The 71,659-nt window shown below is 40.6% G+C and overlaps 2 protein-coding genes and 2 pseudogenes across 6 annotated transcripts in view; 2 read left to right on the forward strand and 2 right to left on the reverse strand.

The window, feature by feature from the left end:
• Positions 1-2,192: 2,192 nt before the first annotated feature.
• On the forward strand, positions 2,193-53,115 carry DRG1 (developmentally regulated GTP binding protein 1). The gene is made up of 9 exons (XM_004449767.5): positions 2,193-2,361; positions 3,375-3,498; positions 6,837-7,012; positions 34,956-35,025; positions 44,657-44,826; positions 49,610-49,740; positions 51,504-51,671; positions 51,938-52,060; positions 52,818-53,115. The coding sequence occupies exons 1-9, from the start codon at positions 2,320-2,322 to the stop codon at positions 52,915-52,917; spliced, it is 1,104 nt and encodes a 367-aa protein (XP_004449824.1). The 5' UTR covers positions 2,193-2,319; the 3' UTR covers positions 52,918-53,115.
• LOC111761168 (U6 spliceosomal RNA) lies at positions 11,099-11,196 on the reverse strand (annotated as a pseudogene).
• LOC111761165 (U6 spliceosomal RNA) lies at positions 11,944-12,041 on the forward strand (annotated as a pseudogene).
• Positions 53,116-60,341: 7,226 nt separating the features above from the next.
• EIF4ENIF1 (eukaryotic translation initiation factor 4E nuclear import factor 1) overlaps positions 60,342-71,659 on the reverse strand; it is a 44,525-nt gene continuing 33,207 nt past the window's right edge. For 3 of the 5 annotated variants that reach the window (XM_058281687.2, XM_058281685.2, XM_004449763.5), the window contains exons 11-19: positions 70,146-70,217; positions 69,502-69,685; positions 67,867-67,949; positions 67,397-67,539; positions 65,228-65,312; positions 63,600-63,732; positions 62,117-62,461; positions 61,699-61,863; positions 60,342-61,116 (exon numbers count right to left, since the gene is read on the reverse strand). In XM_058281687.2, the coding sequence (XP_058137670.1) occupies positions 60,875-61,116; positions 61,699-61,863; positions 62,117-62,461; positions 63,600-63,732; positions 65,228-65,312; positions 67,397-67,539; positions 67,867-67,949; positions 69,502-69,685; positions 70,146-70,217 (1,452 nt within the window). In that variant the 3' untranslated portion in view covers positions 60,342-60,874. The remainder of the gene's footprint in view (positions 61,117-61,698; positions 61,864-62,116; positions 62,462-63,599; positions 63,733-65,227; positions 65,313-67,396; positions 67,540-67,866; positions 67,950-69,501; positions 69,686-70,145; positions 70,218-71,659) is intronic. The other 2 variants (XM_058281688.2, XM_058281686.2) reach the window with 1 other exon arrangement.

The following is a 71,659-nucleotide window of genomic DNA, read 5'->3' on the forward strand; positions in this document are numbered from 1 at the left end:
TGTATTTGGAGAATCACAATTATTTTAGAATAGTTGGAGTGTCCTGGCAAGAGATGAAACATTTCTGTGTCTGTGTTTTCCTCTGTTTTCTTTTCAGAAACATAGTTCCAAGGAATTCGTGGTTTAGCCATATGGTTGGTGGTACCCAGCAGACCTGAGTTAGCAATGTCTCTTAGGAGCTGAACCCCAGGGCCTGGCTTTGATTTTCCAACCTGAATATTTCTTAAATCAGAGGGCTGGCCTCCTGTGTCCCTAGCCCTGGTACAGTGCCTGGTAACATTGTGAGCTCAGTTAATATTCCTTGAATGAAATGGATGGCTACCCAGGGCCCTGGAACAGATGAATAGTACCCTTCAGTCCATTATTGATAGCTTGGTGCCCTCAAGTTAGGCCCTGGAGTGTCTTTGAAGAATCAGTGGTAACTTAGCTGCAGGCCTCACATGACAGATTTGCTATCGGGAACCTACTCACAGAGCAGTGATACCCTTGACATTGCCAGCCAATTCCTTAAGTACTCCAAGTTAGGAATGGCCTGCTGATTTGATTTTATCTGTCTTTTGAGGCTGACCTTTGATCAGATCCTATTCCAGCTGGACTTTCTGTCCTCTTCTTCCCTCCTCCATTACTGATGTGCAGGATCTAATTACCTCGTTACCCCTTTAATTTATTTATGAAAAGGCTGAGGTTAAAGAAAAGAACAAAACTCCTGGGTCCTTTGGGAACCTTTCATAAAAGCTTCCATCTCTCCCTTTTGCCTGATAAAACCTCCCTTTTCTGTCTCTGGCAAGTTGGAATTGTTCTTACTTACAAATTTAAATGAACAAACTTCCTTTCCAGGGCTGTGTGGATGCCAGACGTGTGGGTTAAGCCTGGCCTGCAGACTCCTGACGGATCAATCCATCCATCAACAAGAATTCATTGATCCTGCAGGAAGTAGTTTTCAAAACCAGAACACAGCTCCTGGGCTTCCTGGCATCTTCTTGTCTGTTCTCTGGGTCCATTCGCTGTGTGTTCTTCTGTGTCTGCTTTTATTCTCATTAGGCGGCTCCAGGAACTGATCCTGGGAATTTCCGGAGTGGGAGAGAGGTGATTACTCTCTTGTGCCACATCAACTCCCTGTACTTTATGTTTTCTTATTTTCTCTCCACTGTGTCTCTTGTTGCATCATCTTGCTACACTAGCTCTATCGGCCAGCACTCCTGCGCGGGGTGACATTCCCGCGTGGGCTGACACACTGTGGGCCAGCTTGCCCTCATCAGGAGGCCCTGGGCATCAAACCCTGGACCTGCATGGTAGGCGGGAGCCCAATTGGTTGAGGCACATCTGTTTCTCCTGGCTTCTTCATAACACACTAGGGGAAGATGAACCTTTGAAATTTTTTATTTTATTACACAATGGATTTGTGGGGAAAAAAATTTCATTTTATATAAAAAAATTCAAATGACATAGAACTATGTAAAATAACTGAAAGACTTTCTTCACCTTGCACCTCATCCCACTGTTAGGAGCTTGGGCTCTATCTCTTTATTAAGGTCTTTAAAAAATTCACTTACCTACACATACTTCTATGTAAATGCACATCTAATTTTTAAAATAACGTAAATGGGATCACGCATCGGTGCACTTCTGCTACTTGTTTATTTCTCATTTGACAATATGTCCTGGGCATTTCCTCATTCTCTGGGAATTATTTAATCATGCGATTATTTGTTTAACACGTACTTATTGTGGGCTCACCATGTGCCACGCACTCTACTTAACAAAACAGACACCGAAAAATAGATTTTTAAATTTGATTGGGTAAAACGGCATTTTCTAAGACGGCATGCCAGGCTGATGATTGTTTTCTATACCCAGGAGACACCCGCGGTGACCCTCGAACAGTAAAAAGGGGACTCCAGCACCAGGCGGCCATCTGGGAAGGGCACGAGACGCCTTTCACGCAAAACCAGGGTCTGAGGGCTGCAGAACCCGGGCGCGGAACGCAGAGCGCAGGTCCTACGGGGTGGAGCCGAGCTGCGCGCGACCCTCGGCGCGCTCAGGGAGGCCAGGGCGGGGGCTGCCTCTCTGGGCCCGGCTCCCGCGGGCTCTATGACACCGCGCTGGCTCGCGGGACGGGGAGGAGTCGGCTGAAGGGGAGGAGACCACTCGGCGCTGTGCTTCTCGCGGGGAACTTAGCTCGTGAGCCTCTCGCGATAATTGGGCGGTGCCGCGCCTGCGTCCTGCTGTGGCGCCCCGTGAAGAGGGTGGTCAGTCTGTCGGCGTGTATGAGGGTAGAGTGGAGGCCAGTAAACCCCCACCCACTCGTGACTCGCCATCATGAGCAGTACCTTGGCCAAGATTGCGGAGATCGAAGCCGAGGTAATGGGCCCAGCTGGTTTCATACCGCGTCTCTTCTTTGGCGGCGTCGCTCCTGCTCTCCCTTCAGTCGCGTCAGGACCCGGCCCCTTCCTCAGGTCGGGCCTCGGTCCCCCGATTTACCTCTGCCCGCCCCCTGACTTCCCTCAGCCCGTCCCTCCGTCCCAGGGCACCCCTTATCCCTGCCTCCCCTTCCCCGACTCTCTTAGTTCTTGTCCGCATTCTGCACCCCTGCAACTTGGGTCCTTGATGGGTTCTCCTTCCTAGTTTTCGCTTCCTGTCCTAACCAGTATTGTTTCTCCCAGCTTTTTCTTCCTTCTGATTGACTCTGCCCTCTCCTCCAGTCCAGACTAAGTCACTTGCTTCAGGGTCTTTTTTCGGCATTCCTTAGCCTCCCATCACTACCCTGATGACTCCTTTCTCCAGAGTATCGCTCCCAGGACTGGGATCTGGAAATAATTAGACCAGCTGTGAGGTAGCAGTTGATTCCTCCTGGATTATTGTGGGGTTATATTGCATGAGGTACTCAGAGCTCTATTTTAATTCTGAAAGCACCTTTAGATTACACAAATGTTACTAACCAAGGTCTATAGTTTATGTTATAGTTTACACTTTTGCACCGCACAATTTTCTAGGTTTTGACAGAATGTGTAATGGCTGTATCTGTCACTGCTGTGTTATCAGAGCTCTTTAAAGTAAGGAAAGTGGTGACCCTGTAGAGTGCTTCTGAGGTTCAAGTAGTGGAGAAGGACTCAGTAGATGGGTTTTAGTATAATATGAGGACGCTAATTGGAATGACCTTTTTTGGGCCCTGGTTGTTCAGTCTGTAATGAGGGGATGGTATGGATGATGGAAAGAATGGATTTCTACTGTCTTTAAGTCTGAATAAAATGGGCTTACTGACATTAGTAGGGCCTAAAATGAAATACTCTCAAAGCTGGAGGAGCATTCATTCTGTTTTTTTTTGTCCTGTGGGAACTGCTTCTGATACACAGTTATGATTTCTCTCTTAATAGATGGCTCGGACTCAAAAGAACAAGGCCACAGCACACCACCTAGGGTTGCTTAAGGCTCGCCTTGCTAAGCTTCGCCGAGAACTCATTACTCCAAAAGGTGGTGGTGGTGGTGGGCCAGGAGAAGGTTTGTGCTTTTCTTTTCTTTTTGGTATGATTTCTATCAAAATAATACAGGCGTGTATTTTTTTAAAAATCAAAGTAGATTTTTATTTTCTAAGCTCATATTCAATTTTTTTTATAGACCCCTCCCCCAGATAACCAGATAAGTTCAGATTCTTAAATTGTGTCCCCCCGGCTTTATAGTTTCAAAGGAAAATCAGTATTGTCTAAGTGAACCATGATTCTATTATTTTACATTGGGTACTGATCCGAAATAGGTTTAACTTGCTTACATAAATATGTAAATATGCACCATGGAATAAGATTAAAAAAATAAGGAAATTGATGCAAAGGAAGAGCGAAAGTAAGAAGAATAAGTTGAAGTAAGAAAGGTAAGGTTAAGACCAAAAGGACTACCATAAAGTCTGTACACTTGCTAAGAAAGGGCCACAAATTTGGCTCTGAACTTGTTACAAGTACTTTTAAAAAAGAAAGTTCAATCAGTTCTACAGTTCTCAGGGTTTGTAAGACAAAAAAGAAAGATACCTACCTTTTAGGTCAACTATTATATAATATTTGGATCTTAAAAATTATGGGTACTAGAAAGGTATGTCACAGTTTTAAGTGGAAGATGAATAAAGTTTTTAAAAATATATTTTAAATTTTATTAAAAAAAATACTTAGATTACATAAAATGTTACATAAAAAAATATGAGGTATTACCATATGCCCCTTCTCCCCACACCTCCCACTTTCCCCCACATAACAATTTTCATTAGTGTGGTACATTCATTACAATTGATGAGTACATTTTGGAGCATTGCCACTCAGCATGGATTATAGTTTACGTTGTAGTTTACACTCTCCCACTCAATTCTTTAGTTTATGCAGGCAGTATATATAATGGCCTCTGTCGTTGCATTGTCATTCACGACAATTCCAAGTCCCAAAAATGTCCCAATATTACACCTTTTTCCCCCTCCCTGACTTCAGCACCTCCAGGGGCCACTATCTCCACATCAATGATATAATTCCTTCTCTTTCTAGAATCACAGTAAGTCTACAGTAGAATACCAGTAAGTCCACTCGAGTCTATATTTTATTCCGCATTCCTGAGGATTCTGGGATGGTGGTGCCCACTCCACCTCTAATTGAGAGGGGACTTCGATCCCATATGGCTGATGGATGGGACTCTCTTGCTCGTGGTTGTAGACTCTTGGTTCCTTGGTGTGTTGGTTGTCCAGCCTCACCTCCTTGTTAGTTGTCCTGGGTGAGTCCGGTGAACTGGAGAGTAGGTGTTGCAACTCTGCAGAGGCTCAGGGCCCAACTGGCACATGGGCAGCTCGGAGATTCAAGTCTCTTGGATGTATACCTACCAACTTCAGCACCAACTATAGGTTCAAATAAAAGGGACAACATTGGTCTTACCCAGGTCTGCTACCAGGGAATTGAAGATGGTCAACCGCCACACCGGGGAATCAAGAGCTCCTACAGCTGCAACCAGAGGAATTGCATCCATCATCCCATGTGGAATCTAAGCCCCATCTTGATCTGGAGGTGGAGAGGACATCACCATCCTAGGATCCACAGAATGGAAGAATAAAATATGGACTAGAGTAGACTGACTGATATTCTACTATAAAACTATTGTGATGAGTAATAGAAGAAATTTTAGCATCAAGGTGGAGAAAGTGGCCACAGTAGTTGCTGAGGGCAGGGAGAGGGAAGAAGAGATGTGATGTGGGGACATTTTTGGGATTTTGAGTTGTCCTAAATGATATGGCAGGGTCAGATGCTGGACTTCATATATCCTGCCGTAACCTACTGAATGTACTGGGGGAGAGTGCAAACTACAGGGTAAACTATTATCTATGTAGTGCAGCAGTGCCCTAAAATGTGTTCACCTAGTGCAGTGAGTATGCCACAATGATGGGGAAGGTTGTTGGTGTGGGAGGAGTGGGTGTGGGGGGTGAGGGGTATGGGGGAACCTTTTATATATACATACATATATATGTATATATACTTTTTTTTAAGATTTATTTCTAATTTGTTTTCTCTCCACTTCCCCCTTCCCCCCCCAGTTGTCTGCTCTCTGTGTCCATTTGTTGTGTGTTCTTCTGTGATCGCTTCTGTCCTTATTAGTGGCACTGGGAATCTGTGTTGCTTTTTGTTGTGTCATCTTGTTGTGTCAGCTCTCCCTGTGTGTGGTGCCATTCTAGGGCAGGCTGCACTCTTTTGCGCTGGGCAGCTCTCCTTATGGGGCGCACTCCTTGTGTGTGGGGCTCCCCTATGCAGGGGACACTCCTGTGTGGGGGACACCCCTGCGTTGCTTGGCACTCCTTGCGCGCATCAGCACTGCGTGTGGGCCAGCTCCACACAGGTCAAGGAGGCCCGGGGTTTGAACCACAGACCTCCCATGTGGCAGGCGGACACCCTATCCACTGGGCCAAGTCTGCTTCCCTTATATTTTTTAATGTAACTTTTTTTATATGATGTATGTATCTTCAAAAAAATACATAATTTACAAAAATGATGTGGGGGGTGGGGAGTGGGTTATATGGGAAAAAAATAAAGAAAAAAAAAAAGATTTGGAAACGGACTTGGCCCAGTGGTTAGGGCGTCTGTCTACCACATGGGAGGTATGCGGTTCAAACTCCGGGCCTCCTTGACTGGTGTGGAGCCACGCGCAGTGCTGATGTGCGCAAGAAGTGCCCTGCCACGCAGGGGTGTCCCCTGTGTAGGGGAGCCCCATGCCCCGTAAGGAGAGCCGCCCAGTGTGAAAGAAAATGCAGCCTGCCCAAGAATAGTGCCATGCACACAGAGAGCTGATACAACAAGATGACGCAACAAGAAGAAACACAGATTCCTGTGCCGCTGACAACAGAAGTGGACAAAGAAGAAGACGCAGCAAATAGCACAGAGAACAGACAACCCGGGGTGGGGGGAGGGGAGAGAAATAAATAAATAAATAAATCTTGAAAGAAAAAAAAAGATAAAACATGTAAGAAGGTCAATTCGTGGAGGCCCCTAGATCCTTAGGCTAAATAAATATGCTGTATTGTATGTTAAAAAAAAAACCAACAAGCAAAACAAAAGTGACAGAACAGCCATGTGTAGAGAAGTCACATCTGAGTCCAACTCTGTCACACTTGGTAGCATAAACTCCAAAAAAACCACATTGAATGTTGTAAATTGCTACTTCGGGCATTTTGTGTGCCTAAGTTTTATTTTAAAGGTACACTGTAAAAAGTTTGATAAATAAGGCCTAGAGAAATTGGCAGCCAAATTGTGAAAGAATTACAGTAGCATCAGTGCTTATAGGTATAACTTTGCCTCTCATTTTGCTTTTTATTGATGTTTTAGGTTTTGATGTGGCCAAGACAGGTGATGCTCGAATTGGGTTTGTGGGTTTTCCATCTGTGGGGAAGTCAACACTGCTCAGTAACTTGGCAGGAGTGTATTCTGAGGTGGCAGCCTATGAATTTACTACTCTAACCACTGTGCCAGGTGTGATCAGATACAAAGGTGCCAAGATCCAGGTAAGTCAGACATACAACCCAGGGAAGGAGAGAAAACAATAAGCCCCTCTTGGGATCTCAATGTATGCCAGGACTGATCTTTGATCTGCTAGACCTTTCCTGTCTGGCAGGGAAAATATAGCAGTATGTAAACATAATACAGTGGGAGTGGGCATGTGCCTATAAAAGCATAGAGAAAGAAGAGACTAATTTTTCCCAGGGGAGGGGAGAGGAAAGTCTTTTGAGACAGTCAAATAAGGAAGGCTTCATATAGAAAGTGACACTGGAGGTAGGCCTTGAAATTTGATTAGAATTTCACCAGGCAGAGAAGGAAGAGGAAAGGGCATTTCAGGTTGTAGTAGTTTCATGTGGGCTTAGGTGTGGGGCAGGAAGTGTGGTGGGAGCTGAATCTCAAAAGGTGGGTTGGGGATGAATTATGAAGGGCCTTGTATGCCTGTTAAGGAAGTTGGATTTAATCTTGTATATAGCTAGGAAACAAACATTTTAAGAGGTAATGAGATGATCAGACCCTTTTTAGAAAGTAATTCTTGTCTATAAGATCTCATGATGTTGGTCCCCAGAGAAGTTCTTAAATGGCAGAATTAGATTTTGAAGGAAGGTGAATATAAAATGTAATGGAACATCGTCTCATTAGCTGCATTCCTAAGAAGGCAGGGGTCTGAATTCCATGACATTTGAAACTAGACTCGAGATTGTCACACTTTTTTGGTTCACAGTACTCTAATTGTTTCAGTAATTATTTCATGACTTTCTTAGTATCTCAGTAATTTTTTATGGTAGCCCCTTGGCCAAAAGAAATACCTAATAGTTTCATTTATAAGATATTTAGGTCCAAAAAACTTAATAAGTATTTATGTCCTTACAGCCGCAATTTTTAACTAATGGGATATGTGTACCTGTTGGCTACTGCACAGCTTTTCGAAACTTGGAATCAGGTCTCACACTACCACATTCTTTTCCTTTTCCGTACTGATTTTCATATGATTCTTACTTTTACCGTATCAATCAGTGAAAAATCCAACTTTACAAATATTTGGATGTAATTTAAAGGAAAGTAATGTAGTATAGCAGTATCTAATGTTGAGATTGCACATTTCCTGAAACTAGTTGTTTACTTGGTGCCTGACAGATACCGCATATTGCTGTTTCTCTTTGAAACTTATAGGCACCCATGTAAGTTCACTGTGGTGCTCCAGTGTGCTTTGGCACACTGTTTAGGAACCATGGGTTTAGACATTTCTTTTTTCCCTTGCTGGAACTGCACAATGAATTGGAAAGTATATTCATGCTTTGTTTATTACAGAATTCAAAGTAGGAAGGGGTCACCCTCTTGGTATTTTCAGTGGTCTGTTTTCTTGTTGGTTAGGTGCTTATCCAGAGACTGTTTTGGGATATGTCCCTTTCTGGGATCCCATTTCCAAATATATTTAACTGGAATGAGGAAGCTTGGGCATATTTGGATCACAGCTTGGTTCTAGCAGCTTTCCAGAGTCTTGTTGGTGTTACAGTTTTGTCAGCTTAGAGAATAGCTGTTTTTTTGATGGGATCCTCTTGATACCCCTTCTCCAGGCTTAATAGTAAAAAGTTGCTTAATGCTTCCCTTTCTTTTTTACAGAAAACCTTCATTCACTTTGGTCTTTTCTGACCGTGTAGGTTTTTGTCTTTCTTTTTTTGCCTTATGGTCTGTCCCCTCTGCCTCTCTTTTTCTTCCTCTTCCGAATTTCTCCAGAAATCAAGTTAAGTAAGCATTTTGTCTTCTTTAGGAGGCACTGGGAACCTCTGCACCCTGCTTTGTTGTATCTCTTATTATGTTTTTTCCTCCTGTGTCTCTTGTTGTTTGTGTCAGCTTGCTGTGCCTGTCTGTTTCGCTAGCTCACTGTCTTTGGGAGGCACTGGGATCCAAACTAGCAAACTCCCATGTGGTAGGTGGGAGCCCAGTTACCTGAGCCACATCTGCTTCTCTAGAATTACTTAATAAGAATTATTAAGAGGGAGATTTTTGCTTTGTGTAAGGAAGGTCTTTGAAACAGTAAAAGTGCCTAAAAATGGAATGGTACCCCTTAATGTATATTCTTGTGCCTGGAAGTGTTCAAGTAGTGGCTAAACCACTCCTTATCAGGGACGGTATAAAGATCATTCATGTTTCACATAAGCAGAGACTGGCCTGCAGATTGGTACATAGGGTTTTGAAAAATTTGAATTTGCATACTTCAGTCAGGGATGGCTGTAGGAGTCCCCAGAAATTTTTCTGTACTATACATGATTTGTACCTTTAAATTAGCTGCTTTAGACAAGTTTCTGAATTTGAGGTAGTTTGATTTCCAATTCTTAAAATCCTACAACTCTATGATTTTAAAAAATACTTTTTCCTTTTCTTGCCCCTTAGTTGGTTGTGCTGCCTATTTTTATTGTGAACATTTAGTTGCCACATTTAAATAGTTCAACCTAAGTTTTAAAACATTTCCTTCAAGAAAAGTTAAATTTAAGTTGTTTTTACTTTCGTGCAGGCCTCAATAAACCCTCCCCTCTACCATGTTGTGCTGTCAGAGTTGCTCTTTATCCCTTGGTATAATAGTCTCTATTTTATTTTATTTTTTAAAAAGATTTATTTATTTATTTCTCTCCCCTCTCCCCCCCCCAGTTGTCTGCTCTCTGTCCATTCGTTGTGTGTTCTTCTGTGACCGCTTCCATATCAGCGGCACTGGGAATCTGTGTCTCTTTGTTGCGTCATCTTGTGCCAGCTCTCCGTGTGTGTGGCGCCATTCTAGGGCAGGCTGCACTTTTCTTTCGTGCTGGGCGGCTCTCCTTACGGGGCGCACTCCTTGTGCGTGGGGCTCCCCTACGTGGGGGACACCCATGTGTGGCACGGCACTCCTTGCACATATCAGCCCTGCCCGTGGGCCAGCTCCACATGGGTCAAGGAGGCCCGGGGTTTTGAACTACGGACCTCCCGTGTGATAGGCGGACACCCTGTCCATTGGGCCAAGTCCGCTTCCAATAGTCTCTATTTTATTTTATTTTTAAATGTTTATTTATTTATTTATTTCTCTCCTCTTCCCTCCTACCCCAGTTGTCTGTTCTCTGTGTCTATTTGCTGCATCTTCTTTGTCTGCTTCTGTTGTTGTCAGTGGCACGGGAATCTGTCTTTCTTTTTGCTGCGTCATCTTGTGTCATTTCTCTGTGTGGGCGGCGCCATTCTCAGGCAGGCTGTACTTTTTTTCGCTCTAGGCGGCTCTCCTTATGGGGCGCACTCCTTGGGCGTGGGGCTCCCCTACACGGGGACACCCCTGCGTGGCAGGGCACCCCTTGCGCGCATCAGCACTGCACATGGGCCATCTCCACATGCGTCAAGGAGGCCTGGGGTTTGAACTGCAGATCTCCCATGTGGTAGACGGATGCACTAACCACTGGGCCAAGTCCACTGCCTATAGTCTCTATTTTAGATGGTTGTTTATTTGACTTTTAAAGTTGTATTCCAGATTTAAGAATTTTAGATTATCCAGATGGATTTTCCTTTTGAGTTCTTGATAACATCATTTAGATTCAGTATGTAATAGAGCCTTTTGCTGATGTCATACTTTAAAAAATTTGTTTTAGCAGAAAGATTTTTATTGAGTAGTAGAGGTAACTTTACAGGAATATGAGGAAGGCTAAAGAAACAAACTAGAGTTAATTCTATTGTTATTTTTTATTTTTTAAAGTTTTAGAGTTAATTCTAGAAACAACTGGTGATGAACTTTTTGTTTTGTAAAATATCTTTATTGAGATATAATTCATATACAATATACTGCACATGTTTAAAGCGTACAATTTGATAAGCATGGACGTATGTATACACCGGTGAAACCATCACCATAATCAAGGTCATGAACATATACCTCACATATTCCTCATGTTCTATCCCTCTTGTTCCTCTCTGCCTCCCCCAAACAATCACTGATTTGCTTTTTTTTAAAGATTTATTTTATTTTTACTCTATTTTTTTCAATTTATTTCCCCCCCACTCCCAGTTGGTTCTCTTATCTGTCTGCTCATTGTTTGCTTGCTTTTTCCAGGAGGTACTGGGAACTGAACCTGGGACCTCCCACACAGGAGGTGAATGTCTAACAGACCCAGATTTACACAGGGGCCATGCTAATCTTCTCTCTGTTGTTCCATTTTTAGTACATGTGCTGTTGAAGCAAGCCACATGTACTCCCTGTGGGCTGTGGCATCTGCTGGCTTGTATTGTAGCACCTGCTCATTCAGGTGTCTGCTAGTTGTTGTGAGATGTGGTGTCTAGCTCTTGTTGTGGTGGGTGCTGGCATCTGCTTGTTTTCTTTAGGAGGCACCAGGACCTGAACCAGGACCTCCCACGTGGTAGGTAGGTGCCCAACTGGTTGAGCCACATCTGCTTCCCACTGATCTGTTTTCTGTCACTATAGATTACTTTGCATTTCTAAGAGTTTTAAGACTATGTATAATACATAAATGTCTTCTTTTTTTTTTGGCTACTTCTTTCCTTATTGAGATTCATGATGATAAACTTAATTTCCTTGTGTAGCCCTTTTCTCCCATTTTGTATTAACTAATTTTAGACCTGTAGAAAAATTGCAAAAATAGTACAAAGAGTTCTCTTATATCCCTCACCTTGCTTTCTCTGTTGTCTTCCATAACCATAGAATAATTATCAGGGATAGGAATTAATGTTAGTGTAGTAATATTCACTAAACTACAGGCCTTATTTTAATTTTTTCCAATTTTTCCCATAGTGTTTATTTTCTATTCCAGGACTCTATCCAGAATGATTCCATATTGCATTTAGTTGTTATTTCTCCTAAGTCTCCTGCTGTCTGTAAAGTTCTTCAATCTTGTCTTTCATAAGCTGACACTTTTGAAGAATGTTAATCAGTTACTTTGTAGAATGTTCCTTAATTTGGGTCTGTCTATGCTTGCTTCAGCAGCACATGTACTAAAAATGGAACAATAGAGAGAAGATTAGCATGGCCCCTGTGTAAATTTGGGTCTGTCTGGTGTCTGTCTGATGTTTACCCTTGATTAGACTGAATTGTTATACATATTTGACAAGATGATGTTTTGCATATTTGGCAGAGATGATGTGTTCTTCCCGATGCATCATATCATATCACAGGGTTTGTGATGTTGATATATTTTATTACTGGTAATGTTGGCCTTGATCATTTGGGTAAGGTGGTGTCTTCCGGGTTTTTCCATTGTAAAGTTATTTTTCTTTTTGTAGTTAATAAATATCATGGGGGGATATTTATGCATAGATTATGCAAATTCTATTTCTCCTTAAACTTTTGCCCACTTTTTAGCTTCCATTTATGGATCTTGTCTGCAACAATTAATTACTGTGGGTCTTGTCTAATTTGCTCTTTCCTACTATATTTATTAATTGAAATTCTACTCTAAGGAAGAGCTGTCCCTTCTCCCTCATTTATTTATTTATTCAACAATTTTTATTAGTGTGGACTCATGGATATTTATTTTATGCATTATGGTCCAGTACACCATTATTTTATTCCTCAGATTATTCTAGCTTTGGCCATTTGGAAGTCCTTTGGATTGGCTCTTGTGTTCTTTCCATAAGTGCCTTCATTTTTGAGCACTTTTTTTTTTTTTAAACTTTCTGGCACCATAAGTTGTTTCATGCTAATGTATTTTTCCGTTCTTCAGTTGTGAAATCAATCACTTCACTTTTTCATCACCCCAAACAGAAACTCTGTACCCATTAAGCAGTACTCCCCAATTCCCTGTTTCTTACCAGCCCCTGGTAATTTGTAAATGTACTTTCTGTCCCTTATGTCTTTATTTATTCTAGGAATTTCATATAAGTGAAATCATGTACTATTTGTCCTTTTATGTCTGGCTTATTCCACTCAACATGATGTCTGATATATATTGTAGCATATATCAGAACTTCATTTCTTTTTTTATGGCTTAATAATATTCCATTGTGTAGATATCCCACATTTTGTTTATCCATCATCTGTGAATGGACACTTGGATTGCTTTCACCTTCTGGCTATTGTGAATAATGTTCTTCTGAACATTGGTCTACAAATATCTGAGTCTCTGTTTTTAATTTCCTTTTGTATATACCTAAGATTTTCCCTTGGGTATATATGAATTGCCAGGTATATGGTAATGCTTATAACTTTTTTTTTTTTTTAACTTATTTCAACTTCAAAAAATAAAATAACAGACAAAAGGCAGCTTAACAAATTATGGAAGCATTACTTTGAAAAATCCTGTCCAGGTACCTTTACTTAATCCTAAAAATAAACTTAGTTGTTTCTCTGGTGTTCAGAAAGAGGAATAAATGAGAACAGATTGGTTAAATGACATGACTAAGGTCTTTTTGTTAATGAAGAAAATGAAAAAAAAGATTGATCATATTCACATAAAACTAAATCCCATATTTTTTTGACCTTTAGCATTGGTATAGTACCTTCTTTGCCTTTGCTGCAAAAGTATTACAATATTACTGTTAACTATAGTCTATAAGTTACATTACTTGTATTTTCCTCATGTATCACCATATTCTTAACACCCTGTAATACAGAACAGTCTTGTATTTATATTATTAATCACAATCCTCATCTACCACTGAAATCACTAAGTTATACAGTCCCTAGATTATCTGTCTTTTAGTTAACATTAATCTCTTTAGACTACCCCTTTTGACCACAGTCACATCTGTAAATCAGCACTTGTTAGTTATGTTACCAATAACTCTATTCATTTCCACATATTTACAGTTAACCTTATTAAACATTTTACATTCATTCAGCATCAGCTCCCCCTTCTCACCCCACATTCTGTTTCCTATTAACCTATACTCTGTAAGTTTACTCATAGTATTTAGCTCATATCAATGAGATCATACAGTATTTGTACTTTTGGCTCTGGCTTATTTCACTTAACATAATATATTCAAGGTATCATCCATGTTGTCATATGCATCCCAGGTTCATTTCCTCTTACAGCTGAAAAATATTCCATTGTATGTATATACTGTATTTTGTTTATCCATTAATCATTTGATGGGCACTTAGTTTGTTTCCATCTGTTAACAATTGTGAATAATGCCGCTATGAACATTGGTATGCAAATATCGTTTTGCATCCTTGCTTTCAGTTCTTCTGATTAAATTCCTAGTAATGGGGTTATTGGATCACAGGGCAGTTCTAGCTTCCTGAGAAAATGCCAAACAGTCTTCCGCAGAAGCAGCACCATTTCACATTCCCACCAACAGCGAAGGAGTGTTCCTATTTTTCCACATCTTCTCCAGCACTTGTAGTTTTCTCTTTTTTAATTAATGGTCATTCTGTAAGGTATGAAGTGATATATCATTGTAGTTTCTTCGCTTTTCTTTTCATTGTAGTTTTTTTTTTTAAGATTTATTCCCCCCCCCTTCTCCTGCCCTACTGTTTTTCCTGTCTGTGTTGTTTTCTCTTCGCATTTTCTATCCTCTAGGATTCACTGGGATACAATCCTGCAGACCTCTTATGTGGAGAGAGATTCCCTGTCAATTGCTCCACCTCCTGGTTTCTGCTGTGCTTCACCTTGACTCTCCCCTTGGCTTTTTTTTTTTTTTAAGATTTATTTTATTTAGTTCTCCGCCACCCCATCCCACCCCGGTTGTCTGCTGTCTGTGTCCATTCGCTGTGTGTTGTTTTGCTTCCGCTTGCATTACCCTGCTGCATGGGGAGCTGTGTCTCTTTTTTGTTGTTGCGTCATCTTGCTGCATCAGCTCTCCGTGTATGTGGCGCCACTCCTGGGCAGGCTGCGCTTTTTTTTTTTTCACATGGGGCAGGCTGTCCTTGAGGGGTACGTTCCTTGTGCATGGGGCACCCTTACTCGGGTGTGCCCCTGTGTGGCACGGCACTCCTTGCGCACATCAGCACTGTGCATGGGCCAGCTCACCACACCGGTCAGGAGACCCTGGGGATCGAACCCTGGATCCTCCATGTGGTAGGTAGATGCTGTATTTGTTGAGCCATGTCCGCTTCCCCCCTTGTCTCTCTTGATGCATCATCATCTCGCTGTGTCACTCACTTGCATGGGCACTGGCTCACCACATGGGCACTCGCACAGGCACTGGCTCATCATGTGGGCATGCTCTCTCTTCTTCTTTTTCACAAGGAGGCCCCAGGGATCGAACCCAGGTCCTCCCGTATAGTAGCTGGAAGCTCTATCACTTGAGCCTCATTGTAGTTTTGATCTGCATTTGCCTAATAGCTTGTGATGTTGATTATCTTTTCATATGCTCTTGGCCATTCGTATTTTCTCTTTGGAATAATGTCTGTTCAAGACTTTGGCCCTTTTTTTTTTTTTTGCCCATTTTTTGAAATAACGTTGTTTGTCTTTTTATTATGGAATTGTGTGATCTCTTTAAATAACATGGAAATCAAACCCTTATCAGGTAGGTGGTTTCCAAAAATTTTCTCCCATTGAATAGGCTGCCTTTTCACCTTAACAAAGTCATTTGAAACAGAAACGTGTGTAATGTTGAGGAAGTCCCATTGATCTACTTTTTCTGTCATTGCTTGTACTTTGGGTATAAGGTTTAAAAAAAACACCACCTACCACAAGATCTTGAAGTTCTTTGCCTACATTTTCTTCTAGGAGTTTTATGGTTCTACCGTTTATATTTAGATCCTTGATCCATTTTGAGTTAATTTTTGCATAAAGTGTGGGATAGGGTTCTTTATTTTGGATGTGGATATCCAATTCTCCTAGCACCATTTGTTGAAAAGACTGTTCTGACCCAGCTGGGTGGGTTTGACAACCTTGTCAGAAATCACTTGATGATGTATATAAGGATCTATTTCTGAACTTTCAATTTGTTTCCATTGGTCAATCTATTTATTTTATGCCAGTGCCATGATATTTTTACCTCTGTCATTAAGTGTAGCAGTTTGATATAATTATGAATTCCAAAAATTATATTGAATTATGTTTGTGAACTGGTCTGTACCTGGGTGTGATTAAATTATGATTAGGGCTTTGACTGGGCCACATCAATAGGGTGTTGAGTTCCCACTTCATGGTAGGTAGGGACTCACAGATAAAAGGCATGGCAAAGGACAGAGTTGGAAGGGTTTTGATGTTGGAGTTTGATGCTGAAGTCTTAAGCTGGAACCCTGGGAAGTAAGCACACAGGAAAGAGAAGCAAGCCCCAGGAAGAAAGGAGATGAACACAGAAAAATAGACATGGCTCCTTAGACACAGCAGAAACACCAGGGAGAGAGACAGAGCCGTTTACCTGAGAGTTTACAACTGACCTTATAGAGAGAGTCAAAGCCTAGAGAGCCTCATAGTCTGCTGCTGATCTTGTGGAGGACCTGAGCCTGGAAAGAAATGAACCCTGGGAAGAGAGGAACCCAGGAAGCCTGAACCCTGGCAGACGTCAACAGCCATCTTGCTCCACCATGTGGCAACAGACTTTGGTGAGGGAAGTAACTTATGCTTTATGGCCTGGTATCTGTAAACTCCTACCCCAAATAAATAACTTTTATAAAAGCCAACAAACTTCTGGTATTTTGCATCAGCACTCCTTTGGCTGACTAATACACTAAGTAATATACTTTAAAATTGGGAAGTGAGTGTCCTCAACTTCGTTCTTCTTTTTAAAAGATATTTTTGGCTATTTGAGGTACTTTCCCCTTCCAGATAAATTTGATAATTGGCTTTTCCAATTGTGCAAAAAAGGCTATTAGAATTTTTTTGGGGGATTGTGTTGAATCTGTAAATCAGTGGAATTGACATCTTAATGATATTTACTCTTCTAATCCATGAACATGGAATATCCTTCCATTTATTTAGGGTTTCTTTGGTTTCTTTTGCAATTTTTTTAAACAAATAAGTTTTATTGATACATATTAATAAAGCAAAAAATCCATCCAAAGTGTACAGTCAATGGTATTTGGTATAATCACAGTTGTGCATTGACCAATTCAGTCATTATTAGAGCATTTTCATTACTCCAATAATAATTTAAAAACCCCAGACAAATAAAAGCTCATCACTTCTCAATCTTTCTATGCTCCTGCCGTTATATAGCTGCTATTCTATTTCTTTTTCTAGTTTACTTGTATTTATATATATATTTATATATTTTAAAAGATTTACTTATTTATTCCCTCCCATTGTCTGCTATCTGTGTCCATTTGCTGTGTGTTCTTCTGTGTTGGCTTGTATTCTCTTTAGGTGGCACTGGGAACTGATCCTGGGACCTTCTGGAAGGGAGAGAGGTGTTCAATCTCAGCCACCTCAGCACCCTGGTCTGCTGTCTTTTTTTTTTTTTTTTTTGAGACCCCCTCCCTCCTTTCCCTCGTTGTCTCCTGTGTCCATTTACTCTGTGTTCTTCTATGTCTGCTTGTATTTTCACTGGGCAGCTCTGGGAACCAATCCTGGGACCTTCCAGAGTGGAAGAGAGGCTATTACTCTCTTGCACCACCTCAACTCCCTGTTTCTATGTCTTATTTTTTCTCCTCTGCATCTCTTGTTACATTATCTTGCTGTGCCTGCTCTTCATGTCAGCTGGCACTCCTGCATGTGGTGGCTTTCCTGCATGGGCTGGCACCCTGCGTGGGCCAGCTTGCCCTCACCAGGAGGCCGTAGGCATCGAACCCTGGACCTCCTATATAGATGGGAGCCCAGTTGGTTAAGCCACATCTGTTTCCCTCTGGTGTCTCTTATTGTCTCTCCTCTATGTCTCTTTTTGTTGTGTCATCTTGCTGCATGGGCCAGAACTCCTGCATGGGACAGCACTCCACTCAGGCCAGCTTGCTGTGCGGGGCAGCTTACCTTCACCAGGAGGCCCTGGGAATCAAACCTTGGACCTCCCATACGGTAGACAGGAGCCCAGTCGCTTGAGCCCCATCTGCTTCCCTTTATATATATTTTTAAAACTGTTTTATTTGCATACCATACAATCCATCCGAAGTGTATAATCAGAGGTTTTTACTATACCACAGTATTGTGCATAATCCCCACAGAAAATTTTAGAACAATTTCATTATTCCAAAAAGAAAAAAGCACACCCCTTGTCACCTCTCAATCCCTCTGTCTTTCCTCAGTCCTACATAACCACTAATTTAATTCTGTCTTTATAAATTGGTTTATATTTACATTTTATATAAATGGAATCATACAATATATAGTACTTTGTGTCTGGTTTCTTTCATTTGGCATAATGGTTTTTTTTTGTTCGTTTGTTTTGCCTGATATTAACATCTTGTAACATTAACATACATTTGTTCTCTTTCAAAGAAAAAAGTCATAATATTATCCATACTCATATTTCACATGAGGTTTCACTTTGCTTTACAGTCCCATGTTACATTTTTTAGCTTTCCTTCTGGTAATATGCATGACCTTAGACTTTCCCTCTCAACCACTGTCATATTCCTATAATAACACTGCTAGTTACAAACACTATAATGTGCTTTCACCTTTTCTTTTCATTTCCAAAGATTAACAAGCAACCTTGTTACCAGTTCTGCACAGATTAATCATCAGCTTTTCATTCTCCAACCTCATTCTGTTTTCTGGTGACCTATATTCTAGTTATTAATTCCATGAGTTTGACACAATATATTTAGTTCATAATAGTCGTATAGTATTTGTCCTTTTGTTTCTGACTTGCTTCATTTAACATAATGTCCTCCAGGTTCACCCATGTTTTCATACATTATACAACTTCATTTTTTCTTACAGCTGCATAATGTTCCATCATGTATATATACATCATAATTAGTTTATCGGGAGTGGTGGGGTGGGGGTGGTGGGGTTGAATGGGACCTCATATTTTTTTAATGTAATAGTTTTTAAAAATGAATAAAAAAATAAAAAAAAATTAGTTTATCCATTAATTAGTTGGTGGTCGTCCCCTGGGTTGTTTCCATCTTTTGGAAACCATGAATAACACTGCTGTGAACATTGGGTGCCGATGTCTGTCTGTGTCACTGTTTTCAGTTCTGGGTATATACCTTGCAATGGTATTGCAGGGTTATGTGGCAAATCTACATTCAACTTCTTTAAGAATTGCCGTATGGTCTTCTACAGTGGCTGTACAATTCTGCATTCCCACCAACAGTGAATAAGCATTCCTGTTTTTCAGTATCCTCCTCAACACTTAAAAGTTTTCTATTTAATGATGACCATTAAATGGTTGTGAAATGATACCCCATTGTATTTTTGATTTGTTTTTTCCTAATCGCTAGTGAAGTTGAACATTTTTTCATGTGTATTTTCTCTGTTTATATTTCTTCTTTGGAAAAATGTTTATTAATGTCTTTTGCCCATTTTTTAATCGGGTTGTCTTTCTGTTGTTGAGTTGTGGCATCTCTTTATATATCATGGGCAGTAAAAACTTACCAGATATGATTTCCAAATATTCCATTGAGTCAGCTGCCTTTTCAACATTTTGACAAAGTCCTTTGAGGTGCAGAAGTGTTTTCTTTTGAGGAGGTCCCATTTATGTTCTTTTCCCTTTTGTTGCTTGTGCTTTGGGTGTAAAATTTGAGACCCCCACCTACCACAAGATCTTAAAGATGTTTTCCTATACTTTCTTCTGGTAGTTTTTGGTCCTGACTTTGAAATTTATGTCTGTGATCCATTTTGAGTTCATTCTTTTATAGGAAATGAGATAGGGTCCTCTTTAATTTTTAATTTTTTTTTTAAGGAGGTACTAGGGATTTTTTTTCTTAAAGATTTACTTATTTATTTCTCTCCCCTTCCCCCTCCCACCCCGGTTGTCTGTTCTCTGTGTCTATTTCCTGCGTCTTCTTTGTCTGCTTCTGTTGTTGTCAGTGGCACGGGAATCTGGTGTTTCTTTTTGTTGCATCATCTTGTGTCAGCTCTGTGTGTGTGTGGCACCATTCCTGGGCAGGCTGCACTTCCTTTCGCGCTGGGCGGCTTCCCTTACGGGGCACACTCCTTGCACATGGGGCTCCCCTATGCGGGGGATACCCCTGCGTGGCAGGGCACTCCTTGCGCGCATCAGCACGGCGCATGGGCCAGCTCCACGCGGGTCAAGGAGGCCAGGGGTTTGAACCGCGGCCCTCCCATGTCGTAGACGGACGCCCTAACCACTGGGCCAAGTCTGCCGCCGGTACTAGGGATTGAACCCAGGACCTTTTGCATGGGAAGCAGACTTCCAACCACTGAGCTAAAACTGCTCCCCAGGAGAATTTTTTTTTTTTAAAGTAGGCAGAGCCACCTCTGCTCCCCTCTTTGTTGTCTTTCTCGTTCTGTTTCCTGTTTGTGTCTCTCATTGCATTATCTTATTGCCTCAGCTAGCTGCCTTGCTTGTCTTCTCTAGGAGGCACCAGAAACTGAATCTGGGACTTCCTGTGTGATAGGCAGGTGCTCAGTTGTTTGAGCCACATTTACTTCCCTTTTATACTTTTTTTTTTTTTTTAGGTACTGGGGCCAGGGATTGAACTCCGGACCTTTTATGTGGGAAGCTGCCGCTCAACCACTAAGCCACATCAGCTCCCCTGAGTTAGTTTTTGAGTTTGTTTGCTTGTTCTTTGTGTCTTATGTTTTTGCATTTAGGAGGCTCTGAGAACTGAACCTAGTACCTCCCATGTGAGAAGCAGGTCCTCAACTGCTTGAGCCAAATTTTCTGCCCCCTTTCATTCTTTTGGTTATGGAATGACCAAAAGTCCCCCCAGCACCATTTGTTGAAGAGACTGGTAAACTTGTCAAAAACCAGTTGACACCTCCCTCCCCCTTTGTTCTCCCTGTCTCCATTGTTGTCCATCATCTTCCCCCACCTCCTTTTTCTTTCTTCTTCTTGCTCTCCTCCTCTTTTTATTTCTCCTTCTCTTCCTCCTTCATCCTCCCTTTGGACTTGAAGTGCAGAGTTGAAATCACTGTACTTCTTGGTTCATAAGACAGGAAACCAGATTCAATTTTGGGACCACCAAGATCTATCTAGAGAGACTCTGTAGCATTCCTGAAGACTTTCAAGAAACGAGAAAGCCAGGATCATATATGTCTTGTTCAATCCTGTGTCTCCAACAATCAGCACTCTACTCAGTAAATAATTATTGAATGAATAATTGTTGAATGAATCCTGAAGTAAGGATGGCATTTGAAAAAAGGAACATGGAAGACATGGGTCTGGAACTTGACCTTAAATGATATTTATAAATTAGAGACAGGAAAGAAAATAGAAGGAATACCAAGTATGGGAAATAACATTGAGCAGATACCAAGGTGAGAATGCAAAAATCATGCAGTGGGGAGGGTGGGATCCCTATCTGGGAACAGTGAACACTAATGTTGAGAAGTGGGTATAGGTAAATGCCTCGATAGAACAACAGATAAGTGGCTACAAACTCAAGGACCAGAGACAGCCAAACATACATTCATTCTGCCATATAACTTGAGTATATGATTATGACCTGTAATACCTCTGCAGAGCTCCTTGTTTGAACCTGGTTATAATTGCCCCATCAGTATTCTCCTCTGTCCTCTGAACTGTATGCTGTAATGCAGGAATAAGAACAGCATTAGGTACACAGTGCTTACCTATTCATTACCCAGCGAGAATATGAAATGAACCTCCAGAGAAGCAGAAACACTGACCTGCGACCTAACATGTAAAATCCCAGCCTGCTATGCAAAACAACTGCACTCTGCTCCTTTAATAAATCAAAGAGACCTAGAAGCAGTTGGAGATACTCAATAAAAGTTGACTTCTTGGCTAGGTAGCAAAGATTAGCATCTATAAAATGAAACTCTTTGCCATGCTGATGGAATAAACTGTTTTTTAGCCTGTAGTGTGGTGTGAGCCTGTAGTTGGTTCAGTATTGTTAAAAGATAGCTTTAACTGTGGAATTTTGAAGCCTCATCCAGCAACTATAATTACGACAGGAAAAAAAATTCCATTTACTTTCACAAATTAGTTAAAAAAGAAAAAGCCAACTGAAAAAATAGGTGAGCATATGACTGAATGTTCACAGATAAATAAAAATAGCCAAAAATATTGTGTTCAACAGCCTCATGCATATTTAAAGAAATGCAAATAAAATATAATCAGTTGGCAGTAGAGGTCAGCGTTTATTTCTAGACTATTAATTTCTTTTAGCATTGTTTTGTAGTTCTCTGCATATCAGTCCTGTGCTTCTTTGGTTAAGCTAATTCCTAGGTATTTGAGTCTTTTTGTTGCTATTGAAAATAGAATTTTCCCCATGGTTTCTTCTTCAGATTGTTCACTACTCGTGTACAAAACCTTACTGATTTTTGTGTGTTAATCTTGTATCTTGCCACTTTGCTGAACTCATTTAATAGCTCAAGTAGCTTTGTCGTGGATACTTCAGGATTTTCTAAGTACAGGATCATGTCATCCACAAACAGTGAGAGTTTTACTTCTTTTTATTTGGATGCCTTTAATTTTTTTTTTTCTTGTCTAATTGCCCTAGCTAGAACTTCTAGTACTATATTAAATAACAGTGGTGACACTGGGCATCCTTGTCTTATTCACAATCTTAGAGAGAAAGCTTATAACCTTTCCCCATTGAGTAAGATGTTGGCTGTGGGTTTTTTGTATATACCTCTTATCATATTGAGGAATTTTCCTCTATTTCTATCTTTTGAAGTGTTTTTTATCAAAAAAGAATGCCGGATTTTCTCAAATGCCTTTTCTGCGGTGATTGAGATGATCATGTTTTTTTTTTCTCTTCAGTTTGTTAATGTGTGTATTACGTTGATTGATTTTATGTTGAAACAGCCTTGCATACCAGGAATAAATCCCACATGTTCGTGATGTGTCAGTCTTTTGATATGCTCTTGGATTTGATTTGCTAGCATTTTGTTGAGAATTTTTGCATCTTTATTCATTAGAGAGATTTGTCTAATTTTCTTTTTTTGTAGTATTTTTATCTGGCTTTCGTATTAGGGTGATGTTGGCTTCATAAAATGTGTTGGGTAATTTTCCCTCCTTTTCAATTTTTTGGAAGAGTTTAAACAGGATTGGTGTTAATTCTTTTCAATATACTTGGTAGAATTCACCTATGAAGCCATCTGGTCCTGGACTTTTCTTTGCTGGGAGATTTTTGATGATGGATTCAATCTCCTTAAATGTGATTGGTTTGTTAAGTTCTTGTATTTCTTGTAGCATCAGTGTAGATTGGTTGTGCATTTCTAGGAATTTGTCCATTTCATCTAGGTTGTCTTGTTTGTTGGCATACAGCTTCTCATAATATCCTCTTATGATTCTTTTTATTTCTGTGGGGTCAGTTGTAACCTCCCCCCTTTCATTTCTGATTGTATTTATTTGCGTCTTCTCTCTTTTTTTCTTTGTTAGTCTAGCTAAGAGTTTGTCAATTTTATTGATCTCAAAGAAACAGCTTTTGGTTTTGTTGATTTTCTCTCTTTTTTTTTTTTTGTTCTCAATTTCATTATTTCTGTGCTAATCTTAATTATTTATTTTCTTCTACTTGCTCTGGGATTGATATGCAGTTCTTTTTTCTAGTTTCTCTAGTAGTTCAGTTAAATCTTTGATTTTAGCTCTTCTTTTTTTAATATAGGCATTTTAGGGCTATGAATTTCCCTTTCAGGACTGTCTTAGCTGTATCCCATAAGTTTTGATAAGTTGTATTCTCGTTTTCCTTTGTCTCAGTATATTTACTGATTTCACTTGGAATTTCTTCTTTGAACCACTGATTATTTATGAGTATGTTGTTCAGCCTCCACACATTTGTGAATTTACTTTTTTCCTGTCTATTTTTGATTTCCAGTTTCATTCCATTACGGTCTGAGAAGGTGCTTTGTATAATTTCAGTCTTTTTATATTTATTGAGGTGCTTTGTATAATTTCAGTCTTTTTATATTTATTGCATGGTGCCCTAACATGTGGTCTGTCCTGGAGAAAGATTCGTAGGCACTTCAGAAGAATGTATAACCTGCTGAGTTTGGATGTCGTGTTCTGTATTAGATGTGTTAGGCCTAACTCATTTATCATATTGTTCAGGTTCTCTGTTTCCTTGTTGATCTTCTGTCTAGTTGTTCTATCTAATGATGTGAGTGGGGTGTTGAAGTCTCCAATGATTATTGTAGAGATGTCTATTTCTTCCTTCAGTTTTCCCAGAATTTGTCTCATGTATTTTGGGGCATCCTGGTTAGGTGCATAGATACTTATGACTGTTATATCTTCCTGGTGGATTATCCCTTTTATTAATATATGATGGCCTTCTGTATCCTCATAGCTTTTTTGTCTGATATTATTATAGCTATTCCTGCTCTTCTCTTGTTTACTATTTCTTGGAATATCTTTTTCCAACCTTTCACTTTCTGCTGGTTTGTATCCCTGAGTTTGAGGTGAGTTTCTTGTAAGCGGCTTATAGATGGCTCATTATTTTTTATCCATTCTTTCAGCCTGTATCTTTTGATTGGGGAGTTTTATCCATTCACATTCACTGATATTACTGTAAATTCACTATTTACTTCCTCCATTTTATCTGTTGGTTTTCATATATTGTTTGTCTTTTTTTACTCTTTTGGTTATCCTTCCTGCTGTTCTTTCTTCTATACTCTCTTCCGAGCCTGTTGCTCCTGTCTTTTCCTTTCAGGTTTTAAGGCTTCCTTTAATGTTTCCTGCAAATGGATTCTTTTTTTGCAAACTCTCTTAGTTTCTTTTTGCAAATATTTTATACTCACTTTCATATTTGAAGGATAATTTTTCTGGATAAAGAATTCTCAGCTGGCAGTTTTTCAATATCCTAATTGTATCATACCATTGTCTTCTCGCCTCCATGATTTCTTTTTTAAATTTTTAAAATTTTTAATTTTTTAATTTCTCTCCCCTTCCCCGCCCCCCCCCAGTTGTCTGCTCTCTGTGTCCATTCACTGTGTGTTCTTCTGTGTCCGCTTGTATTGTTGTCAGTGGTACCTGGAATCTGTATCTTATTTTGTTGCGTCATCTTGCTGCATCAGCTCTCCGTGTGTGCAGTTTCCATGATTTCTGAAGAGCAATATGTGCTAAGTCTTACTGGACGTCCTTTGTATGTGATGGTTTGCTTCTCCTTTGCAGCTCAGAAAATTTTTTCTTTATCTTTGACATTTGACATTATGAGTAGTATGTGTCTTGGAGTAGGTCTGTTCGGATTTATTCTGATTGAGGTATGGTGTCCCTCTTTGATGTGTAAGTTCATTCCTTTTGTGAGGGTTGGGAAATTTTCAGCTCTGATTTCCTTAAATATTCTTTCTGCTTCTTTCTTTTTGTCTTTTCCTGGAATTCCCATGACGTGTATGTTGTTGAATTTTGTGCTGTCATTCAACTCCCTAAGACCCTGGCTCAATTTTTTCCATTCTTTTCTCTCGTCAATTTTAGGTGTTCTCTCTTTGGTATCACTTATTCTTCTCTCATTTTGAGTCTGTTGTTATATGCTTCAAATGTGTTTTTGATCTCATCTATTGTGTCTTTCATTCTCACGAGCTTTGTTGCTTTTCTGTTCATGATTTCAAATTCTTCTTTGCACTCGCTCATCGTTGACTTGATTCATTTATCTTTTTGACCATATTTTCTTCAGCTCAATTTGATTTTGGAAATTTGTGCACATCTTGCTGATTATTTTTCTCAAATTCTGCATCTCTTCTGGGGCTTTGATATATTCCTTTTCTTGGGCCATGTCTTCTCTTTTCTTAGTATGGATTGTAATTTTTTGCTGATATTAGGCATCTGATTAGGATGTAGTTTACTCAGATGCTCAGTTTCTTTCTCTTTTGTAGGTATTCAGTTGCAGGAGGCTGTGTGTTACCACTGCTCTTTGATTCTTGGCTTGACCTGGATTGTTAGGATTGTCTGCTGGTTGCTCAAAACTGGGTCTGGACCCAGTAATTGGTTGTAGACTGGCTTTCCAGGGCCTTGGGGTGCAAGGCTATAGAACCCAGAAAAAGCCTCTCCTTATTTTTAATTTTCTTAAGTGTACTTCCTTGGTCTGTCAGCAGATGGCACTCTTTGGCAGCTCTCAGTTCAATGCCTGGTGAGAGTGTGTTTATTGCAGCACAAAACAAATCATTGTGATAGAACTTCCTGTCTGGAGGCTGTGAACCTCGTAATTCAAACTCTCTGAGACAGTTCTGCAGCTCCCTCCCTTTTCCTCAGGTTGGAAATATTTCCACTCCCCCCTGAGTCCTCAACAATCAGTCCCTGTTAGTAGACGAGGAGCCTGGGAGGGTTATATATCTTTAACCCCTTGCCAGATCCCTAGGCAAACAATGGTGCAGCTGCACCTGGCCTGGAAGGGCTCCTGGGACACAGCAGCCCACGTTTGTGAGTCAAAAACTGAGCCTGCCTTAGGCTGTGTCCCTCATTCTCCTCTCTCCTTGGGTGTCCTTAACAATTAGTCCCAGCTATAAGAGAGGGAGGGTGAAAGGGTCCGATTTCTCCAGTACGTCCCTGGCTCCCAGAGCAAACCAGTGTGTGATCTCACCTGACCTGAAAGGGTTTCTGGGACATAGCAGACCAAATTTGTGGGTCAGAAGCTGAGTCAACCTTAGGCTGTGTCCCTCTTTTTCCCCTTTCCTGGGGAGTCCTCAACAGTTAGTCTCAGCTAGTAGAGAGGAAGGTTGCGAGGGTGGAGGATCGGATTTCTCCAATCTTTCCCCAGTTCCCAGGACAAACCAGTGTGGTGCCGCCTGGCCTGGAAGGGTTCCTGGGACACAGCAGATCAAATTTGTGGGTCAAAAGCTGAGTCAGCCTTAGTCTGTATCTCTCTCTCTCTCCCCTTTCCTGGGGTAGTAGATCCTGGAGTCCCCTTTGTCTGTAGCCGCAGGTCCAGAGGCCCGAGAATTCTAAAGTGTCTTTAGTGTGGGGGATGGTGTCAGCAGCTGCAGCCGCTGGTTTCAAGTCACAGTTCTGACATTGCAGTTTCCCTCCTTTGTCCCTCTCTCCTCTGAGTGGTGCCCAGCCTTCGCCTGGTGTCCTAAACCCTAGAAGATCTTTTTCTAGGCTGTTTCAGCCTGTCCTCTACCTATTTTTCTGGAGGAGAGGAGGGTCTCGTGTCTTTCTAGTCTGCCATCTTCCTGAAAGTCTCCTAGACTCAGTTCTGTTCCACTGAGCAATATGTCTGTCTATATGCCAGTATCATGCTGTTTGGGTTTTTTTTAAGATTTATTTTATTTATTTATTCTCCCCACCCCCTGGTTATCTGCTGTGTCCATTTGCTGTGTGTTCTTTCTTTGTCTTGCTTGTATTCTCATTAGGGGGCTCTGGAAACCAGTTCTGGGATCTGGAATGGGAGAGAGGCCATATTTCTCTCATGCCACCTCAGCTCCCTGTTCTGCTGCGTGTTCACATTGTCTCTCCTCTGTGTCTCTTGTTGTGTCATCTTGCTGTGCCAACTCTCCATGTTGGCTGGCACTCCTGTGCGGGGCAGCTTTCCTGCACCGGTGGCACTCCCATGTGGGCTGGCACTTCACATGGGCCATCTTGCCATGCGGGAGGCCCTGGGCATTGAACCCTGGACCTTCCATATGTTAGATGGGAGCCCAACTGCTTGAGCCACATCTTTTTCCCTACCATCCTATTTTTTTTAAATTCTTTTTTTTCCCTTTATTTTTTAAATGTTACATTCAAAAAATATAAGAGGTTCCCATATACTACCCCCCCCAGCCCCCTCACATCACTCCTCCCACATCAGCACCTCTTTCATCATTGTGGCACATTCATTGCATTTGGTGAATACATTTTGGAGCATTGCTACACCAAATGGATAATGGTTTACATTGTAGTTTACACTCTCCCCCAGTCCATTCAGTGGGTTATGGCAGGAAATATGTCCAGCATCTGTCCCTGTGATATCGTTTAGGACAACTCCAGGTCCCAAACATGCTCCCACATCACATCTCTTCTTCCCTCTCCCTGCCCTCAGCAACTATCATGGTCACTTTCTCCACATCAGTGCTATAATTTCTTCTATTACTAGTCACAGTAGTTCCATAGTAGAATATCAGTAAGTCTACTCTAATCCATATCTTATTCCTCCCTCCTGTGGATCCTGGGATGGTGATGTCCCTTCCACCTCTAGATCAAGAAGGGGCTTAGATTCCACATGGATGATGGATGCAATTCTATTGCTTGCAGTTGTAGGCCCTCTTGGTTACCTCGTGTGGTGGTTGACCGTCTTCACCTCCCTCTTAGCTAGCCTGGTAAGTCCAGTGACCAGAGAGTAGGAGTTGCAAGTCTGCTGAGGCTCAGGGCCCACCTGCCATGCTGTTTTGACCACTATAGCTTTGTAATATGTTTCAAGGTCAGGCAGTGAAGGTCCTCCCACATGGCTCTTCATTTTTAGGATGCTTTTGGCTATTTGGGTGCACTTTCCCTTCCAAATAAATTTGTAATTCCCTTTTTTATTTCTGTAAAATAAGCTGTTGGACTCTTGATTGGTATTACACTGAGTCTATAAATTAATTTGAATAGGAGTGACATCTTCACAATATTTAGTCTTCCAATCCATTAACACTTTCCATTTGCTTAGTTCTTTGATTTCTTTTAGCATTTTTCTGTATTTTCTGAACATAAGTCCTGTACATCTTTGGTTAAGTTGATTCCTAGATATTTGAGTCTTTTGTTGCTATTGTAAATGGAATTTTTCCCCCTAATTTCCTCCTCAGATTGTTTGATACTATTGTACAGAAACATTACTGATTTTTGCATGATCTTGTATTCTCTCATTTCCTGAACTCTTTTATTAATTAGTTCAAGTAACTTTGTTGTAAACATTTCAGAATTTTCTAAATATAGGATCATGTTATCTAAGAATTAGTAAGAGCTTTACTTCCTCTTTTCCTGTTTGGATGTCTTTATATGTTTTTTCTTTATATATTTTTAATTTAAAAAGTGTTTTTTTCTATCTTGCATCATTGTCTTTTTTTGGCTCTTCGTTCTGCTGCATGGGGACCTGTGCCTCTCTGAACAGGTCTGGGAGGCCTTTTTTCTTTCTTTTTTTATCCAGGATGTCCCAGGGATTGAACTCAGGTCCTCCATATGGTAAATAGGAGCTTAATTGCTTGAGCCACGGCTGCTTCCCTGGATGCCTTTTTATTTATTTATTTTTTTCTACGTACCCTAGCTAGAATATTAAGTAACAGTGGTGACTGGGTATCCTTGTATCGTTCCTGATCTTAGAGGGAAAGCTTTTAATCTTTCCCCACTGAGTATGATATTGGCTATGGGTTTTTCATATATGTCCTTTATCACATTGAGCAATTTTCCTTCTATTCCTGTCTTTTGAAGTGTTTTTTTTTTTTAAGAAGGTCCTAGGAATTGAACCCAAGATTTTGTATATGGGAAGCAGACATTCAACCACGAGCTACACCAGCACTCCTCAGAGTATTTTTATCAAGAAAGGATTCCGGATTATTTTGAATGTCTTTTCTGCATTGATTGAGATGGTCATGTTTTTTTTTCTTTCAATTTGTTAATGGTGATGTGTTACATTAATTTTCTACGTTTAACTACCCTTGCATACTAGGAATAAATCCCACTTGGTCATGGTGTATAATACTTTTGATATGCTGTTGTATTCTGTTTGCTAGAATATTTTAGAGATTTTTTTAAGTTATTTATTTATTTTTTGTCTTTATTCATTTTTTAATATTACATTAAAAAAATATGAGGTCCCCATATACCCCCCACCCCCCATTTTAGAGAATTTTTGCATCTTCGTTCATTATTGGTCTGCAATTTTTTTGTAGTGCCTTTATTTGGCTTTGGTATTAGGGTGATGTAGGCTTCATAAAGTGTGTTGGGTAATTTTCCCTTCTTTTCAATTTTTGGAAGAGTTTAAACAGGATTGGTGTTAATTCTTCCTCGTTGCTTGGTAGAATTCACCTTTGAAGCCATCTGTTTCTGGACTTTTCTTTGCTTGGAGATTTTTGATAACTGTTTCAATCTCTTTAAATGTGATTGGTTTGTTGAGTTCTTGTATTTCTTGTAGAGTCAATGTAGGTTGTTTGTACATGTTAGCTCTCCTTTTTTAATAAAGGCATTTAGGGTTATAAATTTCCTTCTCAGGACTGTCTTCACTATATCCTGTAAGATTTGATAAGTTGTGTTCTCGTTTTCATTTGTCTCATGATTCTCTTACAATTTCTTCTTTGACCCACTTGTTGTTTGGCAGTGTGTTGGTTAGCTTCAACACATTTGCAGATTTCCCCTTTCCCATAGTTTCATTCCATTATGATCAGCAAAGATGCTTTGTATAATTTCATTCTTTATATAATTTTGATACCTGCCTAGTGATATGGTCTATCCTGAAGAAAGATCAATGAACCCGTGAGAAATATGTATACCCACTGATTTTAGATTCAGCAGTTTGTATACGTCTGTTCGGTGTAGCTCATTTATTGTATTGTTCAAGTTCTTCTTTCCTTGTTGATCTTCTGTCTAGTTGTTCTGTTTAATGATTTGAGTGGTGTGAGTCAGCCTGTCTTATTGTAGAGATGTCTATTTCTACCTTCAGTTTTGCCAGTTTGCTTCGTGTATTGTGGGGCACCCTGGTTAGGTGCATAGATATTTATGACTGTTTTTTCTTTCTGGTGGATTGTCCTTTTTATTAATATGTGATGGTCTTCTTTATCTCTTATAAGTCTTTTGCATTTAAAGACTGTATTTTTGTGACATTAGTATAGTTACCCCTGCTCTTTTGGTTACTGTTTGTGTGGAGTATCTTTTTCACACCTTTCAGTTTCAGCCAATTTGTATCCCTGGGTCTAAGGTGAGTCTCTTTAGGCAGAATGTGGATGGCTAATGCTTCTTTTTTTTTTTTTTTTAAGATTTATTTATTTATTTCTCTCCCTCCCCCCCCACCCCCATTGTCTGTTCTCTGTGTCTATTTGCTGCATCTTCTTTGTCTGCTTCTGTTGTCAGTGGCACGGGAACCTCTGTTTCTTTTTGTTGTGTCATCTTGTGTCAGCTCTCCGTGTGTGTGGTGCCATTCCTGGGCAGACTGAACTTTCTTTCGCGCTGGGCGGCTCTCCTTACGGGGCTCACTCCTTGCGTGTGGGGCTTCCGTACGCGGGGGACACCCCTGCGTGGCACGGCACTCCTTGCGTGCATCAGAACTGCGCGTGGGCCAGCTCCACACGGGTCAGGGAGGCCCGGGGTTTGAACCGCGGCCCTCCCATGTGGTAGATGGACGCTCTAACCACTGGGCCAGGTCCACTTCCCTCATGCTTCTTTATTCATTCTTTCAGCCTATATCTTTTGATTGTAAAGTTTAAACCGTTCACATTCGATGATATTACTGTAAATGAGTTTTTTTTTTCTGTTTAGGAGGTACGAGAATTGAACCTGGGACCTCGCATATGGGAAGCACATATTCAAACACTGAGTACACCCTTTCTGCTACTTCTGCCATTTTATTCTTTGGCTTTCATATGCCATATCTTATTTTCTTCTGTCTTTTTACTCTTTTGGTTATACTTTCTGGTAGTCTTTCCTTCTGCACTCTCCTGTCAGCCTCTGTCTCCTGTCTTTTTCTTTTGGGTGGTAAGGGTCCATTTACTACTTCCTGGAAAGGTGGATTCTTTTTCATGAACTCTCAGTTTCTTCTTATTTATGAATTATTTTAAACTCACCTTCATATTTGAAGGACAGGTTTGCCGGATAAAGAATTCTCACTTGGCAGTTTTTTTCTTTCTGTATCCTAATTATATCATACTACTTTCTCCTTGCATTCTATAGATTGTCTTTTCATTTTCTTGATAATGTCCTTTGATGCACGTAAGTTTTAATTTTGAATAAGTACAGTTTATATTTAATTTACATTTGTTATTAATACTTTGGTGTCATATGTAAGAATCCATTGCCTAATAAAAGGTCCTGAAGATTTTCCTCTAAGTATTCTTCTAAGAATTTCATGGTTGTAGCTCTTATATTTAGATCCTTGGTCTATTTTTAGTTAACTTTTATATATAGTGAGAAGTAGAGGTCCAGTTTCATTCTTTTGTACATGGATATCCAGTTTTCCCATCACTATTAGTTGAAGAGACTCTTCTTTTCCCATTGAATGGACCTGGCTCTCATTGAAAATTGATTGCCCATAGATGTGTGAGTTGAATTCTGAACTCTAAATTCTATACCATTGATCTCTTTATTATTATTTCAATAATAATAATAATAAACAAAAACCAGACAAACAAGAAAATTCTTCACCTCTGAATCTCTCTATGCTTCCTCCACTGTACATAGCTGCTGTTTCTGGCTATTCCATCTAAAGTGTATAATCGGGAAACGGACTTTGGCCCAGTGGTTAGGGCGTCCGTCTACCACATGGGAGGTCCGCGGTTCAAACCCCGGGCCTCCTCGACCCGTGTGGAGCTGGCCCATGCGCAGTGCTGATGCGCGCAAAGGAGTGCTGTGCCACGCAGGGGTGTCCCCCGCGTAGGGGAGCCCCACGCGCAAGGAGTGCGCCCCGTAAGGAGAGCCACCCAGCGCGAAAGAAAGTGCAGCCTGCCCAGGAATGGCGCCGCCCACACTTCCCGTGCCGCTGACGACAACAGAAGCGGACAAAGAAACAAGATGCAGCAAAAAGACACAGAAAACAGACAACCGGGGGAGGGGAAGGGAATTAAATAAATAAAAAATAAATCTTTAAAAAATAAATAAATAAATAAAGTGTATAGTCAATGACTTTTAGTATAGTCACAATGTAGTACATTCATCTAAAAAATTTTGAAAATTTCATTACTCCAAAAAGAAAGATTCCACAATTCTTAGCATTCCCTCTTCAGACTTACATAGCCACTAATCTCATTTCATCTTTATAAATTGATTTATATTTACATTTTATATAAACTGAATCATGAAATATGTAGTACTCTGTGTCTGGTCTCCTTCACTTAGTATGTGTTTTTTTTTTTTGTCTGATATTAACATTTTGTAGTATTAACCTATATTTGTTCAACTTCAAAGAAAAATGGTCTTATATTGCCATTCTACCCAAATTCATAATTCAAATACTATATGTATGTTTCACATAATATATTTAGTTCATAATAGGGCATTCATACTCTGTCCTTTTGTATCTGGCTTGATTCACTCACAATTCATTGTCCTCCAGGTTCATCCATATTGTCATATGTTTCATGATTTCATTTCTTCTTGCTGCTGCATAATATACCATCATGTGTATATTCCACAGTTTGTTTATCCATTGATCAATTGATGGACACCTGGGTTGTTTTCCAACTTTGGGCTGTCGTGAATAGCACTGCTATGAACATAGGTGTGTAGAATCTATTTGTGTCACTGTTCTCATTCGTTCTGGGTATATACTTTGCAATGATATTGCTGGGTCCCATGGCAAGTTTATATTCAACTTCATTAGGAACTGGCAAAGAGTCCTCCACACTGGCTGTACCATTCTACATTCTCACCAACAGTGAATAAGCATTCCTGTCTCTCCACATCCTTCCCACATTTACAGTTTTCTGACTTTTTGATAGTGGCCAGTCTATCAGTGATATCTTGTTGTAGTTTTGATTTGCATTTCCCTAATCAGTAGTGATGCTGAGCATTTTTTCATGTGTTTCTTTGGCATTTGTATTTTTTTTTATGTTGTTATTTTTATTTTATTTTTTATATTTCTTCTTAGGACAGATGTCTTTTGCCCAATTTTAAATTAGATACTTTGTCTTTTTTTTTTTTAATATTTATTTATTATTATTATTTTTTAATTACATTAAAAAAAAATATGAGGTCCCATTCAACCCCACCGCCCCCGCCCCCCACTCCCCCCACAGCAACACTCTCTCCCATCATCGTGATACATCCATTGCACCTGGTAAGTTCATCTCTGAGCATCACTGCACCCCATAGTCAATGGTCCACATCATAGCCCAGACTCTCTCACGTTCCATCCAGTGGGCCCTGGGGGGATCTACAGTGTCCCGTAATTGTCCGTGAAGCACTATCCAGGACAACTCCACGTCCCGAAAACGCCTCCACATCTCATCTCTTCCTCCCGTTCCCCACACCCAGCAGCCCCCATGGCTACCGTTCCCACACCCATTCCACATTTTCTCTGTGGACATTGGATTGGTTGTGTCCATTGCACACCTATGTCAAGTGAGGGCTTAGATTCCACATGGGTACTGGATGCACTCTTCCCGCTTCTAGTTGTAGACACTCTAGGCTCCATGTTGTGGTGGTTGACCTTCTTCAACTCCATGTTAGCTGAGTGGAGTAAGTCCAATAAGTCAGATACTTTGTCTTTTTATTGCTGAGTTGTGTGATCTCCTTATCTATCATGGATATTAAACCCTTATCAGGTATGTGATTGCCAAATATTTTCTCCCATTGAGTTGGTTGCTTTTCCACCCTTTTGACAGTCTCTTAGGCATTTTTAAAGCATATAAAAAGTCCTATAGGTGACATTTATTATAATACTTTTTTTTTTTAAGATTTATTTTATTTATTTCTCTCCCCTCCCCCCCACCCTGGTTGTCTGTTCTCTGTGTCTATTTGCTGCATCATCTTCTTTGTCTGATTCTGTTGTTGTCAGCAGCACGGGAATCTGTGTTTCTTTTCTGTTGTGTCATCTTGTTTTGCCAGCTCTCTGTTTGTGCAGCATCATTCCTGGGCAGGCTGCACCTGCTTTCGCACTGGGCAGCTCTCCTTATGGGGTGCACTCCTTGTGCTCAACAGCACTGCACGTGGGCCAGCTCCACACGGGTCAAGGAGGCCTGGGGTTTGAACCGCGGACCTCCCATGTGGTAGATGGGCACCGTAACCATTGGGCCGAGTCCGCTGCCTATAATACTTTTTAATTCACATACTTTCTAATGAGGAAGATTAGATTTAGAACTCCTAAATTTTGGATATTTGAGGGGAAATAAATCATTCTGCATGATCTCTTCAGATTTATAACTGGTTTTTCCTTTCTTCTGGTTCCCTCTATTCTTACTCTTGCAGCTTCTGGATCTCCCAGGTATCATTGAGGGTGCCAAGGATGGGAAAGGTAGAGGCCGTCAAGTCATTGCAGGTGAGTAGTCCAGGCCTACCATTGTGAGACATTATCCCCCTACTTGGTGTATTAGTCAGCTAAAGGGGTGCTGATGCAAAATACCAGAAATTGGTTGGTTTTTATAAAGGGTATTTATTTGGGGTAGCAGCTTACAGATACCAGGCCATAAGCATGTTACTTCCCTCACCAAAGTCTATTTTCATATGTTGGAGCAAGATGGCTGCCGACGTCTGTGAGGGTTCAGGCTTCCTGGATTCCTCTGGGCTCAGCTCCTGTTTCTCCACAAGGTCAGCTGTAGGCTATTAGGCTCTCTAGGCTTTGCCTCTCTCCACAAGGTCAGGTGTAGACTATCAGGCAAATGGCTCTGTCTCTCTCCCTGGGGCTCCAGCTTCAGCATCAAATTCCAACATCAAAACTCCAACATTAAAAAGCCTCAACTCTGTCCTTTGCCATGCCTTTTATCTGTGAGTCCCTACCCACCAAGGGAAGGGGAATCAGTGCCCTAGTGACATGGCCCAATCAAAGCCCTAATCATAACTCAGTCATGCCCAGGTTCAGTTCAGATTAACAAACATAATCCAGTATATATTTTTGGAATTCATAACCATATCAAACAGCTACACATGGTATTATTCATTTAGCTGGATTAGTAGTAAGACTTGGAGATTATACTATAGTGAAGGACATAATTTTACCTGACCTCCCCCTGCCCCCCCCCACACTTGGCAACTACTTTCAGCTCTTTGGCTATTCTTTCTCTTTTTACCTACATATTTATAAATATTATGCTCTACCACTATTTAATTAATAATTTTAGATATTTCTGTTGCCTTGACATTATGGTTGAGAATTAGCTTTCTTGTATCCCTTACTACTTCTTTCTCCATTCTTTCAAAGAGATTATAATACAGTGTTTAGTTAATTCATTATTCATGGTTTACATTGTTATGTAATGATTATAACTTTTATTCAGTGCTGAGATAAGTAGTATACTACAACTTGGTTTCTTTTCTCTTGGAATGTTTTGTTTTTCATGAAGTTAATATTTGGCTCATTTTTTGGTTCATGTGTTTGCTAATGTTTTGACTGTTCCAACAGCTCTGTCAATTTTAAATTAAATTAAAATTAAAATTTAATTTAAATAGCCACAAGTGGCTAGTGGAGTCTGTATTGGACAGTGTAGACTTTTTGCATTGCTGTCAACCTAAACTTTTCTTTTGTTTTCTTGTGTAGAATTCTCTTTTTCCTAAAGACAGTGTCTTATTTATGTTGAGTTATTTACTGGTTTTGCTAAAACACATTGTTTTCTAAAGTCCTTAGACAAAGTCAGTGATAGGTAAATTTTCTTGAGTCTTTGCGTTTATATATGTATATATATATTTTTTTAAATTTATTTTTATTTTATTTATTCCCTCCCTCCCCCTTGTTGTCTGCTTCCTGTGTCCATTTGCTGTGTGTTCTTCTGTGTCTGCTTGTACTCTCATTAGGCAGCTCTGGGAACCAATGCTGGGACCTTCTGGAGTGGGAGAGAGGTGATCATTCTCTTGTGCCACCTCAGCTCCCTGGTCTGCTGTATCTTTTTATAATTTTTAATTTTTTCAAATTCTACTCAATTTATTCATTTTTTAAAAAGATATTACATTAAAAAAATATGAGGTCCCCATTCGCCCCCACCGCCCCCATCCCACCACTCCCCCCCCAATAACACTCTCCCCCATCATCATGTCACATCCACTGCATCTGGTGAGTACATCTCCGGGCATCGCTGCACCCCATGTCCCGTGTTCCCCACCATAGCCCACACTTTCCCACGTTCCATCCAGTGGGCCATGGGAGGACATACAATATCCGGCAGTTGTCCCTGGGGCACCACCCAGGACAACTCCAAGTCCCTAGAATGCCTCCACATCTCTTCTCTTCCTCCCTTTCCCTGCATCCAGCAGCCACCATGGCCACTTTTTCCACATCAATGCCATATTTTCTCGATTATTAACCACAATAGTTCATGAATAGAATATCGGTAAGTCCACTCTGATCCTTACTGTATTCCTCCTGCCTGTGGACCTTGGCTTGGTTGTGTCCATTCCACATCTATGTCAAGAGGGGGTTTAGAGGGCTGACGTGGACCGCCCGTGGCGGCGGCTGTGGCGGCGGCGGTGGCTGCCGCGTCCGGGGCTCTGGGCCTCGGGCCCAGGATTGTACACCATGGCTGAATTTGATGAGGGAGATTTCACTATAGGGGATTATGCTCTGTTAGAAGATTACGTGCACAATAGTGTCGGTGCTCCTGGATTTATAACCAATGATTATGTTCGCGTAACTCAGCTTTACTGTGATGGGGTGGGTAAGCAGTGTAAAGATTATACTCAAAGTGAGAAGAACGTAGAATTTGACATCTGCAGTCTGTGGTGTAGTAAACCAGTTTCTGTTCTGCATGACTACTGTGATGCCATTAAAGTGTACGTTTTCTGGCCACTCCTGTTTCAACGTCAGCAGAGTTCTGTGGTGTCACGATTGCATCCCTGTGTGGAGACTGGCAATTCTCATGCTTTTGAAATGAGTTTGAAGAGATTACAATATCTTGAGCTGATGGAAGATATTGTGGATTTGGCAAAGAAAGTTGTGAATGATTCATTCTTTATTGGAGGTTTATTAAGAATTGGTTATAAAACAGAAAACAAAATCTTGGCAATGGAAGAGGCTTTGAATTGGGTAAAGTACACAGGTTATTTAGCAATTCTGCCCAAATTAGGAACAATTGACAATTGTTGGCCTACGTTACGTATTTTTTTTACTGAATACAAATATCATATAACTAAAGTTGTAACAGAAAACTGCAATTTGCTTGAAGAATTTAAAACCCAAAATTGTGCTGACTGTATAGAGCAAGGAGAACTAATGAAGATGAAGGGAAATGAGGAATTCTCCAAGGAAAGATTTGATATAGCTATTATCTATTACACCAGAGCCATTGAATATAGACCTGAAAATCATCTTCTTTATGGTAACCGCGCTCTATGTTTTCTGCACACTGGACAAATCAGAACACAGTCTCACAGTAGAAAATTTGGAAAATACAGGAATTTAAAAAGAAGAAAAAATATTCACCAGTAATCCAGCCACCTCGGAGAATACCGCTATATTAACATTATACAGCTTTAGATGGCTTAAGCCGTGGATAAACCAAGGCTATGTAGACTAGAGAAATGCTTGACAGTCTTCTATCAGTGCCTCTTCCTGACGAGAAATGAGCTGCAAATGGTTCTAGGCCATTGCCTCTGTCTAGGTCCAGAACTGCAGATAGTGTATGCTGTGCGAAAGTGAATCTGTGTGCTTTCAAGATCAAATGAGAAGGTAGATAAGTCAGCTAGTCTCCTGTGAGAACGAGGTGCCTATCTGAAACCTTGACAGGGTGGAAGGTCATCCTCTTTGCATGGGAAACCTCCGAGAGCTGTGAGGCAAACCAGGGTGTTTCTGTGCTGTTTCATGAGTGTTGAATGTTAAACATCCAAGGAGGATCATCCTAAAACCCTGCTGCAAAAGGAGTTGAATCAAAAGTAGAAATATAGATGCCAGGGAGCCTCAGGAGGGAGAAGGTCAAGAGCAGGGTTATGGATCCATCCTTGTCCCTCCCTCCTAACTTTTGGTTCAACATTTAAGTTTTCACTAGAGTCGGGTCAGGAGCATGCCATTATGAATCCTTTGTTCATTGTTAAAACTATTTTTTGGATGCCTATTAAATGGACCAAGCTTTATGCCACAAAAAAAAAAAAAAAAAAGAGGGGGTTTAGATTCCACATGGATATTGGATGCAATCCTCCTGCTTTCAGTTGTAGGCACTGTAGGCTCCATGGTGTGGTGGTTGACATTCTTCAACTCCATGTTAGCTGAGTGGAGTAAGTCCAATAAATCAGAGTGTAGGAGCTGTAGTCTGTTGAGGTCAGGGCCTGGCTATCATATTGTCAATCCAGAGATTCAAATCCCCTAGATATATCTTAAGCCCCAGCACCAACTACAATTCCAGTAAAGTAGCATGAAAGGCTTGTGAAAAGAGATCCCATCTGAGTCCAGCTCCATCACGTGCTACATCTTTTTTTATCACTCCTCTGTGTCTCTTTTTGTTGGGTCATCTTGCTGCACCAGCTTTCTGCATGCGCCAGCATTCCTGAGCAGGGCAGCACTCCTGGGCATCGAACCCTCTACCTCCTATATGGTAGATGGGAGCCCAATTGCCTGAGCCACATCTGTTTCCTGAGTCTTTGCAGTTTGAAAGTACTTTTATTCTACCCTTATCCTTAATTATTAATTTGGATATTTATAGGATATTTATACTCATTTTCAGAATTTTCAAGATTGCTTTCCTCTAGCATCCATTATTACTCTTGAGACCAATGCTATTATGATTTTTTTGTTTGTTTTGGTAAACGACCTTCCCCATCCGTCCAGAAGCCTTTTTTTTGGTTGTTAAATGAAACTAATCTTTATTGTTACATCAAGTAATAAATAGAAAGATGCAGTTTTAGTCTTTTTTTTCTTTCAGACATTTTGATCAACTTACAGAGAGCACAAAACTGAAATCTACGTATAGTCTCAGAATGAAAAATTTCAGGGGTTCTTTTTAGGTATGATACATTTGTTCTTCTGTATTTATAACTTGTACACTTTTTATTTGACTTCAGAGCACTAATAGTCATGCAAATACTTAAACGAAAAAGTTATTTTAAGCAGAATCTACACTGTCTCAAACTGGGACTGGCTCCTAAGTAAAGCAAGCTGTCAGTATTGGGTAGAAAACAAGAATCCTTAGAGCTGTGTTAGCTTATGAAAAGAAACAAAGAACAATTTAGGAAACATAAATGTACTCAAAAGAGAGGATAAAACTGAGATACTGGTATCTTGGAGGCAAACTACTTTGATATAAGATAGGTAATTTTCCTAATGGCTATTTTTTAGCAATACTTATGGAAAAAAACCAAACCAAACCAGGTACTTCCTAACTATATAAAGCATAAATCCTTATGTTACATTGTTGATCACTCTATCTTTCTTGAGAACTTTGCTTCACTTGGTCTCTGGGATACCACTGATCTTTCTTGGTCTCCTTTGCTTTATCTGCCTCATCTTTAAGATCTTTAAAATTGGATTGACCCAGGGCTAGTCTTGGGGATTCTTTTCTTTTCTATCTACACTCACTCGGAGAGTTATCTCAGTTCTAAGGCTTTAAATGCTTTCATCTATACTTTAATGGCTGTGAAATGCATAGCAGCACCTTTCCCTTTCTTGTAAACTTTGGTCTGCACTACATCTCTCTTTGGATGTCAGTAGGCACCTCAGACTTAATTTGTTTGAGGGGGTGGCGAGTGGGATAATGGGAACCTCTCATTTTTTGATGTAGCATTTGTGTGATCTATGTATCTTTTAAAAAAAAGACAATAAAGAATAAAATTGACTATTAAAAAGAAAAAAAAAGCAAAATGTGTTTAAACTGAACCCTTGATCTCCCATCCCTAGTCAGGCATATATATCTATTATATCTTTTTTTAAAAAATAGGATTTATTTTAGTTATTTAATTTATGCCCCCCTCTTGAGCACTTGCTGTCCGCTCTCTATGTCCATTTGCTGTGTGCTCTCTGTGTCTGCTTGTCTCTTCGGCATTGGGTACCGAACCTGGGACCTCCCATGTGGGAGAGAGGCACTCAATCACTTTAGCCACCTCAGCTCCCTGCTTTTTTGTGTGTCTCATTGTGTTTCCTCTTTGTGTCTCCTTGTTGTCTCATACAGTTGTGTCAGCTTGTTGCACCTGCCTGTCACTCCAGCTTGATTGGAACATTTGCTTCGGTTAGCATATTTAATCAACTTTATTGCAGTTTAAATTATAAACAGTAAATTGTACGCATTTTATGCATATGCTTTGGTGACAAATGTACAGACTCATGTATTCACCACAGCAATTAAGACCCAGAGGGTTTCCATCATCTCCAAGTTTCCTTGAGTCCCTTTGCAGCCAACTTTATACTGTCAGACAACTACTATTCTTTCTGTCACCATAGACTAGGTTACATTTGTTTTGAATTCCATATAAGTGAAATCTTACAATTGTAGTTTTCTGTGTCTGGCTTTTTTAACTTAGCATGAAGGTTCCGAGATTCATTAATGCTGATAAAGGCCATAGAAAAAAAAACTGAGTAAAGAAATAGTGATCAAGGTAGTTGGTGGTATTTAATGTATGCTAGTCAGGAAAATTCTTCCTGAGGTGATATTTAGTGGACCCCTGAAGCAAGGAAATGTGGCAAATGACTCTCCAGAAGAGACAGTCCAGTGTTTGATGTAGTCCATGAACAGCCAAGAGGCCAGGGATTGCCAAAGCCCAGTGATTGAAGGGGAGAATGGTAGGAAAGGAGTTCAAAGAGAACCCATGAGCCGTTCATTTATCATCTGGTAAGCTATGATAAAAACTTTGGGTCTCACTGAAATTATGTAAGAGGACATGAGAAGAATTTGAAGCCAAGAAATGAAATGATCTGACTTACTTCTTGAACAGCTTCAAGAAGCTTCAGTGAAAAGAAGATAGTACAAAGAGGCAAAGATGGAAGCAGGAAGACTACTTAGAGGACTGTAATGTTCAAACAGGCAAGGCATAATAACAACTTGAACTAGCACGGTGGCAGCACATGTGATTAGAATAGGTTGGATGCACTGCAAATAGAAGGGGAAAAGAGAGAAAGTGCTGGGAAAACCAGTTCATTTTGAAGAGAAAAAATAAAACTGGACCATCATCTTTTCTACATACAGGAATAGAATCTAGATAAAAGATATAAAATTGTAGAAGAAAATAGAAAAATATATTCATGACCTAAGGGAATAAAGAACTCCTTAAGTAAAACTTTAAAAGCACAAACCACTAGAGAAAAAAATGGTGTATTCTATCAAAGGTAAGAATTTCTATTCAGCAAAAGTTATTTTGGACAAAACTAACAATAGAAGATAATCTGCAGTTCCTAAAAGTGACAAGAATTAATATCTAGAGCAGTACTGTCCAATAAAACTTTCCTTAATAAAGGATATATTCCATATCTATGCTGTCTAATGTAGCTATTAAGTGTGTAAAATGTGACTAAGGAACTTTTAGTTTAATTTTAATTAATTTCTATTTTTTTCTCCTTTGTGTTCCTATAATTTTTTTCCTCTATTTTTTTTTTTAAATGTTACATTAAAAAAATATAAAGAGGTCCCCACATATCCACCCCCCACCCCACTCCTCCTTTATCAACAACCTCTTTCATCATCATAGGACATTCGCTGCATTTGGAGAATACATTTTGGAGCACTGCTGCTCCACGTGGATAATGGTTTACATTATAGTTTACACTCTCCCCCAGTCTACCATGCCAGGACATACAATATCCAGCATCTGTCCCATTTTTAGCCATATATGGCTAGTGGCTACCATAATGGGCAACATAGATCTAGAAGTGGTTTTTCTGCTAAATGTAGTAATGTTTTGTTGTGTTTTATTTGTTTGTATTGCCTTTTTTTTTTTATTGGAGAAGTTAAGTTTACAGAAAAATCATACATAAAATACAGAGTTCCATTTACTGCCTGATTTAACATCTTGCATTAGTGTGGTACATTTGAGAAAACATTTTTATAATTATACTATTAACTATATATTCCATCATTTACTATAGTGTTCATTGTATTGTAAAGTCCTATGCTCGTTTGTTTATTTCTCCCCATCCCCTCATTGTTTGCATTTGTTGTGCCTGTTCATTGTGTGCTCGTCTTCCTTTTAGGAGGCACTGCGGATTGGAACCCACGACTTAGGGAGGGAGGTGCCTAATTGCTTGAGCCACCTCCACTTCCTACTTTGTTGTGTCTCTCATCATGTTTTCCTCTTTGTGTCCCTTGTTGCATCATCTTGTTGCATCAGCTCACCGTGCCAGCCCATCACGTCAGTTTGCTGTGTTGCTCGTCTTTTCCAGGAGGCACCGGGAACTGCACCCAGGTCCTCCCATGTGGTAGGCAGGTGCTTTGGGGCTCTGTCCCCTCATAGAGCTTTGCCCAACTAGTAAGAACTGGCAGAAATGACTTTTTCGAAGTTCCAGAAAAGAGGATTGTAGGAACAAGGTGAACACTAAATCAAGAAAAACATAATTTCAAAGTGGAAGGTCTTGTGTGCCCTTGCTGGCCTGTCCCCCACAACCTCACCAGCTTGAGGCAGAGCCAGCTTGCGCTCCCAATGTGGGTCTGTGGTTCCAGTGGTGGAGGGAGTGGAGTAATCCTGGTACACATACTGGGAGCATGAATGTCTGATCCCGTCTGTCTGCTGATGTCCTGAGGGACTGAACTAGGACAATTTCAGGCTTGCCATCCCAGAATTTGTCCTCCATGTGGAAGGCAGCTCACAGAAGTCCTACAGAACTTGGTGGGAGAGTAGTCAAGTTTTGGCTACTTGGGGCAAGGGATTGCTGGGTTGTAGGATATACAGTATAGTGCCTAAGACTGTGAGGAAACTTTGCTGGGTAAGTGGGGGCATTCATATCCATGTATATGGAATTTCTAGGGCCATGTATACATGCCCAAGACAAGATTAGGACTAGGGAGGCCCCTATGTGCAAAGACTGGGACAGGTATGTTCTTTTTTGTTTTTGTTGTTATTAGCTCCTGGCATTCAAGGAAAACTCTGTCATAACACTAGCTGTATGAAAGCTTAAGGAATGGAATAGATGCCTCAGAGTCTAAATTCTAGCAATAACATTAAAATACAAAATGTCCAGGTTTAAACAAAAGATTACAAAACCTAAAGAGAAACAGGAAATGATGGCCCAGGCAGAGGAGAAGCTTATTAAAGCATTAGAAACCATCAATGAGGAGGTTCAGACCTGGGCCATACCAGACAAAGACTTAAAAAAAATTTCCTAAATATGCTCACAGAACTAAAGGAAAACATGGGCAAAGAGCTAAAGGAAATCAAGAAAACGATAGATGACCACAAAAAGAATATTAATAGGGAGGTGGATATTATGAACAGGTATCAAACAGAGCTGAAGACCTCCTTAACAAATTAAAATTCCCTAGAGGGATTTAGCAGCAGAGTGGAGCTGTTGAAAGAGTCAGAGAACTTGAAGATAAGACCATTGAAATCATCTAGTGTAAGGAGCATAAAGAAAAAAGAATGAACAAATGTGAACAGAGCCTGAGGAACCTATGGGACACCATCAAGAGTACCCAGTATACATATGGTGGGAGTCCTGGAAGGAGAAGAAAGAGATTTTTACTCTTGCTTGGTTGGTATCTTCATTCTGAATAGTGTTTCTACTAGTATGTATAGAAGATACATCAGTTCTTGGGCTATTTTCTCATGACTTCAAGGCTTATATTGCATATTGACTTCTGGAATAAATCTTTAGTAATCTCAATGACTTTATATGTTTTGTGGGGTTTTTTTTTGTTTCATTTTTTAGAAAATAATAGGAATTGAACACCTACTCCCAAAGACTTGTGTGTATTTGTTTACCAAAAAAAAAAAAAAATCCTTTGTCTCTTACATGTAGAAAAATCTGTGTTGGTTATTTGAGTATTTGGGTTACTTAAGCTTTTCATTCAACTTTGCTAGTGTATCCTTTTTTTTTCCTCCCAATTCTTCAGTGGCCCGAACCTGTAACTTGATCCTGATTGTTCTGGATGTCCTTAAACCCTTGGGGCATAAGAAGATAATTGAAAATGAGCTGGAGGGTTTTGGCATTCGCTTGAACAGCAAGCCTCCCAACATCGGCTTTAAGAAGAAGGATAAAGGAGGCATTAATCTCACAGCCACTGTAAGTGGGGAAGGCAGTATTGGGCAGGCTGCTGAAAGAATGGGTGGGGAGTGATGGATTGAGGTGCAATGACATTGATCTTTGGAAATTATCTAGCTTCTTTCTGCATGAAATGAGGTAACACAATGACTTTGTGAAGACTTTAAGAATAGGGCAAGAGTCAGTCTCAGAATTTCCTTTACAACTTCACTCATGTTTTTGGGTGTCTATTTGGGATGGTTTGGACCAGTCTTACGCTTGCATGAAGTAGATTGCTGCCAATGTCATGTGTTTTCTTTCATTCATTCAACATAAATTTATAGAGTAATTGTAAGGTAGGCATTTTTGTTGTTGTTTTGTTTTTTATTATTATTGAAACAATGAAAATGCTTTAATGATTGAAGGGATGAAAGCACAACCATGGGACCACTCCAAACACTACTGATTGCATACCCCAGGTGAACTGCATGCCTAATTAATATGTATCAATACAATTTATTTATTTTTTTAAAAAGTGAAAGGAAAAATAGAAATAAAATATTTTCCATTTAAGATTAATACCTGCCAGGATTTGGGTTAATATTGAATTGAATATAGACATCTTTCGGGGGAAGAAATGATAGGAGTTTTGTAATACTAATGTACAATTAGGTCTTCTTTAATTTCTGTCTATAATTCCCTGTGGTTTTCCACATCTTTTGCTAAATTTATTTCTAAGTATTTTATATTTTATGTTATTTTAAACTATGTCATTTCAAAATTTAATATTCTACATGTTTATTACTGGTTTAATAAAATTTAAAAAAAGGTTTAAAAGTCCAATTCATAGTATTCCTATAATGTTTGAGGATGACTCCATGACTAAAGAGAACTACTGGCTTGCTTTTAATCAAGTTTTCTTTTTTTAACCTTTCAAAGTTGTTAAAACTTTAACCAGGGAAGCGGACTTGGTTCAATGAATAGTGTGTCCGCCTACCACATGGGAGGTTAGTGGTTCAAACCCAGGACCTCCTTGACCCGTGTGGAGCTGGCACATGCACAGTGCTGATGTGTGCAAGGAGTGCTGTCCCCCACATAGGGGAGCCCCACACGCAAGGAGTGCGCCCCATAGGGAAAACGGCCCAGCATGAGAAAAGTGCAGCCTGCTCAGGAGTGGCACCACACACATGGAGAGCTGATGAAGCAAGATGACACATACACAAAAAAGAGACACAGATTCCGGGGCCGCTGACAAGAATAGAAGTGGACACGGAAGAACACAGAGTGAATGGACACAGAGAGCAGAAAACTGGAGGTGGGGGGAATAAATACATAAATAAATCTTAAAAAAAAAACAAAACAACTTTAACCAGAAGGAATCAACCAGAAGGCAAGAGTGTAGGGACAAAGTCTTCCAACACTTCTCATGTAATTCCAACTTCAAAAAGATTCCTTCTGTGGAGTAAAAAGGTGGTTACTGTTTACAGGTTTATTTCTGAGTTGCAAAGATTATTTTCCCTTCCCTGTGTTTTTAAAATTTCCCGTATTCCCCCATTCAATCTTGGCTGCCCCAACCAGACTGAAAGCGCGAGGACGTTCTTTTTCTTGCATCTATAGACCAGGCATTATTTTATGCTCTAGAGATATAATGGGGAGCAAAATAAAAATTCTTGTCAATATATTCTTTTCACTTTTATTTTATTTTGAAAGAAATTTTAAACATTTATTTTTTATTTATTTCTCTCTCCTTCCCCTCTCCCTACCCCCGTTGTCTGCTTTCTGTGCCCATTCGTTGTGTGTTCTTCTGTATACACTTTTGTTCTTGTCAGCGACACTGGGAATCTGCCTCTTTTTGTTGTGACATTTTGCAACGTCAGCTCTCTGTGTGTGCAGCGCCACTCTTGGGCAGGCTACACTTTTTTTGTGTGGGCAGCTCTCCTTACAGGGCACACTCCTTGCACATGGGGCTCCCCTATGTGGGGGACACCCCTGCTTGGCATGGCACTCCTTGTGCGCATCAGCACTGGGCGTGGACCAGCTCACCACACAGATCAGGAGGCCCTGGGTTTGAACCCTGGCCCTCACATGTGGTAGGCGGACGCTCTATCCATTGAACCAAATCCACTTTCCCAGAAGTTTTAGATTACATAAATGTTACATTGAAAATACAGGAGTTTTCTATTAGACAGTTGACCAGATTTCATCAACCAAAAAATAGCAAGGAAAACAGAGAATATATGTTAAAGAGATAACATAGATATGATAAAAATTTACCTGATTTTATTATATTCTAGTATCTGCAAAACAAAATACAAAACAATTACAAGTCATTTGGGATAGTGGATATCTGATAATAAAAATGATAAAGTCTGAGAATATATTACGATTATGCTAATTTAAAGTAACTCTGGACTTGAGAGATACACAGTATAATAATAGTTACACTTAAAAACCTGTGTCTATTCTATTCATGAACTATTGTGGTTAATAATCGAGAAAATGTGGCATTGGTGTGGAAAAAGTGGCCATGGTGGCTGCTGGGTGCGGGGAATGGGAGGAAGAGAGGAGATGTGGAGGCATTTTCGGGACTTGGAGTTGTCCTGGGTGGTGCTCCAGGGACAATTACCGGACATTGTATGTCCTCCCATGATCCACTGGATGGAATGTGGGAGAGTGTGGGCTATGGTGTGGACCACAGGCCATGGGGTGCAGCGATGCCCAGAGATGTACTCACCAGATGCAATGGATGTGACATGATGATGGGGGAGAGTGTTATTGGGGGGGGAGTGGTGGGGTGGGGTGGTGGGGGTGAATGGGGACCTCATATTTTTTAAATGTAATATTTTTTAAAAAATGAATAAATAAAATAAAATTAATTTAAAAAAAAATCCTATGTCTAGGATTTGCTTCAAAATAATAAGTTGGGGCTGACTGGGGACATAAGTTGTTGGCAGTGTTCATAGGGTTTATAATATTTTTTCTACAATTTTCAATGCTTAATATGTTCTATAATAAAAATGTATTTTAAAAGGTTAAAAACGTAGGGATCTTATTTTACTTTGTTAAAAGCTTTAGATTACATAAATGTTACATTGAAAATAAAGCTTTTTTCATGTGTGCTAAAAATGTGGAAAATTAATGAGTAAAATACAGAGTATTACAAGATAAAACTAAGGACATAAAGTATGGCTTAGGAGTGTTGGTGTGAGGGTTACAGGTTTAAGTATGGTGGTCAAGGAAGACTTCACTGAGGCCACATGAATGAGTGAACCAAGTGGATGTCTTGGGGAAGAGTATTTCATGTAGAGGGAACATCCAAGTGCAGGGGGCCTGAGAGCATGCCTTTGCATGTTTGAGGAATAGCAGAGTGAATAAGTGTAAGTGGGAGAGTGGTAAGAGATGTGTAACGGGTTCTGATCCATGGAGTAAACATGATTCAACTTAGTTTTTGATGGGATTGTTCTGGCTTTTGTGTTGAGAGTAAACTGAAATGGGTTAAAAGCAGAAGCAAAGAAACTATTCATGAGGCTATTGAAATAATCCAGACAAGAAATGATGGCTCCTTGGACCAGAGTAACAGTGCCGGTGAGACATGGTTAATTCTGGAAAGATTTTGAAAGTAGCTAATAGGAATTATAGATTAATTGAATGTGGATTATGAGAGAGAGCCATTGATGACTGCAAGTTTTTTGTCCTTAGCTAGACAAATGGACTCTCATGAACTGAAATGGTAGAATTTTGAATAGAACAGGTTTGGAGTAGAGGAAAAGATCAGGATAAATTTGACTTGCCAATTAGACATCCAGATATTACTGTCAAGTAGGCCTGTGGATCTGGAGTTCAGCGGGATGATCTCACGTGGAGTTAGAAATTTGTGGTCATCAACTTTAAACCATTCATGAGTTTAGGGGAGATCACTAAGGAAGTGATTATAAATAGAAATGTTCAGGGATTGAGCCCTGGGGCTTACCAGTAATTAGAGGTTGAGAGATAAGGAGAATCAGCAAATAAGACTTCTCAAAGTTGGAAAAAGAAAACTGGAAGAAGTTTTGAATCCTGGAAGCCAAGTAAAGAGTGTTTCAGATAGGTGGGTGTGATCATTTCTATCAGATGTTTCTTCTGAGTCTTATAATTGAGAACTGAGAATTTTCCACTAAGTTTAACATTGTAGGTCCAGTTTGTTTGTTTGTTTGTTTGGATGTACTGGGGATGGGCCCAGGACTTTGTATTTTGTACATGGGAAACAGGAACTCAACCACTGAGCCACTTCTGGTCCCCAGTGAGAGGTTTTTTTCCTTTCTATTTGTTGTTTGTTTTTAAGAGGCATCAGGGATTGAATCCAGGGCCTTGTGTGTGGAAATCATGCATGCAACCACTTGAGCTACATCCGTTCCCCCAGATGATTTTTTTAAACTTTTTATTTTGAAATAATTTCAAACCTACAGGACGGTTATAAAAATAATACAAGCCCCATGACTGGCATAGTTTTACAGTGTCCTGCCCAAAGATCTTTCCCATTGTCCTGTGATAATGTTTGAAATTTTAGCATTCAAGATTCCTTCAAGTTTAGAAAGCTTTTTAAGTTTATATATTTTTATCAGAGCAGTTGTAGATTTTATAGAAAAATCATGGAGAAGGTACAGAATTCCCATATACTCCCAGTTTTTAAGTATTTCCTACTAAAAGGCAACTGCTCTCAACCTATTTAGCTGTCTTTAGAAATGAATTTGCACCTTAGCTAGGATTATCCAAGTATATGGATAGGCACTCTTGGCGGATCTTTTCCTTTCTGACCCATTCGTTCTCTTCTTGGCCTGACGTTCAGTGCCCACAAAGTGAGCTGGATGCTGACACTGTGAAGAGCATCTTGGCGGAATACAAAATTCATAATGCTGATGTGACTCTGCGTAGTGATGCCACAGCTGATGACCTCATTGATGTGGTGGAAGGAAACAGGTACCCACTGAGTGTAACCTTGTAATGGAAACAATATCGGATTGCAAATATAGCAGATACTGATTCTTTTTTTTTTTTTTTTTAAAGATTTCTTTCTTTCTTTCTTTCTCTCCCCCCCCCCGCCCCAACTCCGGTTGTCTGTTCTCTGTGTCTATCTGCTGTGTCTTCTTTGTCCGCTTCTGTTGTTGTCAGCGGCATGGGAATCTATGTTTCTTTTTGTTGTGTCATCTTGCTGTGTCAGCTCTCCATGTGTGCAGCACCATTCCTGGGCAGGCTGCACTTTCTTATATGCTGGGTGGCTCTCCTTACGGGGCGCACTCCTTGCGCGTGGGTCTCCCCTATGCGGGGGACACCCCTGCGTGGCATGGCACTCCTTGCGCACATCAGCACTGCGCATGGGTCAGCTCCATATGGGTCAAGGAGGCCGGGGTTTGAACCGCGGACCTCCCATGTGGTAGACGGATGCCTAACCACTGGGCCAAGTCCGCCACCAGATACTGATTCTAATTCTAGTTGTGTTACTCTCGCCAGTAATAGTGGGCTTTCGTTTCTTTAGCTGTAAAATGAGGGGTTGGTCTTGATTTCTAATACCTTTTCTTGCTTTGAAATTTATGATAATCAGGTTCCTTTTTTCAGTTATTTGCTCTGACTCGGCTGTCCTCTAAGCTCTGCGTCATGTAATAGAGTAGGTTTTTCACTGTGCTCTCCCAGAACTAGTCCATCTGAGAAATCCTGTAGCCTGCCCTACAATCTCAAATCAGGTTTGGCATTGTCTGCTCTCTCCAACCTAAGAGTATGCAGCTTAAGTCCTATTCCATGAAACATTACTGTTATTAATACTTCAAAAATTTCAGCACTTTAAAAATTATTCCTAGCATTTGGATATAGTTTCTCGTTGGTTTTCTATTCATTTGTTAGATTAATTTATTTTATCCTCATTTGAAAACAAAAACCATGCTTTTGAGTTAGGCATTTTACAAGTGAGGCAACAGGTGTGAGAAGTTGTGACTTGCCTAACTATATTAGTATTCATAACCACCGTGTTGACTGAACACTTGGAATATGACAGACGTCAGTAGCTGTTAGGTTAAATTTTTTTTTAGTCTTTAAAAATTATTGTGAAATATATTGTTAGAAAGTACACTTACATTTTTATGAGTCTTAAAACAGCTTGTGGGAAACTAATCCTGAGGGAGGTTAAGTAACTTGCCCAGGGCCACCTATTTAGGAAGTAACAGAACTGAGATTAGAAATAGTCTCCGTGACTCTAAAGCTTGTGTGTTTTTCCACTACTGTATGCTTTCAATAATCAGCTGCATGACTGAGACTAGAGTCTGAATTCTGTTATTTCTCAATCCATAGGTTACTTTTTGGACTATATTTTGGCAGAAAGCCTTTTTTTTGGCTGATTTTTTTTTTCTTTCTTTTCTTTTGAGGTGCCAGGCTGGGGATTGAACCCAGGACCTCATATGATGAAGGTGGCACTCAATCACTGAGCCACATTGGCCCCCCGAGTTAGTTTTTTTGTTTGTTTGCTTGTTGTTTGTTTTTGTTTTTAGGAGGCACTGGGGACTGAACCTGAGACCTCCCGCGTGGGAAGTGGGTGCTCAACTGCTTGAGCCATATCTGCTCCCCTGATCTGTTTCTCTTGATCCTTTTAGAGAGCTTCTGATTTGGGGTCCTAGAACAGGGGCTGCTGATAATCAGGCTGACAGTATTGCTGACATCTCCAGGCTGATGCTGTTTTTCTTGTTCTTCTGTAGAGTTTATATCCCCTGTATCTATGTGTTAAATAAGATTGACCAGATCTCCATTGAGGAATTGGATATCATCTATAAGGTACCTCACTGCGTACCCATCTCTGCCCACCACCGTTGGAATTTTGATGACCTGTTGGAAAAGATCTGGGACTATCTGAAACTAGTAAGGATGTAAGTCTCTGGATAAGGAAAAATACTATAGGATTTAAACTTGACTCTCCTAAAACTATCCCTCTGGAGCTCATTAACAAAATCTGTCTATTTTGGGAACTGTAAACAATTAGTCCTATCATCTGCTTGGTAGTATAGAGGGCATTCTCTTCCTTGGGTTGGAGTTTGTCCTGACCTGATTTTCTCAGGGGTGATAGAAGGTGGGTTTGCATTCAACACATGAAACATTTCATTGAAGAAGACAACTTTTGATCCCTCCATTCTAGTTACACCAAGCCCAAAGGCCAGTTACCAGACTACACATCCCCAGTGGTGCTGCCTGACTCCAGGACCACAGTGGAGGATTTCTGCATGAAGATTCACAAAAATCTTATCAAAGAATTTAAATAGTAAGTATATGGGCATGTGGTGCTTCCTTTTTCCTGTGAGCTGATCCCATTAGCTAGCTAGGAATTATTAAGGTAATTTTAAAGAAACTAGGTGGCAGAGAGGGTACTGTAATGGTTGCCTGGTTAGAACTCAACCATGTCTTCTTAAAGCCATGACAAGTTGGAGCAGGAAGAGCTCCAGGAACCTCTTAAGATAGGGAGGGCCCCAGCATTTCTTCATTTACTATATGTTTTCCATGTGCTACAAGTTTTATATTTATCATTTTAATAACCATGCTATTTCCTACTCTAGTTTTCTAGTCTTTAAGCACAAACTGTTCTCTTTATTTCATTACACTAAATTGTTAATGGCTCAAGATATTTATTGCTGCATTGTTTTCCAAAAGGATTGAGCCAGCTTATATTGCCATCAACAAAATAGGAAGCACCGAATTTACTGCTGGCATTTAGTATGTTTGCTAAAAAGTCATTTTCTCATTTTAGTAACATGGTCACCTTGTATTTATTTAAATGTTTTTGTTAATACATTTGAAAATTTTATGTTTTGCCAGTTCAGTTTTAATTGCTTCTGATACCTGTTTTTTTGTTTTGCTTTGTTTTTAATGATTTTTAATTTAGCAGTTCCTTTTGGGAACAGATTTTTAAAGACGTTTTAGCTCAAAGACAATATAATAATATCAATATGGCCATCATTTTCCATCCCATTGATACACAGTTATCTCTCAGACTGACTGTTCTTTTTTTTCCTTCCATTCAGTGCTCTGGTCTGGGGTCTCTCTGTGAAGCACAATCCTCAGAAAGTGGGTAAAGACCATACATTGGAGGACGAGGATGTCATTCAGATTGTGAAGAAGTGAAATTTTCCTTTTTTCCACTGCTGAGCCAACTGTAGCAGCTTTCCCCATGACCACGCATCCATTCCTATTCCCATTCTTGGCTTTAGCTGCTGCTGAGTCAGGATTTAGAGGGGAGAGCTGGAAGCACCCAAACTGGAATTTCACTCTTTTCTTTGTGTCCTTATATATTGAACTGCATAAAGGACCTAGTTTGCCATCCTTTTTGTGTGCAGTTCATGTGTCAGTGTGAGAATTCATTTTGGTGTGGACCACATGAAGGGAGGATATGTACCGTGATCCAGAAAGGGCATTTGGGAGCTTACTCTTGCATATGAAATGGACAGAAATGTGTCACATAACATCTTAATGGTGATTAGTCTTGGGAAACCCTTCTAATTAGATGTGACCTTCAATCCTTTCAGTGGTCTTTCCTAAATGACATTGCAAAGGGGAAAGATTTGATTATTCCCTCCAAGTTTAGCCCATTTGGGAGCATGGCTGATGAGTAAAGTACTCTGTTAGACAGACTGGGGCTTTAATTTCAGATTCACAGGTAGCTGGGGAATCCTTAACACTCAACTTCTCGAGTACCGTGGTGATAGTAATAGCGCTTATCTTCTAGGGTGGTGCTTGTTAGTATTAAGGGAGATAGTACTTGGAAATTGTTTAGCATAGTATCTGGCAAAGGAGCATTCGATGAAAATGCTTGTCACTGGCCCTTTCCCTTCCTGGGCTCCCTGCTTGCCTAAGAGCACAGCTGTACATCATTAATACTGGGTTGACTGTTACGCTGAACCATGCTGCCACTTGGGCCACTAAGTATCTCCTTTCCCGTAGCCCAACCTTTCTGCTTGAGCTCCCATGGCAGTCCTGGCCTCAACCACTTAACCTGGGCGAAATCATGGAGGCAGAACATTGCAAGTGAGGCAACCAGTGTGATCAGAGCAGAAGGTTTGTGTGTACACTTTTGTGTGGAGTGGGAGGTTAGGAGGGATGGGGTCAGGACTACTCAGGAAAGACTGTTCTAAGGTACAGAGGTTTCAGGGGCCAGGAATAAGGGAATTTAAGGGATTGCTCTAATGGGAAACTGGCAAAAGTCTTGGTGTGGTGGGGTGGGCTAGTGACATGGGCAGAGGGAGGGGTGTGGGCACACAGGTACAGAAGAGAACTCTAAACCTGGTAACCCACCGACCGCCTTGCTCTTTGGAAGAAAAGTCGTTTTAGTATGGGTCTCAAGAATGATAGAGTAGGGTACTCTCTGAGATATTTAGGAAGAGGAACTAGACTGTAGGAAGAGAGTGAGTTTAATTTTAAATGAGGTAAGCTGGGGCTTCTAGCAGGTTGTGAGTGATAAAAATGTGGGATTATTTACATTCTTGGCCTTTGTCCAGTGCTTGTTCCTTCTGCTGCCCTAGTGATGGATTTATTTCCCTGTGATAGTCTTTCTGGAGCTTTACCCAGACTGAGCAGATAATCTCCACAGGCCTGGTATCCCAGTCTACCCTCAGGATACAGGCTTTGATATTTAGAGCCTGCCCCAACTCTGCAGGGAAACATTGGCTTTCTGGCCTATGGGATTTCCAGCAAGATTTGTTACCCAGCCAGAGCATTTTGGGTTTTTGGCCAAAATCCATGTTCATTGAGCAAACATTTAGCACTGCCAGGAAGTTGGGGAGTGAAAGTTGTTGAAATCCAGTTCATCCTCGGCCTCAGGATGTGTTAGAAATAGGCCTTGCTTCCATCATTTGGCACCCTGCTCCCCTCAATCTGTGAGTATCGCTTATGTTAGGAGAAGGGGTGGGGTCAGGGCTACTTTAGAGAGAGGGTATTAAGGACATTATCAGAAGTTTTAGGGGCTGGGAGTAATTGTATTTAAGGAGATTTCTGATAATGGGAAACTGATTGGCAGTCTTTTTCATTCTCCTCTTTGGCCTTAGACTTGAGTTCTTGGAAGGGGTGTAGTTTTGTTAGGAATGCTGCTTGGGGTAGGGCTACCAAGGAGGTGCTTCCCTAAAGCTAATATCTTTCTCCTTATGAACTTCGAGACTAAATGGTTTGACTCTAACAGCATGGCTTGAATTTCCTGTTCTATTACATATTCTGCTTTCTTTCCTGACTTTGTTCCTCACTAACCAAACTCATTATTCTGTGCCCTTAATTAGAATGCTTTTAGCTGTATTTAATAGAAAGCACTAACTTTACTGGGTAAAATGGAAGGAGACTGGTCTTCCAGATTGTGAAGAAGTGAGTTGTCCAGAGTACAGATGGACTCAAAGGAGCTATTTTGTCATTGAGAATCCATGTTCTTTTCATCAAGCTATCAAGCTACTTTGGACCAAGGTTTGTTGGATTTGCTGGGCAGCTGGCTTCGCTCACAGTAACAAATTATCTGCTGCAGCCCCAGAGGGCCGAAGCTTCTTTATGAGAAGCCTTTCCTATAAGCCCCAGTCCTCATGTCTTATGGCCTAAATTGGGTGACATGCCTCTTGCTGAACCAACCATTAGTAAAGAGAATGAAATTAGTACTCTGTTAGTCAGCCAAAGGGGTGCTGATGCAAAGTACCAGAAGTCTGCTGTCTTTTATAAAGGATATTTATTTGGGGTAAAAGCTTATAGTTATAATGCCCTAAAGAACCCAGCTCAAGGCTGCTTTCTCACCAAAGTCAGTTGCCATGTGTTGAAGCAAGATGGTGGGCTATCTCTGTCTGGTCTCCTTCCTTCTTCCTTTTCAGGCTCTGTGGGCCCAGGTTCTTATGATATCAGCTCTAGGCTGGCATAGGGCTCCTCTTTCAGGGCTTCCTATATCAGTCTCTCCTCTGGCATCTATGGAATTCTCTCACTTCCTGGGTTGTCTTTTGTGTCTTCTTGAGTGTCCATTTATTTCAGCCCACCAAGGGGGCGGGGACTCAGCCCTGAGTCACGTTCTACTGATGTGGTCAAATCAAAGCCCTAATCTTAAAAGGTAATTTAATCAGTACATGCAGCTGAATCTTGTATCAAAGGGGATCACACCCAGAAGAACAGACCAGTTATAAATAATCTCAAACTGCCACAATCACCATTGTAGAATCATAGGTTTTACCCCTATCAGTTATCTCAGTTCTAGATTGTTTATGATTGTCTCAGGAACTCACAAAGAGGGCCAGTGGACTTGACTTCCCTTGCCTATTAATACAGAGCCTGGCTTTTAAGACACTCAGTAGCTCTCTCCTTAAGTAAAGCTACCTCCCAAGCACTGGGTAGTCAGCTACTTCCTTTGGGCAGTACTGTTATTTCCTCTCTTCCTATCCCTCCTCCGTAGTGGTAGGTTTTCTGTAAGATTCTCTATGGCCCTCCACTGTTCTGAGGATTCCTTCTACATCCTTCTCTCAACCTTTATTTTGCACATCCTACTTCCAATCCATCATTCACCAGAATAGTTCTGCTAAAATGTGCAGGTTCTCATTGGATATTCTTAGCAAGGCTTCCTATTCCCTTCAGGCTCCACCTCAGTAGTCACTGACTAATGACTGTGCCTTTTGCTTGGGGCCTCAGTTTTTGTCCCTCCAAGCTTCTAGCCTGAAAGAAGACTACTGGCAGCTCCCCTTCCTTCATCTACTACTGTTGGTCCAACACAAAGGGGAAATAGGTGAAAGAAGACGTAGAGGAAAGGTGGAATTGGATTCAGGCTCTGTACTTTGCCACGATCACTTGGGACTGGCTTTCGAGCTTCCGCCTGTGGTAAGAAGCGAACATGTGCAAGAATTCTAAATAGAATTTTATTTCTGAAGCTGGAGTCCATACTGGGAATGAACAGTGTGGAGAACTAATGATGTAGATCAAAGAGACCTCATGTTCAATCCACAAAGCCACTTTTTTCCCCCTCCCATAGTTGGCCTCACTCTATTTTCTGGTGACCCATTTTCTAGTTATTAACACCATTAGTTTACTTATATTTAGTTCGTAATAGTAAAATCATGTATGTCTTTTTGCGTCTGGCTTGAATCACTCAACATAATGTCCTTCAGTTTTAGCCATGTTGTTGCATGCTTTATGATTTCGTTTCTTCTTTCATTTGAATTATATTTCATTGAATGTATATACCACAATTTGTTTATCTATTCATTGGCTGATGGACACTTAGCGTCTCTCCATCTTTTAGCAGTTGTGATTAACGCTCTATGAATATTGGTGTGCATATGTCTGTGTCACTGCTCTCAGTTCTGGGTGTATAACTAGTAGTGGTATTGCCGGATCACCTGGTTGATCTATTTAACTTTCTTAGGAACTGCCAAACAGTCCTCCGTAGTGGCTGTACCATTCTGCATTCCTGGCAGTAGTGAATAAGTGTTCCTACCCCTCTGTAACCTCTTCAACACTTGTTTTCTGTCTGTTTAATAGTGGCCATTCTAATAGATATGAAATATCTCGTAGTTTAGATTTGCACTTCTTTAGTAGCTGATGATGCTGAACATTATTTCATGTGTTTTTTTTGCCATTTGTATTTCTTCTTTGGAAAAATGTCTGAGTTTTTTGCCCATTTCTTAATTGGATTTTTCTCTTTAATTGTTGAGTTGTATCATCTTTTTTTTTTAAATTTAATTTTTAAATATCTTTTTTTTAATGTTACATTTAAAAAATATGAGGTCCCCATATACTCCCCACCCCCCTCACCCTATTCCTCCCATAGTAACAACCTCCTCCATCATCATGGGACATTCATTGCACTTGGTGAGTACATCTCTGAGCACTGCTGCACCACATGGTCAATGGTCCACATTATAGTTTACACTCTCCCCCAGTCCACCCAGTGGGCCATGGGAGGACATACAATGTCTAGTAACTGTCCCTGCAGGACCACCCAGGACAACTCCAAGGCCTGAAAATGTCCCCACATCACATCTCTTCTTCCCACTCCCCACCCTCAGCAGTGTAACATCTCCTCATGTATCATGGATATTAAACCTTTATCAGATGTGTGACTTCCAGTATTTTCTTCCATTGAGTTAGCTGCCTTTTCACCCTCTTCACAAAGTCCTTTTAGGTGCAGAAGTGTTTAATTTTGAAGAGGTCCCATTTATGTTATTTCTTTTGTTGCTTGTACTTTGGGGTAAGGTTTAAGAGACCCTCACCTACCACAAGATTTTTTTTTTTTTCCTCCCCTGCTCATTTTTGCACTCGCTGTCTGCTCTTTGTGCCCATTAGCTGTGTGTTCTTCTGCTTGTCTTTTCTTTAGTTAGCACCAGGAACTGATCCTCTGGAGTGGGAGAGAGGCACTCAACCTCTTTTGCCACCTCAGCTCCCTGGTCTGCTGCGTCTCTTATTATCTTTCCTCTGTGTCTCTTTTTGTTGCGTCATTTTGCTGTTCTAGCTCTCCGCGTAGGCCAGCTTGCATTCACCAGGAGGTCCTGGGAATAGAACCCTGGACTTCCTGTATGATAGACAGGAGCCCAGTCACTTGATCCACATCTGTTTCGCCTACCACAAGGTCTTAAAGATGTTTACCTACTTCTAGGAGTTTCATTGTTCTGGCTAGGAGTTTTTTGGGAGAGAGGGGTCCTCTTTCATTCTTTTAGTTATGGATACCAGTTCTCCCAGCACCATTTGTTGAAGAGATTGTTTTGTCCCAATAAAGTAGACTTTGGTAGGCTTGTCAAAAACCAGTTGACCATAGAGATGGGAATCTATTTCTGAACTCTCAATTCTGTTCTGTTGATTGGTATATGTATCTTTATGCCAATACCATGTTGTTTAGACCTGTAGCATTGTAGTATGTTTCAAGGTCAGATTGAGTCCTACGTTGCTCTTCTTTTTAGATGATTTTAGCTATTCAGGTTCCCTTTTCCTTGCAAATAAATTTGGTAAGTGGCTTTTCTGTTTCTATAAAGTAGGCTGTTTTTTTTTTTTAAGGAGGTACTTGGGATTGACTCCAGGACCTCATACATGGGAAGCAGGTGCTCAGTCACTGAGCTACATCCACTCCCTGGCTGTTGCAGGTTTTATTGGGATTGCGTTGAATCTATAAATCTGTGTGGATAGGATTGACATCATGTTTAGTCTTCCAATCCATGAACATGGAATGTCGTTCCCTTTGTTTTTTTTTTTTGCTGTGTATTGTAGTTTTCTGAATATAGGTCCTTTACATCTCTGGTTAAATTAATTCCTAGATACTTCACTCTTTTTGTTGCTATTGTAAATGGAGTTTTGTTTTTCCTTTATTTGCTCCTCAGATTGTTCATTAAGTGTATAGAACACTACTAATTTTTGCATGTTGATCTTGTATCCTGCCACTTTTGCTAACAACTCATTTAGTTCTAGTAGCTATTTGGGACTTTTCTAAATATAGAATCATGTCATTGGTGGATAGTGAATTTTATTAATATTTCCTGTTTTCCGATTTGGATGCCTTTTCTTTTTGTCTAATTGCTCTAGCTAGAACTTCTAGCACAATGTCAAATTACAGTGGTGACATTGGGCATCCTTGTGTTCCCAATCTGAGAGAGAAAGCTTTCAACCTTTCCTGTTGTGTACAATGTTAAAGCCAGGTGTTTTTGAAGGGTGACCTGCCTTCTGTGGTTGCTGGAAGTACAGGGCAGGGTGGGCAGCTCCAGGTTTATAGCCAACCCCTTCCCTACAACACTCAGCTGTTTTTACTTGTTCAAAATCCCATCTGCTCTTCACTTGTTTCAGAGAGTAGCCTCATGATATGACCCTCCAGTACCATATAGCTTTTATGGCCCTACATGGGGAATATTAAGAACTCCAGCAAATTAACTTAAAGGGGATGATAAGTAGGTATCACCTCAAATGAGGACCAAAAAGCCTTCAGTCAAGAAAGGGCACTCAAGCTCCAATTACTCATAGGATCCTTTTTTCAGTGTTGTTCATGTAAGTAAGGTGAATAATGAAAGCAATTGTGAACTGAGGAATAAGATACAGAACACAAGGTTTCAGGTAACAGGATTCAGAGTCTTGAAGGAAATTCTGTATGAAAAAAATGAAACTAATGGATGCAATCAGAACTCTGAGGCCCCATTTTTCCTGTGGGGATTTTAAGATAGAGAAACAGTGCCCAAAAAAAACCTTGGCTTTTGTTTCAGTAAGTGTAGATTTGTTAGCTGCTGTTGTTGCACTTAGAAGAACTAGAGAAGCTACCATATACGATTCCCCAATGAACAAATTATTTTCACTTGGTGGGTGTGGTCTTGGACATTGTTTGTTATAATACAACTTGGTATTAGCTGCAAGGCTGCCCTTGGCTCACAGCAAGCCCATTTGGGTCTTTAAGGTTCAAGAAAGAAGGACTATATAGATTGCCCCTCCTCAAAGAGAGAGTTCAAAGAGTGTTAAAGAAAAATGAAGGCTTTGGATCCCTCAAGGAACCTGCTGAGCCTCATGGCTCAGGGAGAGCTGGGTGAAATATGAAGAAAGGGATTCAGGGAAAAAGACACAATATTGCCATTTACTTCTTTCACACACTTAGCATATGCAACTTTAATCAACCAAAAGAAAAAAAAAAAGTCCCAAATGTACAAGTGAAAAAAATCCAAACTGTTGACACAGGCTTAATTAATACCAGCTACTTTTATGTACAGCTGTATAAGTTCAAAAAAGCTATCCTATATGTATATACAAAAGTTGTTTATACACAGGTCTGTACATAAGGGTCTATACATTTATTTCCTCAGAAGAACCCTTAGGTGCCACCTCTTGGTGAAGACACCGACACTTCATTCACATATCTTACAAAAAAAGAAAGACTGTTTCCAGGGTTGACAATACTGAGCATCCTGTATTCAGACCATGCAGACACCCCTTGACCCCTTGGTTAAAAGATCCTTCCATCATAATGCAGGCCACGGCAGGTGCACGGGTATTCCATGTAAAGGCACCCAGACAGCTTCACACAGTCTGTAAACCACTCGAGAAGAGGAAGCAGAGTGAGTCCCGACTTGAGTGTCACCATAGGTCCAGCTTTAGGTAAGCTCGCCCGACCTGTTCACTGTCGGTATTCCAGTTCATCTACACTGATGACTTTGGCGGGCATAGAGGGCAGGGGCTGCTGCAGCACGTCTGAACCAAACCACTTGGCGAGGCCCACAGGGGAGCTGCTCCTCTGGCTGGTGCGGTGCTCCAGCTGAGAGTGCATGTGGGGCAGGCCTGACCGGCTGGGCACATTCTGGGGGGTTGTCTGAACGCCAACGGCTGCTGCCTGGGAACCAGAACCTGGAGGATGCAGAACTTTGGAGACAGGAAAGAGGGGTTATCTTTCATTCAGAGGGTGAGAGGAGAAGTAGTTCTGTACCATGCATTGCTTCACTCAAACCCTCTACTTAACACCCCAAACAGAAGGCTTGCAGAGGATTTATTCTAGGGTTTCTTTAGGAAACTTGTAAGATGCCAACAATGCTGTAAAGGGAGAATTGGAAAGCTAAGCTACCGAGAAGCCATCAGTATTGAAAGCCAATCCTGGATGTGACCATTGGAAATCCCTTGGCAAACAACCATATCACAGATGGCATCTACCCTGGGCCAGACGTGTGCTGAATCTTTGCTGGATTCTCAGCCTCCTCTCCTAAGAGGCAAAGGACAAAAAAGCCAGTGTGCTCTTGGCTCTCCTGCCCTTGCTTGTACCATAACTCCAAATCCCACCGAGGTCAGCTGACATCATCCTATTCTTCGCTTTTAGACTGCACCCTTACTCCCAAACCAGCCATCGTGCTAAGACAAGTTAGCTGATGATCCATCACTGTCAATCCATCCCCTCCACTGGAAACTGGTCCTAAAAGCATCAAGTCTTCCCAGCCCTTCCCTGGTGCCTACCTGAGCGCTGTAGCTGCTGTTGCATCATTGCCAGATGCAGTGGTGTCCCTGGACGAGGGTTTAGGAGAGGGTGACTAGTGGTGGGTAAAGGGTAAAAGGGCTGACCCAGGATTGGACCAGATATTCCCTGTAAATGAGTCAGGTCCATCCCTGGAGGAAGCACACCTGTTGGAGAGACAGAAGAAACTCCTGAGAAAATTCTTTTCTTACCTGCAAATTTTTAGGCTTGAATTTACAGTTGAACTGATCTGAAGTTTCTTCAGACTCAAGAGTGCTTAGGCTAAGTTCCTAGGACTAAGATTGACTAAGATGGACTGTCTACTACTTATTAGATGACTCTAATATCTTTCTGGGGATGAAGATGAACACAGCACTTCTCAATGTCAGCAAATGTAGTCATGCCAGGTCAGAAACTCACCAGCTTGGAGCAAACTTGGAAGATGCTGTGGATGTACTCCCTGGGCCAGCATCCTTTGGACCAAGCCTGGGTGAAGCTGATGCGCAGGCCGAACGATTGGTACATGGGGGACAAGGGGAACTTGGTGGACAGGGCGGAGAAAAGGTGTTCCTGGAACTGGGGAAGCCAAGGTGGGGGTTTTTCTCCCAGTTGTTTTAGGTCGATAATCTTGTTCTTTGGTGTAACGGTTGGTCTGGGATAGTGGGATGGAACATGAAGACCGCTGCAACGTTGACAGTTTGGGATTTGTAGTGGGAGAAGAGTCTCTATCAGCATTGGGCACAGAGTTGGATGACAGGATGTTCTCTGTAATGATCCAGACAAAGGACATTTTGGTACTGGCAAAACTCCCAAGCACTTTGTCCTCCCCAAAGTCCAATAAATCTAATTTCTTAAAACTTAATTCTTTTTTGGTACCCTCAACAAGTTTAGAGGTCTGCATGGTAGGGATCATCAATTACCTTATGAACAGGCCCAGAAGACAGATTTTGAGTCAAGGTCCCAGGGCAGTTAGGGACAGAGCTGGGATTAGACCCCATTTTCTGGTTTTCTAACTCCTTGCTAAAACAAAATATTTTTGCTACATTCTGGGAAACAAAAGACTGAAGTTCTAAATGCCACAACTGTTAAATTTATAATCTTGTAATCTTTCTAACCTAGGAATAGCTATAGATAAATAACCCTGGCATATCAGGTCTGGTGTCTAACTCAGTTGGGCATCCCACTCTGCCCATCTTGCTGTGGCTTGGATTTGTGTGGTGGCTGATCTTGTCCTAAAACATGCTTTGGATTAATGTGCCTTTAGCCTAAGGGGAAAATCATGAGTAAAGATAATGCAGATAAATCAACAGAAAATTTAAAGAGCAATCACAGTTTGGTAGAGGAATCTCAACTACCTCCTTAGCAGGACCAACAGGATTCCTACTATTCTTTTTCAAAAGTCTTAAACATAGACTAATTACCTTATCTGTAGAAGTCCTAACCTGGTAGAATCTGTGTCTCCATGTCCTTCCCAATAAGTGACTCCTAAAAGCCTTTCACCCACCTCCTACACACTTCACCCACTATACAGATTTGTCATACACTTAGTCTGCACAGACTGGAGCGAAACTTTTAGAAGTAACACTAATTAAACTATATTCATTTGCCAAATAATGTACTGATAATTTAGCTCTGAAACCTAAGTAAGGATCCTAAAGCTTATTTTTCCTGTCTTAAAACTAGCCTTCATACCACAACTAGATTGGTTAGAATTTTGAGCAGCTAAACGACTGTGAGTTTGTCCAGTCCTCCTCACTGTCAGACACAGAAGCACAGTCTAGAGCAGTGAGGGGTCATGCCCAGGCCTTTACAGAGAAATCGGGTCAGGATGGTCAGTACTCAGGCCCGTTTCTCTCCACCACATACATTCTTGGGCAGTGTACCCAAAACAGCTCTGCAGTACCTTCACTGGCCTTCTGAGTGTCCTCTTTGCTGTCACCAAGAGTCGCTTTTCCAGATGTTGGCTCCTCCTTGCTTTTCTCTTTGCTCTCGTACATCTTACGAATCACTGAGGTAGGGGTGAAGGAAGGAGAAAGCTGCAGAGAAAAACGATTAGCATTAACACATTCTCCCTAAGTGCCTTTCCCTAATGAACTCAGGATTGATTGGCCAAGCTACTGAGTAAGCAGAAGTGGGCTGATCTCAGCTGTATGGGAGTAAAGCCCAAATCCCGTTCTGGTCTCTAGCTGCTGGAGGTAAACAGCCAGCCTGGCACAAATAGTAAGGCAGTGTGTCCCAGGGCACATCCCTTACTCACAACTCATAGGTTACTTCTATTAATACCTAGATTTAATTCCAGCATAAAGGTAGTTAAAGCCCTAAGTTTGTTAACCTCCCTTCAGCTATGTCCCCAGCCTGGGACCAGGCTAGAAAAAGGGGAAGAGCATGGTTAGGAGTGTACCCTGAGCAAGAGCTCTGCCATCTGGGAAAAGACATTTCAGAGACAATCTCAGAACCTGAGTTACTCCATACGCCTAATGTTTTCCTTCTTACCAGAAAATTCACAGATTATCTTACTGGTCTTCTCATATGAGGCCATTTATTCCCATCTCTTCACTATTTCTGCTTTGGTTGTTTTGTATGTGCCTTTTTCTCATTAAACAACCCCAAAACCCTGATGGCAGGAGATAGTTTGAATGAGGAACAGAAATGCTCCTCCCAGACCCGGTGGCACCCTAGAGGTCTTGAAGCACAGCAATAGTTTTAACACGTCACTACAAATAAGCAAACCCCTTTGTCCCAGCCTTTAGTTTATATCGCAGAGATATGACTGATCCCCATGATTCTGCCCCTCCGGCCTTTCCAGCTTCATCTGCTACCCTTTATCCTTGTCTTCCCCCACAGCAACTATTCGTCTGTACATATCACATCACCTGTGTGCCCTGTCCCATGCTCAACTATCTGCTGAACATACTTTTTTTTTTTACATTTTAAAAAAAAATTTCTCTCCCTTTCCCCTCCCCAACCAGTTGTCTGCGCTCTGTGTCCATTTGCTGTGTGTTCTTCTGCATCCACTTGTATGCTTGTCAGCGGCACCCGGAATCTGTGTTTCTTTTTGTTGCATCATCTTGCTGTGTCAGCTCTCTGTGTACGTGGCCCCATTCCTGGGCAGGCTGCACTTCTTTCATGTGGGGCGGCTCTCCTTGTGTGTGGGGCTCCCCTACACGGGGCACATCCCTGCATGGCACGGCATTCCTTGCCCACGGCAGCACTGCATGTGGGCCAGCTTCACCACGAATCAGGAGGCCCGGGGTTTTAACCCTGGACCTCCCATGTGGTAGGCAGATGCTCTATCCATTGAGCCAAATCCACTTCCCTGAACATACTTTCTAATGTAGGGGCTCTGCTAGAATCCTAACAGAATGTTCTCAAAGGGAAGACTGAATAAATAAAGCAGGTATGAATGATAGACTATTAGATCAGTTGTTCTTTTGGAAGGCACTTAAAGATATTTTAGGGCACAGGTGGAACAATGGGCATGATCAAAGAGAGAGAAACCTAAAGATATTCACAAAGGCAAAGGTCACTGACCATGCTTGTGATGGAGGCAGCAGGGGCTGGAGAAGAGGCATTCCCTCGGTGCACAGGTGCTGGCGATTTGGTCACCCGCTGCTGCCTGTGAATAAACCAAGTATAAAGTGAACCCCAAGCTGTTCAAACCCAAGTCTTACAATTTAACACACAAGACTATCCTAGAAATTTAAACATCATCCTTCCCTTATCCTGTTCAGGTTCCCAAGCATTTAGCAAAAGTATGTGCTAAGTTCTTTGAGAGATGACAAAAGCTTAAACATGGTCCTGGCCCTTCCAAGGGCTATTAAGTTCAGTGGGGAAGAGACTTATTAACCAAGGCCAACTAAGGCATGTAGGGATTAGGCACCAAGAAGGTACACTAGGAAAATGTGGGGTAGAGGAAACGACACATTTCATCTCCTAGGGACTCTGGAGAAGCTTCTCAGGAAAGGGGCTACAATTTAAACTGGAGGTGACTAGCAAATTGCAAGATGAAGAATGATGATTCAGGTGAAAGGAACAGATTCAGGGACTTTGGAAGGCGTTGGGAATGATAACCAGGACAAGGTTACACAAGGCTGGTATACAGTTTACGTGCAGATGCCACCAGTGAAGTATATTCCATTCTGTGGGCTATATTATGCTCCTAAGGGGCAGGAATCTATAATATTCATTTCTAAGAACTAGCATAGACCTGATGCCCTCTGAGACATAGTTAAATCAGAGAACCAGGAATTTTACACTATTTTAGGATCAAGTTACATACAGCATTCCCCACTACTCCTGATCTACTCTCAGGATTAATCCAAGGCCTCACCAAGGAAGAAAAGAAGTACAGACATCTTTTCTCCTCTACCCATTCTTCTCATTCCCTCTTAATATGGAAGAAAACAGGAGACTGTTGATGTAAGCATTAACAGGTTGAGAAAGGATTACACAAGTTCACTGGCTAATGAAAGCTTTACTGCATTTCAGCCAAGTCAAACCTTGTGCCACAAATGCCAAAAGCCAAGTATAGTCAATGATTTGGGAGGTTCTCCTAATACAGGCAGATGGGAATCCTAAGCCCAGGCTTCTTTCCAGGTAAGCCAATGTGACAACACGGGCAGCACAGAGATCTGTGGTATGATGCATGACTGAAAGGCGAACACAAAACCTGGAGGTTCTGAAGTAACCATCATTTAGCCCCTCTGGTAAACAAATAACTGACCACCTAGCATGAGCTAGGCATGTTCTAGGTGCTGGGAACAGGGCAATGAACAAAACAAAGATTTCTGCCTGCATGAAAATTATACTCTTGTAAGATGCTAGATGGAGAGGGGTTGTTGTGGGCAGGGAGACAATGGATAAATAATATGCTAGAAGATATAAGTATAATAAGATAGAGTAAAGGGAAAGACATGTCTAATGGATGATACAATAGGGTGCACAGGGAGGGCCTGAGAAGCTGATGTTTGATCCATAACATGAAGACTCCACTGCACCAACCTGCTACTTTTAAGGAAGTCACATTTTTAAAACTTAAGTTTCTATATCTGTACAATGCAGTTATTCGCTCCATTACCTCATAGGACTATTGCCAAGAGCAAATGAAATTTTTTATGTTGAAAGTGCTTTGAAAATCACACGCCACATCACTGAATATCAGTAAACTATATTATGCTATATAAAGAAATTAAGGCAGAAAGGGCTTAACAGACCGTTTTGTGTTCAGGCTGAGAGTTCCTATAGCTAGAATGTGTATATATGGAAGTCTCTCTGCTAGTTTTAATGCCTCCAGCTCAGGTCCAGGTTAGGAAGACAAACGTATCTTAGGTGACCAGAATATGTGATGCGAATATTAAGTGGAAAACTGATATATCATCAGTTCCCAGAGATCTGTTTAATCCAGGACAAGATCAGGAAAGCTAATTTCTGAAATTGCCAATTTATAAAACCAGCTGAAGCAGAACACCAAGCTACTTATGTGGCAATTTTAAGAATCACATTAAAAAAAAAAAAGTTAATTACCAAGCATTCTTATAGGCAGGACTAAACTATAGTGTTTAGGGATCATATTTGGGTGATTAATGCCTGAAAAAATTTTGTACATGTTGGCATGTGCAACAGGAATTATACTGCAGAAAATGTGATAATCTGAGTAAAACTAATGTGCTAATCTCAAAATGGATAAGATCAATAATTTACCTGTTTCTGAATCCATCTCTGGTTCTGTCCACCTGTGGTTTGCCAAAACCAGGCTGGTAGAAGTTTGCTGCCTGCATTGCAAGGTCATGAGGCAAGGCCAACCCCTCCAAAGCGGCCTGTTGCAACTCCAGCTGGCTCATCTGCTAAACACAAGCAGCAGAGGAGGATCGCAAGAAGTACGAGGACAGTCAGTGTACCTTCTACAAACATCTCTCAGAAAGGCACTGTTAAGCAGCAGTGAAGTTCAAGATACTGCAAATCTGACTAAACTGTGGTGCCATTCACGGAACAGGATTTTAACTGTTTAAATATTACTATAATTGTTCAGCAATCTTGTAGTCATTGCTGAATTTCAGTTATACTTGAAAATCACTTCTAAGCATTGCAGCAACTCAATTCTCTATTCCACAAGCAACAGTAAAAAGGAAAAGCAAATAGCACGTTCAGTTTAAGAAAGAGTTTGGCCTGACCTGGGCTGCAACAGGGCTCATAGGTTTGCGCATGCCTTGGAATGGATCTCCGAGCAGCTGCTGCTGTGGCCCTGGGGTGAAACCTGTCAGAAAAGCCACAGAAAAGTCAGTGGGTGTGAAGACAGCACATATGCACTGGAGAGACATTACCATTTATGTGTCTTGCTCGTCACTGAACGCCATCTTTTTTGGGAAGCACTGATTCCCTCATGAAGCTGTCGGCTTCATCCCTTTCAAAGCTGAGACCTCCATCTGGTAGCTGGAACTTTTCTAACCAGTGACTTAGCCCATTTTAACCCACCAGCTGGTAACAAAGTAGAGACCAGTGATCTGAGGTTCACACACCACTCTACCTCCCTAATGGTGTAAGGGAAAAGCTCAAAAACTATTTCTCTGGCTATTGTTAGAAAAATGAAAATAAGTGTTAGCAAGGATGCAGTGAAACTGGAACTCTCATGCACTGCTGCCAGGAATGTAAAATGGTGCAATGACTGTGGAAGGTAGTTTGGCAGTTCCTCAGAAAGATAAACATAAACATAGAACTACCATTTGACCTGGAATATACTCTAAGGAACTGAAAGTAGGAACTCAAAAAGATACTTGTACACAAATGGTCATAGCGCAATATTCCTAAGAGGCAAAAGGCTGAAACAACTCAAATGTCTCTCAGTAAATGGATAAATAAAATGTGGTCTATCCATACAATGGAATATTATTCAGTCATAAAAAGTAGCAAAGTATTAATACATGCTATAATACGAACCTTAAAAACATTAAGTGAAATAAACCAGACACAAAAGGATAAATATTGTATGATTCACTTACATGAACTATCTAGAATAAGCAAATGCAAAGACAGAAAGGTTAGAAGTTACTGAAAGCGGAGGAAATGGGGTGTTACTGCTTAATAGGTTTAGAATTTCTCTTCAGGGTGAGGAAAACATTTTGGTAATGCATGGTGTTGACGGGAGCACAACATTGTAAAAGTAATTATTGCCACTGAATTGTACATTTTAAAAAATGGTTAACGTGGCAAATTTTGTTATATATATGTTAACATAATTTAAAAAATTACTTAATAAACACAAGTAAACTCCTCTCAAGGTGTGACTGGCAGGGGCTGGAGTGGCTAGCAGTCTAATGTGGTCCAGCCAGGGCTACTGTGATTTTGGGCAAGCACTTTGCTAAGACAGCTTTCTGGGAAGTGCTTCTTCTGGCCATAATCTGTATTAGCTTTAAGACCTATTTAAATAACCTCTTGGAGTTAAGTCTATCAACTTCAGTAGCTTGGTATAGAGCGACTATTCTGACTTCTACTTGAATGAGGAAAAACTTATGAAGTCAAATAAAATTTTTTTGATTGAATTCTCAAAGAAGATGACTAAAGAGCTAGACCCAATTTGAATTAATCTCAAGGAAAAAAACAACAAGAATATATTCACCTGGAGGGACAGCTGAATAATAAACCATCTTCCACACTGTTCCTTCCCCACCAAAAAAAGTAAAATCTATTCACACATTTCTTTTAATACTCTAAAAGAAAAGAGTTTGCCCGTTCTAGGGAATAGCAATAAACTTTGCCTAGGCAACTATGGTGCCGCGAGAGGCAAGACATCTAGGCATAAAAACATTTACCAACTGGTGATGGTATTCTGGGGCGAAGGTAGTCTGCTGAAGCTGCTCGTGTCTGAAACACCTGTGACAAGGGAGGAGAAGGTGCTCTTTGGCCCAGTAAAGGTGCTGTAGGCTCCAGGCTCCCCATAAGGCCGCTCAGAAGATTGGAAGAAGCAGGTCTCTGGACTGGTGGACCCAGAAGTTCCTAAAGGCAGAAAAGACAAATCTCTGTGAACAAACCTAGTTCTTCCTCCTAGTCAGAGGCTGTGGATTAAGGATTAATTTTTGGAAGCCACACAATTAGTCTGCCTTATGCTTCATGGAAGGATTTGGCATGTATACATTCAACACATTTGTCTGAATGTGCAGGTAGCTAGCAACATTGTTATAAGTTAGTGCTACACAAACAGGCTAGATACTTCAGAGTTCCACAGAAACTGTAAACCTGAAAACAGAAAATCAAGGGCTTACTTTGCCATATTTTTTAGTCACCCCGAATTGAAGTGAACAGAGACAGAGAACTATGTCAGACAACATTATCACCTCTTTAGATTGCCAGGGAACACAGATCATTCTCTAAGGCCCAAAGCCAAACTAGTACATAAAGCCACTTCAGAGGAATACGGTTCAGGACTCCAAGGCCTCGATGTAAGATTTTGAAGTACCTGCAGGATGTTCTTCGGAACAGGCTGGCCTGGGATCTCAGCAGGGGACATCAAATGGCTTTCAAGGTTTCGCTAAAAAAAGTCAAAGGAAAACTGGTTTTAACTTTCTTACATACTTAATTTTTAGATTAAATAGGGACCACAAGAAAGCATAAAAAACTCCCCAGGGACTGAACACAGAACGATGTTCAAGTAACAGAAAACAGATCAACTTGTTTCACTCTCTCATCACAAGTCCCAAAGATCTAGGGATGTGAATAACGTTCACAAGTATGGGCAAAGTATACTCAGAGACCAAAAGACAAGTCTTTTCCTCCCTGTGGTAAGTAACCCTATTTCATTTTACTGTAATCAAAAGAAGAGAGAAAGAAAATGGTGAAATAGAGGAGTATTTACTTGGTAAGAAGCTATAAATAGGAAATTTGATAATTCTAATTTTTGAGGCAACCCTTGCTCCCCATTACTTTAACAAGATTTAGAAATGAGACGGTACTTAGTGCCTAGTTAAACAACATGACGAGTTTTGTTAGAATTGTTGTATTTCAGATCTTTATTTTTCTGAGGATTCATACTTTGTTCATTTTAAACAAGCTGTTCAAAAATGGGTGTGATGTGCAAGGCAAAATTCAAATTTGACACTATTTACTCTTTTAATGTGACAGCAATTACGTTCTGCACATTTGCATTACCTCCTGCATTTCAGTACACCCTTGTGTTCATTTAGTTGTGCGTGAAGTGCTTTCTCTGTTACAACTTCCCTTCTACTAGATGGCGCTGCCAAGGTCCATGGCAAAGTCCCTGGGCATGACAAACAGTCCAAAGAGATCAAAGCGTTTTTTTGCTGGTTTTGGAACTGGAACTAAATGCAGATATTTTAATAGATGATCTCAAGAATTATTTAATTCCATCTGACAAGAACAAACAGGCAAATTTATTCTACATGGCTTACTATATTTGGAGGATAGGGTCTACAATTCAGTTGGAAAGGAAATTTAGATCGAATCAGCAAGTCCTATTTGGGGGATAACACGATATGACAATCTAAATGGATAAAGGCAGATCAGAAATAATATACATAAAACACAGTGGTAGGAATTAAAGACATTGATTTCAGAAGTAGACAATATTTTTGGGTAATCTGATATACCTTATTACTTTTCTTACTTTCTTTCCTTAGATCAGGTTAATTTTGTGTTTGTCTTTGAATTATATCATCCATCCCTTTAGATGGGTGTTTAAGGCTCATTCTCTCAACTGAAGCCAGCTTTACTTGAGAGAAGTGAATCCCTAACATAGTAACTAACAGTCACCCTCATAATTCATGGTCAGTTGTGTTAATGTCAAACCCTTCAATCATATCAAACAAAATTTTCAAATGTAATAGGTAACAAACTGCTTAATTTTCCTACTACTTACAAGAATTGGCCCACATCCCTGCATGTCAGCCAGGCCATATTTACAAAAACTTAAAGGTAATAAAAAAGGAGAACAGGATAGTTTATAATCTTTTACTT

Source organism: Dasypus novemcinctus, chromosome 19 (assembly GCF_030445035.2).
Source record: "Dasypus novemcinctus isolate mDasNov1 chromosome 19, mDasNov1.1.hap2, whole genome shotgun sequence".
In the NCBI taxonomy this organism is placed as follows: domain Eukaryota; kingdom Metazoa; phylum Chordata; class Mammalia; order Cingulata; family Dasypodidae; genus Dasypus; species Dasypus novemcinctus.

What these genes read in the sequence shown, in the direction of transcription:
- DRG1 (XM_004449767.5), top strand. Translation starts at nt 2,320, where the DNA reads ATGAGCAGTACCTTGGCCAAGATTGCGGAGATCGAAGCCGAG. An exon ending in ACAAAGGTGCCAAGATCCAG is followed by an intron (nt 7,013 to 34,955) that starts GTAAGTCAGACA and finishes TTACTCTTGCAG; the next exon opens with CTTCTGGATCTCCCAGGTAT. An exon ending in TATCTGAAACTAGTAAGGAT is followed by an intron (nt 51,672 to 51,937) that starts GTAAGTCTCTGG and finishes CCTCCATTCTAG; the next exon opens with TTACACCAAGCCCAAAGGCC.